Below are 72089 nucleotides of genomic sequence, written 5' to 3' on the forward strand. Positions count from 1 at the left end.
TGAAAGTGGTTGGATAATGTAGGCTCTTTTGTTTTTCCTTTATGTGTTTTGGAAATACTTACAATGAAAAGTAAGACCTGAGGCTTATTTATCCTTTTGTTTCGCTATGCATTCCTGAAAGAGAAGGCAGGATGGAGGATGTTTCTTTTCTTTTTCTGTTTTATATGCATTCTTTTTCTTCAATATTCTTTTCCACGATGGCTTACTCCAGGAGGTTGGGATATGGTTCCCTGTGCTATAGCATAGGACCCTGTCGTTCATCCCTCCTGAGTGTGGTAGTTCACACCTGCTAATTACAAACCCCCAGTCCAGCCCTCTTCCTGCTCCCGTCGCCCTTGGCAACCAGGAGTCTGTTATCTCTGTCTGCGAGTCTGATTCTGTTTCATAGATAGGTTTATTTGTGTCATGTTTTAGATTCCACATATAAGTGTTGTCATATGGTGTTTGTCTCTCCCTTTCTGACTTACTGGAGTGGGTTGCCATTTCCTCCTCCAGGGGATCTTCCCGACCCAGGGATCGAACCTGCATCTCCTGCATTGTCAAGTGGGTTCTTTACCACTAAGCCACTGGGGAAGCCTTGTAAAAGGACTTTTAATACACTGTGTTCTTTTATTCCAGCTGTGGCTTCAGAGCTGATTTGCATTCCTAGTCTAGAAGTCATTTTTGATCACAAATATCAGAAGTGATGGCAGAGTTGAAAGTCTTACTTATCAGAATAAGAGTCCCAGAGAACCCCTGATTGACTCCAAAGTTTCCCCCTTTTAAACTTGGGATGTTTGTTTCTCTTCGTGCTGCTATGTCAGGGGAAAGCACTGCCAAATGGAGTTTTTCCATATTTGACTCAAAGCGGGTGGAGGGTTGAAGTTGATCCTTGTTATAACGTTGGTGCCAATTGTTGGCCAGGAATAAGCATTCACAGCCAGATTTTTGAATTCCTGTAACCAGGAACCCATAATAAAAAGACTCCTACAAACCCTGACCTCTCTCTCTCTCTCTCTCTCTCTCTCTCTCTCTCTCTCTCTCTCACTCTCTCTCTCTCTCTTTCTCACTCTCTCTCTCTCTCTCTCTGAGGCCCCTGGCCAAGAAAAGCAGGAACCTCTGGAGCCAAAAGGATCCAAGGATGGAGTGGAGAGAGACGAGAGTCCTGGCAAAGAACTCGACTGGGAGCACTTATTCCAAGCATGTCTGAGACTAAGTCTCTCCATTGCTGGACTGGCCAGGCCACTCCCACCTCAGGCCCGGGCAAGCTGGACTTCAGAACAGTTGCTGTTTCTACCCCATCGCACTCAGTTGGTGACCAGCCAGCTGGTCTATTTGCCCAAAGAGGCCCAACCCAACCACAGCCACCACCCCACGGAGAACTTGGCTGCTTCTTTAAAAACCTCCCTTCCTTGCCTTCTGGATAGAACAGATCCTGGACTGTTTTCACTTTTTCAACACCCCTGCCCTCCCTCCAGACATAAGCGGGATGTTTAGAAAAGCTCAAGATGGCCAGGGGTCTGCTGTGTTGGCCATTGGTCCCCACTTGGAAAGTAGTTCTGATCAATATCAGTGGACCTACTTTTGCTAAGGCTTTGGATCGAGCCCAGCACTCCTGAACCTCTCTCTCTCTGTCTCTCTCTCTCTCTCTCCCTGAGAGAACTTGGCTACAGGGAGTTCTACAGGGTGAGGTAGAAGACACGCCTTCCCTTTTTAAGGATTTTTCTTAATAGACTTTTAAGAAATCTTCCCCAATCCCAAAAAGTTCAAGGGAGAAAGCAAGTCTCATTTTGCTGTTGTTTGCTCACTAAGTCCTGTCCAGCTCATTGCAGCTTCATGGACTGCAGCGCACCAGGTCCTCTGTCCTCCGTTATCTCCCAGAGTTTGCTCAGATTCGTGTCCATTGAGTTGATGGTGCCATCCAACCATCCCATCCTCTGTTTCCACTTTCTCAATCTTTCCCAGCATCAGGGTCTTTTCTAATGAGTCGGTTCTTCACATCAGGTGGCCAAAGTATTGGAGCTTCAACTTCAGCATCAGTCCTTCCAATGAATATTCCGGCTTGATTTCCTGTAGGATTTCCTTTAGGACTTTGCTCTCCTTGCAGTTCAGGGGACTTTCAAAAGTCTTCTCTAGCACCATAATTTGAAAGCATCAATTTTTTGGTGCTCAGCCTTCTTTATGGACTAACTCTCACATCCATATGTGACTACTGGAAAAACCATAGTTTTGACTATAGGGACTTTTGTCAGCAAAGTGATATCTCTGCTTTTTACCATGCTGTCTAGGTGTGTCATAGCTTTCCTTCCAAAGAACAGGCATCTTTTAATTTCATGGCCAGAGTCACCATCCGCAGTGATTCTGGAGCCCAGGACAATAAAATCTGTCATTGCTTCCATTTTTTCCCCATCTATTTGCCATAAAGTCATGAGTCTCATAGATGAGGGTCTTACTCCTTTGCAGAGCTCTTCTCAGTCTTCTAAGGGCTGGGGTAGGATCCAAAAAAAAAAAAAGAAAGAAACTCCTCTATGGAAAACAACCTGTCTGATTGAAGGTCTGTTGGGCAAAGTGTCCATGAGTAAAAACCCTCTCTTGCTCCCTCCAGACTGAACAGAAAGATGCACAAGAGCAGGTTCACTACTGATGAACTGAGCCAGTGCCTGCTCCTCTAGAACTGAGTTCATCCCAGAAGCAGAGGTCCTAAGGTCTGAGGATGAAGACTGGGAAACCTCAGGCACAGTGAGAAAGCCAGAGCTGCCCTGCAGGGAATGAAACAGGAGCAGTGGCAGCCGCACAGAGGCCCCCTTCTGCTGGCGCTTTCACACGTGCCTGCCTGGCCAATCCCCAGGCTCAGCTATCAGTGTTTCGCTACCTGCCACTGCCAGAGCTCCCTGGGGGCTGTTCAGCACCATGGGGCTCCTGCAGCAGCTACTAGAGGCAAGACTAGCCCCTGCCCACCTCGCACCTTCCATCACACTACAGGGTCCACTGCCCTAGGATGTGCAGGTATTGTTGAAGCCCACACAGCCACATCCATCCCGCAGGTGCTCCGTCACCCAAACTGGCTTTGCAGTGGCCATGCCTTTTGTCCCCAAGTCAATTCTTTTCTGCCGCCTCAGTCCATCCCCCCCCGATCCCTAAGCCATGGTGGACAATTCCAGTCCAGCAGAGCAAGGCAGGCTTGGCAGGTAGCCAGTCGCCAGAGCAGCAGCCCTCCCAGGACCCAGCAACTGGTTACAGTTGTAAAGATAAGCCATCATCAGGACGGCAGGACACATGCTTAGAGTGGGCTTCCTTGGTGGCTAAGATGGTAAAGAATCTGCCTGCAGTGTAGGAATCTTGGGTTCGATCTCTCAGTCGGGAAGATCTCCTGGAGAAGGGGATGGCTATCCACTCCAGTATTCTTGACTGGAGAATGCCATGGACAGAGGAGCCTGGCGGGCTACAGTCCATGGGATCTCAAAGAGTTGGACGTGACTAAGTGACTAACACTTATGGCTTAGAGTGCGGAGCATCCATCCTGAAGCATCTTCACAGAATCCATAACATCTTCCCTGCACCTTCTACCAGTCAGTGATGAAAGACTCCAGCAGGCATTGAAGGCATCCCTCCATAAGGCTGGGGCTGGGACTTTTGGAAGAAAGGGGTTCCCCAAATTATGATACTAGAGCTTTATGCAGAGTCCCCTTTTTTGCCACTGTTGTTGTAATCCATATTTCTAGATTTTCCCCTTTCCCGCATGGATCAGAGGAAACTGGGGACATATAAATACATTTGACTTTACTCAGCCTTCAGCAAAACTCTCCTGCTCTGGAGAGAATCCCTGGAAGATTAAAAAGTCACACGGACCCAATTGCTGAAGATGGTTACCATCATGAGAACCACTGTGCACCAGACACCATATCCAGGCTGCTCCCGATGGGGCCACGGCTCCCCTGGCCACCCACAGCACAGCAACACGTGGACACGAGAAGAAAAGGCTTCTGGGAAAGTAGCTTTGTCAAAGGCCTTTTGAAAAGTTTGGCAAATGTGTGACAACATGGCTAGACCTAGACGACATGATGCTAACTGAAATGAGCCAGACACAGAAAGACAAATACTGCATCATCTCATTTCTATGTAGAATCTGCTGCTGCTGCTGTTAGGTCATCAGCCGTGTCCGACTCTCTGCGACCCCGTGGACGGCAGCACGCCAGGCTTCCCTGTCCATCACCAACTTCCGGAGCCTATTGAAACTCATGTCCATCAAGTCAGTGATGCCATCCAACCACTTCATCCTCTGTCATAGAAGGTTAGTTAGTTTTAGATGTCATAGGTTAGTTTTCTAAAACTAACTAAATTTAGAGAGGTAGAGAGTGAATGGTGGATGCCATGGGTCAGGGAGGGGGGACTCCGGGAGAGGATGGTCACTGGGTATAAAGATGCAAGATGAGTGAGCTCTGGGCATCTCCTCCACAGTCTAGTGTCTATGGATAATCATTCTGCATTTTTAAAAATTCTGGGGGGCATGTGGGATCTTAGTTCCTCCACAAGGGATTAAACCCAGTCCTAACTGCTGGACCACCAGTGAAGTACCAATAATTCTATATTTTACACTGAAAACTTTCCTAAGGGGATAACACTTACGGTGCATGTGCTAATAATGGTAATCATGGCCAAAGGAACCTTTAGGAGGTGATGGATATCTGTGTTCTTGATAGTAGGGATGGGTTCCCGGGTGACACTTGTCCCCAGACTCATTAAACTGTGTGCATTAAATGTGTACATATCAGTCACTCCTCAATGAAGTGGCTTTTAAAAAATGCGGCCAAAAGATTTTTGTGAAAGAGAAAAAGGACAATTTATTAAGAGGAAATCCTGAGAAACGCGGTTTGATTGACTATTTAATGGAAACCCTGGACAATAAATTAGGGGCAACCACCTGGCAGGCTCCAGCACTGTTAAGGTATTATTCACAATAGTTTATCAACAGGTGTTATCTTTAGGGTTCAGGAACAAAAATTAGAATTTGGGAGAATTTTCAGTAACACCCAAATCTTAAGTTATTGTTTGTTAGTGCCTCAGTCATGTTAGTTGCTCTTTGAGACCCCATGGGCTGCAGCCCACCGGGTTCCTCTGTCCATGGAATTCTCCAGAAAGAAATACTGGAGTGGGTTGCCATGCCTTTCTCTGGGGGAATCTTCCTGACCCAGGGATGGAACCTGGGTCTCCTATACTGCAGGCAGATTCTTTACCATCTGAGCCACCAGGGAAGCCCAAGTTATTTTTTAATTATTTCTAAAATTAATTATATTCTTTACTCATGGATATCTAAAAAAATGTATATGGAGAAATATCAATTTTAGTTGCATTTATGAAAACTATAGTCTACAGAAAATATTCAAGCACTAGAAAACACCAGCAGGATGCCCTGGTGGCCCAGTGGTTGGAACTTCTCCTTCCAATGCAGCGGGTGCAGGTTTTATCCCTGATTGGGGAGCTAAGAGTCCGTGTGCCTCTGACCAAAACGCATAAAACAGAAGCAATATTGTAACAAATTCAATGAAGACTTTAAAATGGTCCAATAAAAGAAATCTTTTATTGGAAACGCCAGCAAACATCACAGTGTATTATAATGTAACATTCAGATTTCCCAGTGAGACATTAATAGTTAACAGCACTAGTCAGAATCATACGTTGAAATCGCTCTTTTTAAAACGTGTTTTGCTCCCAAAATTTATTATTTCTTGGAACACCATTCATAAGATTTGTGGAAAGCATACAATGCACAAAATGTATTAATAAATTAATAGAATGTATTAGTTATTATTTTATTTGCAACAATCACTCACCATTAGAGACAGGCACAGACACACACTTACAACATGGCTATAGCTATAGTTTAGAAGATCAACTGGTTAATCAACACTGCTTTTCTTCTGGGTGTTCCTGTCTGGTTTCCAAAACTATCACCCTTAACCTTGGACTCTGTGTGTCAGCGTCTCCTGCACCCACGTTCCATTGCACTTCAGTGGATTCCTTCAGATGAGTAACATCTCTGTGTTACTTGCAAAGCTTTCATTCTCAAAGGAGAATAATAGAGTCTTTTCTTTTTTCCTAACTTCTCCACTGGTTTTCCTCAAAATTTGAAATTTGGAAAAACACAGAAATTTGCCAAGCAATTCTTTCAAGTAAAGAATTCTCATGTGCAGCTCAAAATGAGCTGCAGATCAGGTGGGGATGGGCCACCAGCAGGGCCCCTGGAAGGGAAGTAGGTAGCTTGATGGGGTGGGGGAGGAACTGGGACTGGGGGCTGCAGTCCAACCTCAGGACAAACCACCTGTGCAAACAGGAACCCATCAGCCTGTCTTCTTCAGTTTAGCCTCGGCTAGAAAACATATTGGCTTTCCTGGTGGTTCAGTGGTAAAGAGTCTGCCTGCCAATGCAGGAGACCAAGGTTCCATCCCTGGGTCAGGAAAATCCCCTGAGAAGGAAATGGCAACCGACTCCAGTATTCTTGCCTGGAGAATCCCATGGACAGAGGAGCCTGGTGGGCTATAGTCCATGGGGCCACATAGAGTCAGACACAACTTAGCAACTAAACAACAATAGAAAACACATGGGAAACAGCAGCCCCCAGCCTCATTTAGTAGCTAGTGAAGAAACTTTTAAAAATGAAGAAGACTGACAAGGTACTTGGAAAAGACAAGTCCTGACTCAACTGTGATGACTTGTCAAAGAAAGAAGGAGAATATTAGGGAAATACTGACACAACAGTTTATATCAATTAAAATTAAAACTACACCTATTTCTTCCTTGTCATAAAGCTGAGTTTCTGCCTAAGGCTCTTTGTTTGGAAGGCCAAACAACTTTCTGGTAATATTGAGGGATTTGATTTTTATAGTTTCAAGGACAGTAGACTTGAAATTCTGACACAGGTTTGCTCTTTGGAACTACACTTATCAAAATGTTTGTCGGGGGGCGGGGGGCGAACCATGTTTCTTAAAATTATAACAACTTAAAGTCATGGGCGGCTGCAACAGCACACAAGCGCGTCCGAGAGGAGCTACTCCCCGTCCAAGGTCAGGGGCAGAAGCCGGGAGGACCCCATGCCCAAGGGGTGGCGGCCGGGAGGAGCTACCCCAGGTCCAAGGAGCGATGGCTGCACGGGTGCAGGAGGGCTGAGAGGAGCTACTCCACGTTCAAGGTCAGGAGCGGAGGTGGTGAGGAGATACCCCTTCTCCAAGGTAAGGAGCAGCGGCTGCACTTTGCTGGAGCAGCCGTGAAGAGATATCCCACGTCCACTGTAAAAGAAACCCAAGTAAGACAGCAGGTGTTGCAAGAGGGCAGACACACTGAAACCATACCAACAGAAAACTAGTCAATCTAATCACACTAGAACCAACAGCCTTGTCTAATTCAATGAAAGTAAGCCATGCCCTGTGGGGCCACCCAAGACAGGCGGGTCATGGTGGAGAGGTCTGACAGAATGTGGCCCACTGGAGAAGGGGATGGCAAGCCACTTCAGTATTCTTGCCTTGAGAACCCCAAAAGGCAAAATGATAGGATACTGAAAGAGGAACTTCCAAGGTCAGAAGGTGCCGATTATGCTACTGGAGATCAGTGGAGAAATAACTCCAGAAAGAATGAAGGGATGGAGCCAAAGGAAAAACAATACCCAGCTGTGGATGTGACTAGTGATAGAAGCAAGGTCCGATGCTGTAAAGAGCAATATTGCACAGGAACCTGGAATGTCAGGTCCATGAATCAAGGCAAATTGGAAGTGGTCAAACAGGAGATGGCAAGAGGGAAAATCGACATTCTAGGAATCAGCAAACTAAAATGGACTCAAATGGGTGAATTTAACTCAGATGACCATTATATCTACTACTGTGGGCAGGAATCCCTTAGAAGAAATGGACTAGCCATCATGGTCAACAAAAGAGTCCGAAATGCAGTACTTGGATGCAATCTCAAAAATGACAGAATGATCTCTGTTCATTTCCCAGGCAAACCATTCAATATCACAGTAATCCAAGTCTATGCCCCAACCAGTAATGCTGAAGAAGCTGAAGTTAAAGAGTTCTATGAAGACCTACAAGACCTTTTAGAACTAACACCCAAAAAAGATGTCCTTTTCATTATAGGGCACTGGAATGCAAAAGTAGGAAGCAAGAAACACCTGGAGTAACAGGCAAATTTGGCCTTGGAATGTGGAATGAAGCAGGGCAAAGACTAATAGAGTTTTGCCAAGAGAATGCACTGGTCATAGCAAACACCCTCTTCCAACAACACAAGAGAAGACTCCTCACATGGACATCACCAGATGGTCAACACCGAAATCAGATTGATTATATTCTTTGCAGCCAAAGATGAAGAAGTTCTATGCAGTCAGCAAAAACAAGACTGGGAGCAAAGTGTGGCTCCTTATTGCCAAATTGAGACTTAAATTGAAGAAAGTGGGGAAAACCACTAAACCATTCAGGTATGACCTAACTCAAATCCCTTATGATTATACAGTGGAAGTGAGAAATAGATTTAAGGGACTGGAAGAAACACAAGCTGGGATCAAGATTGCTGGGAGAAATATCAATAACCTCAGATATGCAAATGACACCACCCTTATGGCAGAAAGTGAATAGGAACTAAAAAGCCTCTTGATGAAAGTGAAAGAGGAGAGTGAAAAAGTTGGCTTAAAGCTCAACATTCAGAAAATGAAGATTATGGCATCTGGTCCCATCACTTCATGGGAAATAGATGGGGAAACAGTGGCAGAGTTTACTTTTGGGGGGCTCCAAAATCACTGCAGATGATGACTGCAGCCATGAAATTAAGACACTTACTCCTTGGAAGAAAAGTTGTGACCAACATAGATAGCATATTGAAAAGCAGAGACATTACTTTGCCAACAAAGGTCCATTTAGTCAAGGCTATGGTTTTTCCAGTGGTCATGTATGGATGTGAGAGTTTGACTGTGAAAAAAGCTGAGCACCAAAGAATTGGTGCTTTCGAACTGTGGTGTTGGAGAAGACTCTTGAGAGTCCCTTGGACTGCAAGGAGATCCAACCAGTGCCTCCTAAAGGAGATCAGTCCTGGGATTTCTTTGGAAGGAATGATGCTAAAGCTGAAACTCCAGTACTTTGGCCACTTCATGAGAAGAGTTGTCTCATTGGAAAAGACCGTGATGGGATTATGGAGGGATTGGGGGCAGGAGGAGAAGGGGACGACAGAGGATGAGATGGCTGGATGGCATCACCGACTTGATGGACGTGAGTTTGAGTGAAGTCCAGGAGATGGTGACGGACAGGGAGGCCTGGTGCTGCAATTCATGGGGTTGAAAAAAGTCGGACACGACTGAGCAACTGAACTGACTGAACTGAACTGAAAGTCATGAGAACTTGATTTATTCACCAGTTCTAGTGATAATATTTCACAAGAATGTTACTCAGTTCAGTTCAGTTCAGTTGCTCAGTTGTATCCGACTCCTTGTGACCCCATGGACTGCAGCCCACCAGGCCTCCCTGTCCATCACTGACTCCCAGAGCTTACTCAGACTCATGTCCATTGAGTCGGTGATGCCATCCAACCATCTCATCCTCTGTCGTTCCCTTCTCCTCCTGCCTTCAATCTTTGCCAGGACGTTACTAAAGCCCTAACTCTATTCCACTTAATGTTTATAAAAGGACTTTATGGGGCTTCCCTGGTGGTCATGTGGTTAAGAATCTTCCTTGCAATGCAAGGAACACTGGTTCCATCCCTGGGTCTGGGAAGATCCCTCACGTCAAAGGGCAACGAGGCCTGTCCACCACCGCTACTGAGCCTGCCCTCTGGAGACCGCGAACCACAGCACGGAAGCCACTGCAGTGAGAGGCCCACACGCAGCGATTAGAGAGCAAAGCCCACAGGCGACAGGAGGACCCAGCACGCCAAAGGCAGAGATATTGCTTTAAAGAAAAGGACTTTACAAATTTCCTTAAAATTAGGAAATTAGCTAAAAGCACTTTTCCTATTGTAAAAATGGACTGCAAGGAAAATAAAGGGACCTTTGAGGGGATTAACTTTGGAATTGCTAGAATCTCAGTTTGTTATGACCCAGCCCTGGGCCCTTTAACTCAGGTTTTGCACAGATGAGGAAGATGCTTGTCCTAAAGACCACTGGGATGCTCACGGCTGCTATGGATGACACCTGGGGCCTGGAGAAGAGGGACCACCAGGCCCGGACACCTGACCACAGTCTCAGGCCCGTCTCTCTTTGGAAAAGTGTCAGAATCCAAGAGCAGCAGGAGGTGCAAACAAGAGAGGCCTGTCCTGTCTCTTTAATCTCCTTTACTCTGGGGCAGGTCCTCAGTCAGTCTTTGTTTTTTATGACTGACGTCACAAAATGTAAAGACCATTTACTCTGAAGAATGTCCCTTGGCTTGGGTTTAAGTGATATTCCCTCAAGATTATAGAATCAGGCTCTGTGTTTTGGGAAGACAACCAAGGCCCTGATACTGCAAAAGACTGAGGGCAGGAGAAGAAGGGGGTGACAGAGAATGAAATGTTTGGATGGCACCATTAACTCAACGGGCATGAGTTTGAGCAAACTCTGGGAGTTAGTGAAGGACAGGGAAGCTTGGCCTAAAAGGCATATAACTTTAGAGGCTGAACTCCATGGACTGTATAGTCCATGACATTGCAAAAGTTGGACACGACTGAGCGACTTTCACCTTCACTTTTTCCCCTTTCGTAGTGAAAATCACTATCCATTCAAAAACTGGTCCTCACTCTTTTTTATAGCTGCACCCCACTGGGTGGACCACTCTCTGATGTTTGAGTACATGGTCTTTTTTCCAACATTTTGTGATTTCAATTAACACTGCAAGGAATTATTTTGTATGTAAATATTTTCTTGTTTTTGGAGCTATGAATTTCTAGAGGTGGAATTAGTGGCACAAATAGAAAACACACATAGAATATTTTTAGATAATGCCAAACATCCGCCCAAAAGCGTTGTGCCAGTTTTCATCCCTACCATCAAAGCATGAGATTGCCTGCTTCTCCAGTCCTGCTAACCAGAATGTGCCATTATACTTTAAAACTTTCACCATTAAGTGAAAAATGATTTCAGTACAGTTTTAAGTTGCATTGCCCTATGAGTGAGGTTAAACAGTTTTTCTTTTAAGAATATTGTGAACTTCGCCCATTTTGCTGTTGGGCACATGCTTTAAAAAGGAAAAGATTGGCTATGAATTGCATTTTCCTTTCAAAGTGCTGGGCAGAAGCTAGAAGTTATACATTTGCTTAACATTTATCCTCTTCATATTTCTCATTGTAAAATCTCTAATTGCAGTAACATTTTAGTCCTTGATATGGGTACGGTCGCTGAAAACATTTTATCAAGCTGTACATGTATGACTTGTACATTTCTAAAAAGTTACTTGAAAAACCCTGAGCTGATTTAATTCTGTGCTAAATTATCAGTGTCTCGTCTGCCTGATGGCTCAGGCAGGGCTTCCCTGGTGGCTCAGAGGTTAAAGCGTCTGCCTCCAATGCGGGAGACCCGGGTTCGATCCCTGGGTTGGGAAGATCCCCTGGAGAAGGAAATGGCAACCCACTCCAGTATTCTTGCCTGGAGAATCCCATGGACGGAGGAGCCTGGTGGGCTGCAGTCCACGGGGTCGCAAAGAGTCGGACACGACTGAGTGACTTTACTTACTTACTTACTTACATCTACCTGATGCTTAAAGGAAGCCTGATGATTCCCAGAATCACAACCCTGATGTGAAAAGATGAAAGGATGTCCTCGAAAGGCAAACCCAGCAACACAGCACATACAGCGCGTTCTACTTCCTCTCCCACACCGATGCCCACTCCTACCAGCCTCTAAGACCTCATGGAAGCTAGACAGAGCCGCCTAACTCACCACCTCTGCTGCTGCTGCTGCTAAGTCACCTCAGTCGTGTCTGACCCTGTGCGACCCCATAGACGGCAGCCCACCAGGCTCCCCCGTCCCTGGGATTCTCCTGGCAAAAACACTGGAGTGGGTTGCCATTTCCTTCTCCAATGCATGAAAGTGAAAAGTGAAAGTGAAGTCGCTCAGTCGTGTCTGACTCTTAGCGACCCCAAGGACTGCAGCCTCCCAGGCTCCTCCGTCCATGGGATTTTCCAGGCAAGAGTACTCTCACCACCTATAGGAAAGGATTTATCCAACGGGCAGTGGGAAGGACCCCCTGGTCTTAATTATTTACCTACTATCCCTTCTTTGTGTCCCAATAAGTGATGCCACTCTGTTTCAAGCCTCATTTTCTCCATAATTTTCAGGGATAGTAGCAGGAAGCAGGTAATCAAGCCTATTAAATGTGATAAGCTCCTTAGAGAAAGACCCTTAAGGGCTTGGATTTTTTTCCACTATTTTCACTGAGCAGAGCAGGACTGGCTAGTTATATGTGTTCCCTCATACCCTCAGCCCCTGTGGGAGAGACGGGGTAATCCAAAGAAACCTGCTGTGGGGTGCGGGGCTGGATGGATGGAGGGCTTTTTTTTAAAAAATTACTGGTCAATTTGCACCTTTCAGGATAGTCCTAGCTGAAGTTACAGTAAACACACACACACATGCACTTTCTCTCCCCCTTCTCTGTTTTGAGCAGCATTGGGAGCTATGGCAAGAACCTAGGCTCTCTGAGCATCACTGGACCTCAGTCTGACCCCCAGTTTCGGACAGTGTACTGGATTGTCCACACTTGCGTGGTGCAGGCCCGGAGAACAAGCGTGTAGCCACCCCAGATGTCCTTCTTCATCTCCAGACATCGCCTGGTGACTCTGTTGATAACGGCTCTTCCCTGGATGGAAGGAAAAAGAGCAAAATTGCTAACACACCCTGGGAGAACATCCCTTCGCCTGCTCCCAGTCTGCCTGCCGTGCTCTGATACAAGTCCGAGGGCTCCCTCAGTCCTCGGCAAGTCATCCAGAGGAGACAGGAAGCTGAGCGCAGAGTTAGATCACCCAGAACCTTCTCTCCTCCCCGTACAGTGAGCTAACCCCAGACCCGGAAGTGAACAGTGCTGGGCTGGTTCCTCTGTTCTCCACCTGTCCTGAGCTGGAAGCATCAGGTCAGCACAGCTGGCAAGTCAGCCTGCAGCCTGCAGAACCGCACTCCTCTACTTGGTCTCCTTTCCACATCTTCACCACTGAGCTCGTGAAACTCATCCGGACACTCCCTCCCACCAGTAAGGCTCTCTGGTGGGACAGGAGCGAAAGCCCCATTCAAGAATCTCAGCCTATTTTCTCCACCTGCTTTCTCTGGGGGGCAGGTCCTGCCCCCTTGTTGTGGGAGCTTCACCAAGGTTTACTGCTGGAAACACTGAGGGCTTTAAAGTCAAAGAGTCTGGGTTGAATGCTTGCTCCGTTAACAGAGAGAGAGATGTGGGCAGATGACCATATCAGGGTTAATACTGACTGAGCTCTGTGCCTGACATGGAAGAAGTGCAACAGATCTTAGCTCATCTCTACCTTTCCCCATCCTCATGGGGCCGAGGGAGGGACGGCGTCCTACTCTGTGCCCCCTTGTGCCACCTTCATCACCCCCGATCTCTTTGCTCCTTACCTGCTCACCTTGACACTGAGGGTCATGCCATCTGTCCTGGCCCTGTCCCCCTCTCCTAGCTTTTCTACTCCCCACCCCGCTCTCCACCACTTTGCAGGAGTCTGCCTCAATTCCCCGGGTGAAACAGTTCCCCATATCCTCAGAGTTCACAGCATCCGGGGGGAGTCTGGTGGGAAGTTCACTGCTCCCCATCCATGACCTACCCCTCCCCATGTGTTTCCTTGACACCAAGCAGAGCTGAAGCTGTTCAGTCTCTCAGTTGTGTCTGACTCTTTGCAACCCTATGGACTATAGCCCGCTAGGCTCCTCTGTCCATAGGATTCTCCAGGCAAGAATACTGGAATGGGTTGCTGCTCTCTATGATGAGAAGAGCTAACTCGTTGGAAAAGACCCTGATGCTGGGAAAGATTGAGGACAGGAGGAGAAGGGGACAACAGAGGATAAGATGGTTGGATGGCATCATCGACGCAATGGACATGGGTTTGGGTGGACTCTGGCAGTTGGTGATGGACAGGGAGGCCTGGCATGCTGTGGTTCATGGGGTCACAAAGAGTCGGACATGACTGAGTGACTGAGTTGAACTGAACATCCAAATCTCTGCTCCCTCTCTGACCCCCTTATCCCTGCCTCTCATCTCTTCCAGCCACAGACTGCCCCCAGTGACCCTGCTCCCCCAGCCTCACCTGACTCCTCCCTTGCCACCTGGGTCTCCCTCTGTTGGCCACCTCCACACCTCCTTGGGAGTATCCATCCAGCATCGATCATTCAGGGCTGCCCTCCCATTCTTCAACTGCCTCCATCACTCCCATCCCTCCATTCTCTGGGCCCCATTCCTGGACCACAGAGTGCCCCTGGAGAGGGTCCATTAACCGAGTAGCCTGTCCCCAGAAGTGCCTGGAGCAGCCTGGCCTCAGAGCTTGGCTGACTCCTGCGGGCTCCTCGTCCAGGCCTCCTCAGTACGCTTTTACGCCTCAACCACCTTCTCTAAATGCCTTTATTTGTCAAAAGACCTTGCTTCCAGCCAATCTAGCCCCCTCCCAAGTGCCATGAGCAATCTCAGGGGTGGTCTCAGAGGACTGCCCTGTCTCTGTCTCTGCTGTCTGCCTCCCTTTGCTCGGAGCCCAGCCATCCCTGATGCTGAAGAAACACCCTTCCTGTCTAACATCCTTCTCTTATTTCTCCCTCTTGGCAGATTCCTCTCCTACTGAGTTTAAATATATCCAAATGTTCTAATATTCAAGAAAGGAAAAAAAAGCTCCTAACTCTACCATCTTTTTCAACCAACAGTCAGTATTTTTCTCCCTTTAAGAATCAAACTTCCCAAGCAGTGAGGCAAAAACAATGGATATGATTCTGTGTTTGAATCCTGGATATGCTGTGTGACCTGGGGGATGTTGTCTGACTTCTTTGTGCTCTAGTTACCTCTCAGATAAAGTTGAGCTAATGGTAATACATCTCTTATAAGATTTGGGTAAGGATTAAATTAGGTAGTGTTTATTCCAATGTTTGGTACTTAAATATATACTCAATAAATCTTGGTTATTACAATGTATAGGCTTCCCTGAAGGCTCAGTGTGTAAGAAACCATCTGCCAATGCAAGAGGTGTGGATTTGAACCCTGGACTGGGAGAATCCCTTAGAGAAGGGAATGGCAAACCACTCCGGTATTGTTGCCTGGGAAATCCCAAGGACAGAGGAGCCTGACAGGCTACACTCCATGGGGGTCTCAGAGGAGTCGGACATGACTTGGTAGCCAAACAACAACAACAATCACCCCGACACAGACCATTATCTCTAATGAACTCAGACCAAAAAAAAAAAAAAGTCTTCAACAAAATTCTAGAAAAACTGTGCACCTTCAGTTCAGTTCAGTTGCTCAGTCGTGTCCAACTCTTTGTGCCCCCATGGATTGCAGCACACCAGGCTTCCCTGTCCATCACCAACTTCCAAAGCTTGCTCAAACTCGTGTCCATCAAATCAGTGATGCCATCCATCCATCTCATCCTCTGTCCTCCCCTTCTCCTCCTGCCTGCAATCTTTCAAAGCATCAGGGTCTTTTCCAATGAGTCAGTTGTTCACATCAGGTGGCCAAAGTATTGGAGCTTCAGCTTCAGCATCATTCAGAATTGATTTCCTTTGGGATGGACTGGGTGGATCCCCTCGCAGTCCAAGGGACTCTCAAGAGTCTTCTCCAACACCACAGTTCAAAAGAATCAATTCTTTGGTGCTCAGCTTTCTTTATGGTCCAACTCTCACATCCATACATGACTACTGGAAAAACTGTAGCTTTGACGATATGGACCTTTGTCGGCAGAGTAATGTCTCTGCTTTAGGTACATATGTATGTTTTCCTGGAGACAGTCCATAGCATTCCTCAAGGGGTTATTAGCTTTAAGACTCATTGTTAGATAAGTCCATGTCTCTTAAAACGTGAACCTGACCCAGCACCAAGATGCTCAAAGATACTCTCACAGACAAAGCATGACCTACCCTTCTCGCTCAGGCCATCCCACTCCTGCCAATTTGGCTTAACAACACAGCCTCATCACACAGTAGATTCCCATGTAGACTGTGGTCAGCCACATCCCTCATGCCGCTGCTGTGCGACTTCTGCCGGATTCCCTCTACCCTGTTCTTAGTCAACTGACGATGATGTTAAATCAGAGCTTTTACATCAGTTCCTGTTGGTTTTCAACCCAATGCTCCAGACTCTCTGATGATCACAAAAGCTAATATTGTTGAACCCTTTATATGAGCCATGCACCATGATAATTGCTTTACACACATTATCTCATTAAGTCATCTCCACAGGTTTGTAAAGTAGAAATTATCATCAAGATGAAGAAACTGAGTCTCAAAAAAAGGATAGGAGAATAGCTAAAGAAGACCGAATTAGGATTAGAAGGCAAACTCTGAATTAAGTTACAACAGATTCCAATATTTTTCACCTTGCCACGCTGCTTGGGTCAACACACTCAGTATTTTATGCCGAGTGCTTCATGCTCAGACTAGAAAAATTTCTAGGCTTTTCCCTTCAGAGTGCCACAAAATTAATCTTTCAAAAACACTACCAGATCAAATCTGAACTTCTCAGACTATATTGTTGTTCTTCCTTGTTGTTGTTGTTGCGACTACAGAATGAAATGTGTCAGGCTCCTCTGTCCTCCGCTATCTCCCAGACATTGCTCAAATTCATGTTCACTGAGTCAGTGATGCTATCTAACCATCTCATCCTTTGCTGCCCTCCTCTCTTAACCTCAATCTTTCTTAGCATCAGGGTCTTTCCCAATGAGTCAGCTCTTTGTTTACATCAGGTGGCCAAAGTATTAAAGCTTCAGCTTCAACATCAGTCTTTCCAATGAATATTCAAGGTTGATTTCCTTTAGGGTTGACTGGTTTGATCTCCTTGCAGTCCAAGAGACTCTCAGGAGTCTTCTCCAGCATCACAATTCAAAAGTATCTATTCTTCAGTGCTCAGCCTTCTTTATGGTCCAACTCTCAGACTATACGTTAATATATTTATCTTAGAAAGAAACAAAAACATGTGACTCACCGGTTTAAAATCCCAATGTATGTTCAGTCTATTTTTGACTGCCTTGGAACATGGCTCTAAAGTGGGCTTCTCCCCTTTGCCGGGGTCTGTCAGACAGCGATCGTCAGCATCTCTCTGTGCAATCAGTGGTCCCACATAGAATTCCCCAGTTAGGTGATAGTAGACGTTCTGCAAGAGAACAAAGGGATCTGCCACGGACCCTCAGTCAGCAATGCCCTTGACCTCACCGAGAACATAAAGACTGCCTTGGGTCCCTTAGACACCCAGTCACCATGGAGGAAGCCTTGAGCATTCCTGGGTAACAATGACTCTCCTCTGTTCTCTTCCCCATCCCCAGCTGATTCGAGAAAGAAGACCAGGCATGACAAAAAGACACTAGCCTGCTTCCTTCCACACGAGGGCTCCAATAGAATCATTTCCTACTGGTCGAGGGAGCTTATCTTGGAAAACAGAAACAACACAATTCAACTTCAGAAGCTGTCATTATAAGCCCCAGCTAAGGACTTGTTGTCAGAAAACCTTTCAAATGCTCAATCACTCCCTGCCTTGCTCTGTGAACTTGGACAAATTGGTTGTTTTCGTGTCTCTGTTTTTTGTTTTTTGTTTTTTTTCAATGCTGTCTACCCTGCAGACCTCAAAAGGTTCCCATGAGGGCAACATGCAAAGTAATATGACAGCTGGAAAAAGATTCCTGGGTGCACCTTCCACGTGGCTCCTGATCTCTCCTACCCCATGGAGGGCCTTCCATTCAGCTTCTCTCTTCCCTAACCCTCTGTTTCCTTCTCTATGGAAGAAGCCACAGGGAGCATCACCTGTCCATCTTCCAAGGCATACAAGGGGGCAGCGGGAGGATGGAGGGGCAGGGAAGGAGGAGGAAAGGGAGGGATTGGAGGTTGTTTTCAATGAAGGTATTACCATAGAGAGTGCAGTCTTTCTACACACCCTTCTTGTACCTAAGATGGAATGACCTCTCAGGTGAGCTCAGAAGGGCTGAGTTACAAGCACAAATTTGGGCTTCTCCTTGACCCATTACCCAGGCCGCTCAGCTCCTGTCTCCCCATCACCTAACACCAAGTCCAAACCTACCAGGGACAGCCACAACAGACTGACCGAGGAGCCGGAGCAGGACAATACCTGGGAACTGTATTGATGGCAGTGATGCACAATGGGGGTGTTGCCTGGAACAGCTCCCTGGTCCAGGCAGACGCGTTCATCCAACGTGTTTTTCATCTGAGGGAGCAAAACACACAGCAACATGGTTGGAAAGAGGCAGAGAAGGAGGTTCCCGACCCTCCCAGGGCCCTGCACCTTTGCCAGTACTCCAAAAGGGGCAAGGGTTTGAGATCCTGGCAGCTACTTTCTAAGCACTAGGCAAATGCAGAAGTGAAACTCTGCTGTGATGCGCTTCCTGGGAATGAAGGAGGAAAGAGACAGAATAGGCTCCATCTTGAAAGCAGGACTCCATCTTGGGCCGGACTGTGGACTTTGAGCTATATGCCCAGTATTTCCAGTATCTCTGGAAACGACAGACCAACTGGAAAACCAGACCACCCCCTCACCCCCGATGGAAGAGCCCCAGGGCTTGTACCTAGACTCCCCATTGCCTAAAAGAATACCCTAATTATCTGTGTAACTGAATAGAATCATAAATTCTATTATGCTTATTGGGGTATGACCACAGGCCTATTGATAATTGTCCACTGTTAACTACTTAGGCTTAAGGCATACAAATCATGGGTTAACTTTGATTGTATCTTTCTTTTCCTTTGTTCAGACTAGTTTCAGGGAATTGGGGCAGGCGGGTTTGGGCACATACACTTAGGATATATAAGTGAAGTGAAGTTGCTCAGTTGTGTCTGATTCTCTGCGACCCCATGGACAGTAGCCTGCACCAGGTTCCTCTGTCCATGGGATTTTCTAGGCAAGAGTACTGGAGTGGGGTGCCATTTCCTTCTCCAGGGAATCTTCCCGACCCAGGGATCAAACCCAGGTCTCCTGCATTGTAGACAGACGCTTTACCATCTGAGCCACCAGGGAAGTCCCTAGGGTATATAAGGTTTTCACAAAAATTGGTCGGAGTCCTTGGCTAAGAGGAGACTCTGCCTTGGGCCTGCCGGTGTAATAAACTGCACTCCACTATCTGAATTGTCCTTCTGAGTGAGTCCGTTTCCCAGAACGCATGGCTACAACAGGAACACCTGCTCCTCAGACCATTATAGCACAGGTAAGGAAGGGCTCCTCCACCCGCATTCAGGGCGATGAGGCCACACACCCCGGTGGGCCGAGGAACTGTGAGGGTCAGAGCAAGGGCTGATGTTTACAAAGGAAGGAACCAGAGGCAGAGAGAAGGAAAAGATGGAGACTGGGGAGCGAGAGAGGAAAGAAAACCAAAAGGGTTGGAGGAGAGAGCTGGGGGTGGGAAGAGAATGGGGAGAATGGGTTTTGAAAACCCTTCTCCGGAAAATCATGAGGCTCAGATCTCTTCATCTTTTACAGGCAAATGTTTAAAACCCGCAATGCAGTTTCGTAAAACGTACTCTTCCGTAGGCCACCACGCTGCGAACTGGTTTCAGGAGAGGATAAACATTTTTCAGATACCAGTCAAAGGTTTTGCATTTCAGTCTCTTCCGGAGTGCCATTCTGGAAGAAATGTCTCCAAAATCGATTCCGGAGTCCTGCAAAGAAAACATGGAACATGGCTGCACCCTGTAACACCCTGGACTCCACCATGTGGGTGTGCTCAGATGTGTCTGACTCTGTGCAACCCCATGGACTATCGCCCGCCAGGCTCCTCTGTCTATGGGATTCTTCAGGCAAGAATACTGGAGTGGGTTGCCATTTCCTCCTCCAGGAAATCTTCCTGATCCGGGAATCGAACCTGTGTCTCCTGCATTGGCCGGCAAGTTCCTTACCACTGAGGCATCAGGGAAACAGAGAGTGCAGGAGGGAAGCAAGTATTTTCCTGATTCCCTGTAAGATAACCTTTATCATATATAGTTTTCCAGGGAAATTGGAAAAAGCTTGACCCCTAGGAATTTCTGCTGGTCTTAAGGCACTTTCCAGGTTTATGTCTCATCAGTAGCAAGCTGATGCAGACTGCTCCTATTTGAGATGATATTCACGTCAATCAGGCACAAAATGGTTCTCATGATGGCCAGGGAAGGCTTCCAAAAGGAGCTTTCTGGCAGCAAGACTGGGAGGTTAAAGGAGACATCCTAGAAGTGGTATCTGTGGGGAATCAAAGTGGAAGGATGCTTGAACCCAGAGCGGCAGCTTAAAGACAGAGACAGCATGTCATATCAGCCTCAGGGACTAAGGCCAACAATGTGACCTTAGCCAAGGAAGCTTTCCTTGTTCACATGTGTCCAATAGAATTACGCTGCCTTCTACCACCCCACTGCCATGTTCATTTCCTCTTAAGACGGTGAATCCTTGTCCACTCCTGCCCCACAAGGAATCCCTTTGTATAGATGATGGATGAAGAGCACAGAATCCAGAAATTTCCTTGGTTTGAATCCTATCTCTGCTCTTAGGACGTTATTACCTTAAACGGCTTTTCCCCTTCCATTCTCTGTGTGTCAGTTTCTTCATTGGTAAACTTAGAATAATAAAAAATAAACCTTATGCCAGAGCTACGTGGTGATAGCCATGTGTGCCGGAAACTTAGTCCTGGGACACAAATGCTGATGCCATTGTCCTCACAGTGAGGACATGACTTCAGGTCTTTAGGGCTGGAGCAGCCCTGTTGCAGAGAGAAGCCAATTCTGACTCCAGGCTGAAACTGCTGCTTTGACTTGCTTTCCCTTGCTCTTGTTATAATCATACCTAATGGGCTGCCTCAGAGAACCCTGCCCCTCTGCCTCACTCTTAAAGTGCCTTTGTTTAGAACCCTGTCCACCTGTGGATGGCAGGCAGGAAGAAATTAACACACCCCCTTGCCTAAGGCTTGCCGTCCTAGGAGATGTTTGCAAGATTAATGGCCTTTTTACTTTGTTTCCTCACCTTCCTCCCCTCCATCTCTGATCTATAAAAGAACAGGACATCCAGACGGCCTAAGATGGCTATTTTGAGACATTCCTTTGCCATCTTCTGGCGAATAAAGTCATACTCCTTGCCTCAACACCTCCTCTCTTGGATTCATTGGCTCATCGTGCAGTGAGCAGACCAAGCTTGGGCTCTTGTCCCTTCCCATTCCCACCAGAACCACCACCCCTTCCTCCTCCTCCATCCTTCTCAGCTTCTGTCCCATCCAGGACCAACCTGGAGAGGTATGTTCCAGGCCATGTAGACCATGTCTTTGTACTCGTCCATCCAGATTTCAGCCACTCTCAGGGCATTCCGCTTCAAGGGAATTCTCAGGTCTAAAGAGTAGGGCTTGTGGTGTCTCTCCACGTGGGCAACTCGGGAGCAGGGCAAGACCTCAATTCTACCTCCACATTGCCATACCTGCAAGGGAAGGAAGAACAAAATTGCCCGGGCAAGCTGGACACACAGACGTTAAGAGCACAGCCTGTTGACAGGGACACCACTCTTTGGAACCACGACTTCCCCGGCAGTCCAGTGGTTAAGACTCCGCACTTCCACTACAGGGGGTGAGGGTTTGATCCCTGGTCGGCGAACTAAGATCCCACCTGCCTGGTAACCAAAAATCCAGAACATACACCAGAAGCAATATTGTAAAAAGTTCAATAAAGACTTAAAAAATGGTCCACATTAAAAAAAATTTTTTTTAATGGAGTGTAAATTCAGTCCTTCTTCCTGTCTCTATGAGCCTCCCAACCTATTCATCTAAATAAAACTGCTTCTCTCCTGTCGCTCAGAAGCTCCAGAAATCCCACCAGGTGTGGGCGCTGGCCCACAGGAACTGTGAGATAATCAATGGTTCTTGCTTTGTGCCACTAAGCATGTGATAATTTTGTTACACTGACATTGATAACTAATACAGGTAATTCTTGACCAAGAGATACCCTGACTTATGATCTAGTCATAAACATTCTTTCTGCTTATCCTGATGGATACACACATACTTGTCAGTCCATACATTCTAATATGTGGCTTAAAATATGTAAAACTACTGTCTTTGTCCCGGTAGACGATAGAACTAGCGGATGTAGACCCGCTATCCATCCCTGTAGAAGATACGTCCAGTGATGAGCGTGTTCTCTTCCCGGATGTCCAAGCGAGCTGCATTTTCTGGGAAATACTAGCCGGTCCAGTTACTATGCTTAGTCCCTCAGTCGTGTCCAACTCTTTGCAGCTCCATGGACTGCAGACCGCCAGGCACCTCTGTCCATGGGAATTCAGGCAAGAATACTGGAGTGGGTTGCCATGCCCTCCTCTAGGGGATCTTCCCAAACCAAGGATTGTACACAGCTCTCCAGCATTGCAGGAGGATTCTTTACCATCTGAGCTTCCAGGGAAGCCCTTCCAGCAGCGGTTAGCAGCCTACCGCACTCAAGTCTGCAAATCCCTGAACATCTCAGGTCCAGTGGCTCAGTTAAAAAGCCTTGGGAGGGGTTATCCTAGACCAACAGCTTTCAGATTTTTCTGTCTCAATTTATTCCCACTTGCCAGATGTCCCCCCACCCACCCACCCTTCACTCCCTCCCTCTTTCTCTGAAACACACAAAAAGAAACAGGAAGTCTCTGATTATAGTAGCTTACTTTGCATCACAAATCATCCTGACGTTTTTCAGGAAGCTAGCCCTCACCACGTAGGTTTTATGATTATTCCCATGAAGGTAAGGGGTCCACCCTTACCAGCTAAGAAATGACAAAGCTTGAAGGATTCTGTGATGCTCTGGCACAGTGCCAGGCACACACAAGGTGCTGAACCAGGGTGGGTGTACTCTCTCTCCCATCAGACCAAAACTCCATCTGTGTTTATACACATCCAGGTGCACCATCACTGCCGTGGCCTCTAGGTGTCAGAATAAAACATCAAATGCAGCTCTGATGTTCTCCAAGGTCTGTTCCTAGAGAAATGTACATCCTAACAAATGCTTAGAGGTTTGAAAGGACAAATGGCCACACACACAAACCATGGAAGCTGAATACAGATAAACTGTTTTATCAAGAAAAGGGAAGAATGACTCTTCAGAGGGTACAGCAACTCACTCTAGTATTCTTGCCTGGAGAATTCCATGGACAAAGGAGCCTGGAATGAGCGGAGTGGGTTGCCATGCTCTCCTCCAGGGGATCTTCCTGACCCAGGCATCAAATCCACACCTCTTACATCTCCTGCTTTCGCAGGCGGGTTCTTTATCACTGAGCCACCTGAGAAGCTGTTCTCTTCGTACCGATGAGAATACAGATGTGGTGTTGAGTGTATCAGAACAATGAGGCGGAAGAGGCTTGGTTCCCAACACCCTGCTGGTGGTAATTTAGTCACTAAGTCATGTCCAATTCATGTGACCCCATGGACTGTAGCCAGCCAGGCTCCTCTGTCCACAGGATTTCCCAGGCAAGAATACTGGAGCGGGTTGCCACTTTCTACTCCAGGGGTTCTTCCCAACCCAAGGATTAAACCCATGTCTCCTGCGTTGCAGGCAGTCTCCTGGGTTGTAGGTAGATTCTTTACTGCTGAGCCACTAGGGAAGACTGGAACTGTCATCTGAATCCTGAACTGCTCATATCCAAATTGTTACAGGAATTCATTCCTATCTCATTTAAATCTCTGTTATTTTGGCCTCTGTCGCAGAAATCAAACAAGGATTCTAATTCTCAAACGTTTATAAATCATTTCAAGTTATTTATCACATTTGAACTGCACTGTCATCCTTAGGAGGAAAATAAACTGGAGCTTCCCTGGTGGCTCATGGAAAAGAATCGCCTGCAATACAGGAGATGAGGGTTCGATCCCTGGGTCAGGAAGATCTCCTGGAGAAGAAAATGGCAACACATTCCAGGATTCTTGCCTGGAAAAATTCCATGGACAAAAGATCCAGAAGGGCTACAGTCCACTCAAGTGTTCAGTTGCTACAATCCATGGAGATGCAGAGAGTTGGACCCGACTTACCTACAACAAAACTGGGGAACAGATCATGAAAGAAAATGGACGTGAACTCATGTCATCCTGTCAGCTGCTTGACTGTCCGTAGGAGGACAGATTGGCTGCCCACACATCTTTATCCTCTCGTCCCTCTGCCCACTCCAGTCTCTGTCTGACTGGTCTAGCAGAGAACCACCTGCCCCAAAGTTGGTGTATCTCAGGAGACGTTTGGAAAATGCCGTCAGTCCTCAGGAAAGTAGGGACACCATCTTCGCAGCAATATCTCCCAGACTATACAGACCTATACCAAGAAGCTCCCCACTAGAAGTTCTACAACCTCTCCTTAGTGACCTGGAAGCATGAGAATTTGTTCACCTCTTGAGCCAACGGCATCCATCCTTGTTCCAAGGTTCCAGAGATCCTCTACCTTATCCTTCTGCTTTGTCCCATAATGAGAATGGAAACGTACCTACCCTCAGGCTAAGTTCCACGTTCTCTCCTCCATAGGTCAGCATCCCACCATCCAGAGAGCCAATTTCTTCCAAGAAGAGCCTGTTGGCAGCCAGGATGCCCATGATGGAAGGACTTCTGTGGAGCACATGGCAAGAGAATCACTAACCCTGGACGCGGAATGTCAGGATGAAGGTGACGGGTAGGAACCTCAATGATGATGTAGCCTTTGAAACTCTCTCTGTCAAAGCTTCTTCTTATCCTGAAGGCTTTCCCCAAACCCTCAGGCTGACCTAAGTGCATGGAGCCTTCCGTCTCAGATTATATTGAACTCCATCTTGGTATCCCTACTTCATAGCCTGATAAATCCTTAAAGGTGCTGAAATGTTTCCTAAAACATTATACACTTTGCTTTATTTTGCTTAAAATTCCTTAAATAGCCAAAGTATCTGTGATTTCTTTTCTGGGATCAGCTCTTTCTTTAACCTTTCATTTTGTACTGGGGTATAGCCAATTAACAACATTGTGATAGCTTCCCATGAACAGTGAAGGGACTCAGCCATGCATAGACATGTACCCATTCTCCCCTAAACTCCGCTCCCATCCAGGCTGCCACATAACATTGAGCCGAGTTCCATGTGCTCTACAGTAGGTCCTTGTTGGTTATGAGGTCTGCTTCTTTTTTTCTCTATACCCTGTCCTTCACCCCAACTCCTCTGCTCCTCTCACCCCACTCTTAAGACTACCACCAAGGACAAACAAAGCCCAGAACATCATTCCCTGACTTCCCCCAGGCTAATCAAGTTTACCGAGCTCATGCAGACTGACCTCACGGGAGCAGTGACATCGTGGAGATCAACCCAGGCTTTTGGCAGTGCATCATAGCGGCACCAGAGTTCCCAACCAAACCCGTCAACCGCCAGTGCATATTTAATCAGTTCAAAGGTGTCAAAAAGAATGTTGTCAAACACAGGAGACACAATCACAGTGCGGTCTTCCTGAATCCGAGCCAAGATGGGCTCAGCCCTGCAAGAAGGGTGTGTAACAGACCCAGGTGGGATTTGAGGATAACAGCCAAAGCAAGCAGACAAAGCTGCTCCATCCCATCCCCTTGTCCTGACCCTGACCAGCTTCTTCACTCAGGCCACACTGGCTAGTGGGCAGAACTCTCCAGAGTCCCAAGAATCTGCAGGTTTGAGAAATAGCTGGGAATACTGGCAGCTGACCCCACTCAAGAGCACATTTGAAACTGGGGTACCCAAGTACCAACCCCAAGCCACTGTGAGCAGTGCTATAAGTATCTGCCTGAATTTGTTTTACTTCTTGAGTCTCCCTGCTTCCAAAATAACATCTCTTTACTATCTGATTCCCCACATTCTTTGAATAACACAGCTCTTCGTATCATGTAACTTCATGGGAAAACCTTAAGAATTACCAAAAGGTAGTCTCTTCATGTATGGATGTGAGAGTTGGACCATAAAGAAAGCTGAGTGCTGAAGAATTGATGCTTTTGAACTGTGATGCTGGAGAAGACTTTTGAGAGTCCTTTGGACTGCAGGGAGATCAAACCAGCCAATCCTAAAGGAAATCAATTCGAATACTCATTGGAAGGACTGATGCTGAAGCTAAAGCTCCAATACTTTGGCCACCTGATGTGAAGAACTGACTCATTGGAAAAGACCCTGATGCTGGGAAAGATTGAAGGCAGGAAGAGAAGGGGACAACAGAGGATGAGATGGTTGGATGACATCACTGACTCAATGGACACGAGTTTCAGCAAGCTCTGGAAGTTGGTGATGGACAGGAAAGCCTGGCATGCTGCAGTCCATGTCACAAAGAGTTGGACACGACTGAGCAAATGAACTGAACTGAGTCTCTTCATTTTACAGATAAAGTAATTTGTTTGTTTAGTTGCTAAGTCGTGTCTGACTCTTTTGCGACCCCATGGACTGTAACCTACAAGGCTCCTCTGTCCTTGGGGATTCAGGCAAGAATACTGGAGTGTGTTGCCATTTCCTACTCCAGGATATCTTCCCAAGCCAGGGATCGAACCTGCATCTCCAGCATTGGTAGGCAGATTCTCTACTGCTGAGCCACCAGGGAAGCCCTAAGTTTTGACTCATTCAAAGTCACAAAATATCTGGCATAGTCAGGGCTGCTATTCAGTTGTCAATACTCCAAGCCTATTGTTTTTTCTCTAGACTACTTCCTGTAGGCAACCAAAGTCCTTAAATAAAAACATCCTGTTTGGGGAGCTTCCCTTTTCTTAAGTTCTGGTATTGACTTTCCCTACTTCCACAATATCCCATCTCTACTCATTGTATTTACAATCTCTCCTCTCTCCCCTTCCCCACATGGAGCCCCTGGAACCCTTACCACCCAACATTCACTTCAATGTGAGCATCCAGGATGGCAACCACATCAGCCGTGGCCATCTCCCTGCCGGTGTTGCGAGCTGCAGCCAGACCTCTTCTCTCGGTGTGCCGTATTATCTTCAGGAGTCCTGGAGACTTCTGGTTGTAAAGCTTAATCTTCTCATCCAAGTCTGCCTTTAATTCTCCTGCCAACCAAAGGCACAGCTATGGAAATTCTGAGTGCAATAATCGACACGGTGCAGAAATGTTATACTAGGATGCCGTAATGGTTGGACTACCTCCAGCATAGGGTGGGCAATTCTACAGCCTGGACTGAGAAAATAGTCTTTCCTCTACGCCAGCTTCTCCTCTGCCTCCCATCCTCAGAATTAATGTTCCCATTCCTAATCTTTCTCCTGAGGTTAAACTATCTTAGCACAGTAAAACTGCTGTGTCAGCCACTGTTACCGGTGTGTTGAGAAATCATTACGAGAATGAATAGGATCAGAGAACACCATAATTCGAAAAGACACATGCAGTCCAATGTTCACTGAAGCACTATTTACAATAGCCAGAACTTGGAAGTGACCTGAACGTCCATCAACAGGAATGGATAAAGAAGATGTGGTACACATATACCGTGGAATCTTCAGTTCAGTTCAGTTCAGTCGCTCAGTCGTGTCCAACTCTGCAACCCCATGGATTGCAGCACGCCAGGCCTACCTGTCCATCACCAACTCCCGGAGTTCACTCAAACTCATGTCCATCGAGTCTGTGATGCCATCCAGCCATCTCATCCTCTGTCGTCCCCTTCTCCTCCTGCCCCCAATCCCTCCCAGCATCACAGTCTTTTCCAATGAGTCAACTCTTCGCATGAGGTGGCCAAAGTACTGGAGCTTCAGCTTTAGCACCATTCCTTCCAAAGAAATCCCAGGGTTGATCTCCTTCAGAATGGACTGGTTGGAGCTCCTTGCAGTCCAAGGGACTCTCAAGAGTCTTCTCCAACACCACAGTTCAAAAGCATCAATTATTACTCCGTCATAAAAAAGAATGAAGTGTCATTTGCAGAGACATGGATGGATCTAGAGACTGTTACACAGAATGAAGTAAGTCAGAAACAGAAAAATAAATATCATATTAACACATAATGTAGAATCTAGAAAAATGATACAGATGATTTTATTTGCAAAATGGAAATAGAGACACAGATAGAGAACAAACATGGACACTAAGGAGAGAAAGTGTGGGTGAGATTAACTGGGAGATTGGGCTTGACATACATGCACTATGACCCTGTGTATAAAATAGGTAACTAATGAGAACCTGGGGTTTCCCTGGTGGCTCAGACAGTAAAGAATCTGCCTGCAATGCAGGAGACATGAGTTCGATCCCTGGGTCAGGGAACTCAGTGCTCTGCAGTGACCTACGTGGGAATGAAATTCAGAAGAGAGGGGATATAGATGATTTATTTTGCTGTGCAGTAGAAACCAACACAACATTGTAGAGCACTTAAACTCCAATAAAAGTTGTTTTTTTTTTTTAATGAATGGGACACACCTGACCTAACTAACGTAGGGTTGCTGATGGACAGACATTGCAGATATAGCCTGGAACATCGTCTTCACAACTAAACCCTCAAGACTTTATGGAGAGCATATAAACAACTGAAATTGTTTCATCTTCTTTTAGATATTTCTATTGGACCTGCTGAGGCTCAACTGGGATGGAATGCCCAGATGAATCTGCTTTTCAGCTTCTATCTAACAAGTTTATCCCCAAAATAAAGAAGGCTGAGTACCAAAGAATTGATGCTTTTGAACTGTGGTGCTGGAGAAGACTCTTGAGAGTCCCTTGGACTGCAAGGAGATCAAACCAGTCAACCCTAAAGGAAATCAGTCCTGAATATTCACTGGAAGGACTGATGCTGAGGCTGAAGCTACAATATTTTGGCCACCTGATGTGAAAATCCAACTCACTGGAAAAGACTCTCATGCTAGGAAAGATTGAACACAGGAAGAGAAGGGGATGACAGAGGATGAGATGGTTGGATGGCATCACCGACTCAATGGACAAAAGTTTGAGCAAGCTCCAGGAGATGGTGATGGACAGGGAAGACTGGTGTGCTGCAGTCCATGGGGTCGCAAAGAGTCAAACACAGCTGAATGACTGAACAACAATCTCCAAAATATACAGACAAGATTCGCTATTCCACACTGTTCACAGTTTCTTCTTCTCTCTCTCCTCTGTTTCAAAAAATATGTCTATGCATTCCTATCATTTTTAAAAAACTTGGTTTAAATCCGTTGACCTTTGGAATATTTGACTTGATGCAAATTAAGCTTCATATCCAGGGGGGACAAAGGACGTGGGTACACCTCTCATGTCAATGTGTAGCATTTCAATCTTACTACTATTGATGGTGAGGACAAGGAGAATTACGCTAGCTAACATTAACTAGAGACAAGCCCTGGGCTAAGGACTCTACATGTGTTAATTGCCAACAGCCTTGTGAGGAAGCACTATTATTTTACAGATGGTGACACTGGAGACATGAAGTAACTGAGAGACTCGCCACCACCTAAAGTCACATGAGTAGTTAGCGTCTCCTGTGGCTGATGTGGTAGAGACTTCCGATCATTTTCCTCAATTTAACACACACAAACAAGATTTTAACACAATACATAATTCAGTGCAGGCTCAAACTGGCTGCTGTTTCCATGGTTACTGAGAGAGAAGGTGATTGCTGCCCCAATGACACCAGTCAAAGAATGACCAACAGTTCCCTCTGCCATGCCCTCCCAAACAAATTATCCCCTTGGAAGACACAAATGGGTTCCTGACCCAAGTGAGCAGGATGGGTTATACATAGGGTCTGGAACAGCCTAGAACTTTCTTTGGCTTCAAATAGTTACCGAACATAGGTATTTAGAATAAATGATGTTAACTGCTATTACTACCTCTTTAATTCTCACTCTAGTCCATGAGATCATGATTATTCTCAACATCTGTGCTTTGCAGATAAGGAAACTAGTGGAGAAGTAAGTCACTCAAGGGACAGAGCTTGTAAGGGAGGAGCTGAGATTCCATAAAGTGAAGACTCAAGTGCACTGCCTTCCACTTCTCCCTGCGTCATCTCAGCGGGGACCGGGCCAGGTTGGGGGAGAGGGCAGGGCCTGAGCAAGAGACCCAGCCACTGTGGAGAGTCTCAGCGCCCAGAGCTCCCTTCTCTCCAGGCCTAAATACCCAGGAAGATTGGGGTTTCCTCCTAGGGGATGATTCTGAATCTCTTCCTGGTATCTGGGGTTTTCCTTTGGACCCACCGCTCTCCCTGCAGTCTCCCTCATGGAGCATGGGCCTGACTGACTGCAGATTCACCACGTGACTGGAGCACGTGACCTCTCTTAGTTTCTTCTTCTGTGTGACCAAGAGGATCATCCCCTATCTCGACTATGGGAAGATTAATGTGCCCAGCACAGTCAATAAACAGTCCTTCTCTTTTCCCTCCATGAGAAAGCCAACTTCCTGTCCACGCATGTGTGTGTGTGTGTGTGTGTGTGTGTGTGTGTGTGTGAGTGCATGGTCAGTAGTGTCTGACTCTTTGCAACCCTATGGACTGTTGTCCCCCATGCTCCTCTGTCCATGAGATTCTCCAGGCAAGAATACTGGAGTGGGTTGCCATGCCCTCTTCCAGGGGACCTTCCTGCCTCGCGGATCAAACCTGCATCTCCTGTATGGGCAGGCAGATTCTTTACCACAGTGCCACCTGGGAAGCTAAGCTAAAACCCCTTTATCCTAGCACAATCCATACACAATCATTTTTATACTATTCCTTGATCAGGTTACTTACCATTTGAGCTAAAATCATCCACTAAGATGATCTCCTTCAACAATCGAGGCGGAGTCCTCTGGATGACGCTGGTGATGGCTCGCTGGATGACAGACAGAGCTTCATCCATGAATATGAGGATGACGCTGAGAGATGGGAGCTGTGAAGGATACCGCTTCCAATGACACCTGTAAAAGACCTTTTATAATAACCATATCACTCTTTTAATTACTTAAACATTGTTTTCTGAAGTCCCTCTTCACGACATAGGATGTTATAATAATTCAATCAGTTCACCAACTCTCAAACTCATTAGGAAGGGAAACTGTCTGTTGCTTATCACAGTAGAAAGATTTTGCATTTGTTTGTCCAAAGTTCTCCTGTTGTGGGGATAAACTTCATTTCTTTTTGATTAATCATCAGTAGACATTTCCCCTTGAACAGTCAACCTGCCCCGCAAAGAATTCCCATTCCTTCCCCTGCCCCAAAGTAGCTTCTTTGCCAGAAGTCCTCTTTCTGCCTCCCTTTCCCCATGTTCTCAGACCTTCCATCATTTGGACACATCCCTCAACTTCACCACTATAGAGAGGTGGCAAACTGTCCAAAGAAGTGTGCTTGACACATATTTTAAATGTCGCAGCTTACATTTAGTAAATGCTTACCACATGCGAGGCACTGGCTTACTCTTTTTAAAAGTCCTCATCAAGATATATTTCACACACAATGAAAGTCACCCATTTAAAACTGCACAATTCATTGTTTTTTAATAATATTCACAGAGTTGGGCAACCATCACCACCATCTAATTTTGGGGCCATTTCATCATGCTAGAAAGAAACCCCATATCCCTTAGCAGTATCTCTTCATTTCTCCCCAGCCCCATTCCCCCTCAGCCATAGGCAATTATTAATCTACTTCTTATCTCGATAGAATTGCCCATTCTGGACTTTCTGTAGAAATGGAAACATACAATATGTGGTCTATTGTGTTTGCCCAGAATAATGTTTTCAAAGTTCATCAATGTTGTACCATATGTCAGCACTTCATTTCTTTCTGTTGTCAAATAATATTACATTGCATGGATATGTCGCATATTTACCTGTTCATCCAATGTCGAACCTTTAGCATGCTTCTACTTTTTGGCTTATAAATGCCACTGTGAAAATTCTTGAATGAGTGTTTATGTTGCCATGTTCTCATTTTACTTATACACACATCTCACCCGGGGTGAAGATCCTTGGAGAAGGATCCTCTTGAGAGTCCCTTGGACTGCAAGGAGATCAAATCAGTCAATCCTGAAGGAAATCAACCCTGAATATTCATTGGAAGGACTGATGCTGAAGTTGAAGCTCCCAATACTTTGGCCACCTGATGTGAAGAGCTGACTCATTAGAGAAAACCCTGATGATGCTGGGAAAGACTGAAGGCAGGAGGAGAAGGGGACAACAGAGGATGAGATGGTTGGATGGCATCACTGACTCAATGGATGAGTTTGAGCAAGCTCCAGGAGTCGGTGAAGGACAGGGAAGCCTGGCAAGCTGCAGTCTACAGGGTCACAAAGAGCTGGACAAGATTAAGTGACTGAACTGAATTAAACTGAAGAGTGAATGTGTTAAGTCATGTGGTGACTCTATATTTAGCAATTTGATGAACTCCTATACTGATTTCTAAAGTGGCTGCACCATTTTACATTCCCACCAACGATAAATGATGGCTTCAATTTTTCTCCATGTTCTGGACAATATTTGCATTATCTGTCATTGGGATGATAGCCTTCCAAGAGTATGAAGTATTGTCTTACTATTTGATTTCCATTTCCCTAATAACCAACGGTGTGAACATAACTAATGGGGTGAATTCAGACATGACTCAGTGACTAGCACTTTCAATTTTCACTTCACGGCTGATTCACTTTGCCTAGAGCAGAAAGTAACACAACATTGTAAAGACACTGTACTCCAATAAAAAAAATTTTTTTTAAGAATTAGAACACACACACAAAAAAAGAATTAGAACACATTTCCTCTGATTACAGAACTGTCAAAAGAACAAATTCTCAGAAGGCAAAAAGGAATATTATAAGGCTTTGAGAAATCAGGAAACAGAACATAAAAGTAAAACATAAATAAACACAAGTTGGAAAAAAATTAAAATGAAGAATTTCACTAAGCTTTTCTCCCCAAATCAGTTCCTCCTTTTTCTTGCCACTCCAACATTGATGAAATGCAGAGTAATCGAGATTGACTCTGGAGACATATCAAGGGACTCCAAAAGGCCATGCAGGGAATTTCAAGCAGCACTGAAAACCACACAGAAGTCTGCAAGAAGGAGCTCTCCTTTCTCCTTGTTTCCTAGCACCTGACTGGCATGTGTGGACCAGTTCTGTCCGGTAGAATTTCCTACAGTGATATAGATGTTCTGCGTATACTGTCCATTGTGATCTACACTAGCCACGTGTGGCTAGTAAGCATTATAACAAGGCTATGTAAACTTAAACAAACTGCTTTTTAATTTAATCAAATGTTAATTTAAATAGCCATGTGTGACTGATGCTACCATATTGGATAGTGCAGTAAAATATACTAAAAAATATTTATTGGTTGGTTAACAGCTGGACGAATTAATCTTTAGCAAATACTTCCAGTATAGAATTACAATTGCCTCTCACCTTAGTGGGCTTCCCAGGTGGCTCAGTGGTAAAGAATCCACTAGTCAAGCAGGAGAAGCAGGGGATGTGGGTTTAATCCCTGGGTCAGAAAGATCCCCTAGAGGAGAAAATGACAACCTACTCCAGTATTCTTGCCTGGAGAATCCCATGGACAGAGGAGCCTGGCAGGCTGCAGTCCATGGGGTCACAGAGAGGCAGACACAACTCTGCACACCCACATGCACTCACTCACCCTTAGCAACAGGAGGGTACAAAGGGAGAAATATATAAGGTGAGCAATTTCTAGATGTTAGGGCTGTAAGTGTGTGCAAAGTCGCTTAAGTCATGTCTGACTCTTTGCGACTCTATAGACTGTAGCCTGCCAGGCTCCTCTGTCTATGATATTCTCCAGGAAAGAATACTGGACTGGGCTGCCATGCCCTTCTCCAGGGGATCCTCCTGACCTAGGGATCAAACCCATGTCTCTTATGTCTCCTGCACTGGCAGGCAGGTTCTTTACCACTAGCGCCACAGCCAGATCCAAGATGTTAGAGCTAGAAAGATAAGTTGTATGCAAATCACAACTTTGCCAGAAACTGCTATTGTGGAAAGAAAATAAACTGATATGCACACATGCAACCATTGCCAAACATCGCCAAACATCTTCTTATTGATACGTTGGGGTTTCCTGAGGCAAGTTAGGTGGGCAGCAAGGCCAGCTTCCTGGGTGTGTGACTTGCACAATCACACAGGTCCTGACACTTGTGAATTAACTCGACTTCATAATTTGCTGTCACCATCTTGAAATATCTTTTAGTAATTTTTAAATAACAAGCCCCACGTTTTCATTTTGTACTGGGCCCTGCAAGTTTTGTAACTAATCTGGTCATGGCATTTTTCTGAACTCCCTATTAAAGATTAACCATTGAAGCCCTGCCTTTCCATGTGTTTAATTTTTTGTTGAAACTTAATATGTACTTAGGGCTTCCCAGGTGGCTCAGTGGTACAGAATCTGCCTGCCAATGCATGAGACACAGGAGATATGGGTTTGATTCTAGGTCAGGAAGATCCCCTAGAAGAAGAAATGGCAACCCACTCCAGTATTCTTGCCTGGAGAATCCTATGGACAGAGGAGCTTGGCGGGCTACAGTCCATGGACTTGAAAAGAGTTGGACATGAAAGAAGCAACTGAGCATGCAGGGTCTACTTGAAACTCAATAAAGTTTATTGATTCCCCTGAATGGCCTTTCTCTGGTCTCTGAAAGTTAAAGGGAGGATGTGCCCACTTGGAGACTGCCAGGGCTGGCATGTTTCTGGTGTCAGACAACCATCCAGAAAACTGGGGAAACCAGTAGTGACGACCACCACTATGCTTCTTGCTGGTGGACTGCCGTCTACGGGGTTGCACAGAGTCAGACACGACTGAAGTGACTTAGCAGCAGCAGCAGTAGCAGACATAGAAGGTCCATCCTCATATTATCTTATAATTTATGTGATGGCTCTGAATCACTAACTTACTTCTTTTGCAGAGAAAATCCAAGGAGGACTTTCCTGGTGGTCCAGTGAATAGAAATTCATCTGCCAGTGCAGGGGACACAGGTCTGATCCCTGATGCGGGAAGATTCTACATGCCGCAGAGTAACTAAGCCCGTGTCCCACAGCTGCTGATCCAGGCCTCTAGAGCCTGTGCTCTGCAACAGGAGAAGCCATCGCAATGAAAAACCCACGCACCGCAACAAAGAATAGTCCAGCTTGTCACGACTAGAGAAAGCCCTCAAGCAGCAGTGAGGACCCAGCACAGTCAAAAATAAACAGTAACTAAAATAAAGTTTAAAAAGTCCAGGGAGTGGTCTTTCTATAGTTCTCAAAGCCTGGTGGTTTCCAGGATGTCTTAGATCTGGAATCCACCCATTGGAGCCACATGGATTTTTCTTGCTTTGTTTTTCTGGTCAGCAGGAAGGAAGAGCACTCATTTGATTTGTATGCAGCAGACATGACTCATGTTATTCAAGTACAGAAGGGTACTTGAATCAGACATAGTTTGCGTCCACACTAATACTTTCTAACAAGCAGTTTCATGACTTAATCTCTATAGAATTCAACCTTCATGCTCCTAAATGCGTCAGTTACCCACTGATCTCATCATAGTACCCACACACCTAAAGACTTAAATGATGAAATTGAGGCAGGTTCCAAGGAAAGTAGGAGAAACGCAGAGATGCACAGCCAGACACACCTTAGTCCAAATACCAAAAGCCAAAGATAAACTATTGAAAGTGGTCAGAGAAAAATGACTCACCACATACAAGGAGACCCTCAACAATATTCAGAGTTGACATCTCATCAAATACAATAAAAATAGAAGGTAGTGGGACAACATACTGAAATTGTCCAAAGAAAAAAGACTGTCAACAAAGCATCTTGCATCTTTCAAATGTGAAGAGGAAATAAAAGCAAGTAAACATTGAGAGAATTTGTTGGTACCAGACTACTTTAAAAGAAATATGAGTTTCTTTTTTTATACTTGTTTTATTATTTTAACATTTTTTAACTTTTTATTTTATATTGGAGTATAGTTGATTAACAATGTTGTGATAACTTCAGGTATACAGTAAAGTGATTCAGTTATCTCTTATTTTTCAAATTATTTTCCCATTTAGATTGTTGCATAATACTGAGCAGAATTCCCTGTGCTATACAGTAGGTACTTGCTGGTTACCTATGTTAAATATAGTAGCGTATACATGTTAGGACCAAACTTCCTAACTATCTCTTCCTCTTTCCTTCCCATCTGGTAACCAGATGGGAAGTTCATTCTCTAAGTGTGTGAGTCTTTTTAGGATAAAAGCAAATGATCTTGGGCCGTAATACAAATACACACATATACACACGGAGGCAAAAACAAAGAGCACCAGTAAAGGTAACTGTGAATTATAAAAGATAGTATATTTCTTCTTTTAACTAATTTTAAAAGCAATTGCATTTTTTAAAGTGTATGTAATTGTATTATTGGGACTATAACATATAACAATTTAATAGACTTGACAAAACGGCACAAAAGAAATGGATGGGAGCAAAACTGATTGAAGTAAGGAAATAACACCAGATGGTAAATCGAATCTACAGCAATAAGTGCAAAGGATCAGACATGGTAAATAAGATAAGTATAACACAAGATAAATTTATACTTCCTCTCCTTTTTTCTCATCTTTTTTAATAGACATAAAATTATGTAATGTAATTATAATAGTATATTTTGGAGTTTGTACCATACAATTTGAAATATGTATAAAAATAATAGAAAAAAAGTTGGAAGAGGGAATAGAGCTATAAATATAGTCTTCCTATATTTCACTGAAATAAGTCTAAATAGACTCTGATAAGTTAAGATGCATGTGACAACCCCTAGAACAACCATTAAGAAAACAACTATAAAAATATATGGAAAATTTATTTAAAGAATTATACATTACATTAGAAAATAGCCACTTAATGTAAAAAACAAGCAGTAATGGAGGAACAGAGGGAAAACACGAGAGACTTTAGAAAACAAAACTCGAATGGCAGAGACAAACCCAACTAAGTCAATAAAAGCAATGACTGTGGGTGAATTAAGCAACCCAATCAAAAGGTAAATATTGTCCGATTGCATTTTTTTAAAAAAAGGTCCAACTCTATGTTGTCTTTAGGAAACATTTTAGATCAAAAGATACAAAGTAAAGGCTATATCAGCAAACAGCAACCATAAAAAGTGAAAGAGGTTATACTAATATCAGACAAAATAGATGGTAAAACAAAAATGTTGCTAGTTATAAAAGGAGAGATTTTGTGACCATAAAAGGATATAACCATCGGGAAGATATACCAATTTTAAACATATATTCTTAGCAACAGAGTACCGAAATACATGAAGTAAAATCTGACAGACTGAAGGGAGTAGGACCATCAGCAATGATCAGGGGTGATTTCAACACCCTACTTTCAAGGAAAGCAGAAAGGAAAGTGCTAGTCACTCAGTCGTGTCCGACTCTTTGCAAGCCCATGGACTGTAGCCCACCAGGCTCCTCTGTCCATGCGATTCTCCAGGCAAGAACACTGGACTGGGTTGCCATTTGCTTCTCCAGGGGATCTTCCTGACCCAGGGATCGAACCCAGGTCTCTGGCATTGCAGGCAGATTCTTTACTGTCTAAGCCACAAGGGAAGCCCCATACAACAACTAAACACAAGATAAACAAGGAGGGCTTTCCTGGTAGTGCAGTGGTTAAGAATCCACCTTGCAATGCAAGGGACACCAGTTCAGTCCCTGTTCCAGGAAGACGTCCCATGCCTCGGAGCAATGAAGTATGTGCCATGACCACTGAACCAGCACTCTTGAACCCATAAGCTGAAACTATTGAACTGACACGCTGCAGCTACTGAGGCCTGTGTGCCTACAGCCTGTGCTCCATAGCAAGGGAAGCCACCGCAACGAGAACCCCAAACACAAGGAAGAGCAGACCCCGCTCGCTGCAACTAGAGAAAGCCGGTGTGCAAAAACAAAGACCCACCACAGCCAAAAAAACAGAATAAAGAAATGTCTTTAAAAAGAGAAGGACAAACAAGGAAATGTAAGACTTAAACAACATTGCAATCAATGAGAGAGACCTAGTGGCGTCCATAAGAACAGTCTACACAACAACAGCAGATTGCTTTCGACTGGACATGCAACATTCTCCAGGAGGGGCTGTGTGCTAGAGCATAAAATAACCCTCAATAAATTTTAGGACTAAATTCATACGAAGTGTGATTCTCTGATCACAGCAAAGTGGCATGAGAGATGAAACAGAAAGATATTAGAAATTCACAAATAGGTGGAAATTAAAGAACACATTCTTAAATAAGCATTGGGTCAAAGAAAAAAATTACAAGGAAAATTAGAAAATAGGAAATACTATAAGCAACTATCTGCCCACACATTTTAAAACTTAGGTTAAATTGGCAAATTCCTATTAAAAAACACTTGCAACTCAATAATGAAAAGACAAACGCCTTCTTAAAAGTAAAAAGTGTCTAAATGGACATTTCTCCAAAGAAAATATACAAATGGCCTGTATACACATGAAAAATGTTCAGCATAATTAGACATCAGAGAAATTTAAATCAAAACTACAATTGTATACCACTTGGGCTTCCCTTGTGGCTCAGCTGGTAAAGAATCCGCCTGCAATGCGAGAGACATGAGTTTGATTCCTGGGTTGGGAAAATCCCCTGGAAAAGGGCAAGGCTACCCACTCCAGTATTCTGGGTCGCAAAGAGTCAGACACGACTGAATGACTGGTGCTTTGCGCTTTCACACTCACTAGGATGGCTGTGATCAAAAAACAAAAACAAATCTTGAAAATATGTTTTAAAAAATCAAAACTCTCATATGCTGCTAGAGGGAATATAAAATGATGCAGTTACTTTGGAAAACAGTCTGGCAGTTCCTTGGAAGTTTAAATATAGAGTCATCATATGGTCCAGCAATTCTACTCTGAGGGTATAACCAAGAAAAATGAAGACATATGTCCACACAAGAACTTGTACATAAATGTTCAAACCAGCGTTATTCATAGTAGTCAAAAAGCGGAAATAACCCAAATGTCCATCAACTGGTAAACAGATAAAGAAGAGGTGGAAAACGAAATTTTATTTTACCATGAAAGGAACGATAGTGAGAAATGAAGTAGTGATGAAGGCTATAACATGAATGACACTTGAAAACATTATGCTACATACAGAAGACTCCATGCTATACGATTCCATTTATACAAAATGTCCAGAAGAGGCAAGTCCATGGGGACAAAAAGCAGATTAGTGGTTGCCTAAGGGGCTTCCCTGGTGGCTCAGAGGTTAAAGTGTCTGCCTACGATGCAGGAGACCTGGGTTCGATCCCTGGGTCGGGAAGATCCCCTGGAGAAGGAAATGGCAACCCACTCCAGTACTCTTGCCTGGAGAATCCCATGGACGGAGGAGCCTGGTGGGCTACAGTCCACAGGGTCACAAAGAGTCGGACACGACTGAGCAATTTCACTTCACTTCAGGGATGAGAAAGTTGTAGGCAGATGGGGAGAGCCTGTTAGGAGGGGTAGGTTTTCTTTCGGAAGAGGTGAAAATGTTTTAAAATTGATAATGGTGATGAATAAACCAAATATCATTAAAGCATACACTTTAGTAAATTGTATGGTATGTGAATTTATCTTCAAAAACTGTTATTTTTAAAACTTATTAAGAAGGCAGAAAAAACTTACTAAGGAGAGGCAGAATGAGAAAAAATAGGAAGAGAAAACAGAAGGGAGAGGAAAGTTTCTTTAAGTTAAAATTAATAGGACCTTGGTGGTCCAGTGGCTAAGACTCTGCACATCTAATGCAGGGGTCCCGGGTTTGATTCCTGGTCAGGGAACTAGTTCCCACATGTTGCAACTAAAGATCCTGCATGCCGCAAAGAAGACTCGGCAGAGCCAAATAAGTAAATATTTTTTAAAATAAATAACGAGAAGTCCAAGCAGAGACTTTGAGAGAAACATTAGGGAGAAGAGTAACACTGTTAACTTCCTTCAACTGGCCCAAGTTGTTTCTCTCTCTCAGCCTCAGTTTCTTCATCTGTAGAATTATGAGTTAGACCCATCCTATCAGAATTCTCAAGGATCTGTGGTTCTCTGATACCTCTGTTCAGCTCTGAGGAGCTGTAAGTACTTAAATCAGTCAGTTATCTTCTCAGAGCTGCCATTATAAAATGGATTAAAGTCCAGAATTCTGTTCTGTCAGTCTTCCAGAACTTTCTACACCCTGACCCACTTCCTCACGAATTTCTCACTCTCCCACCTTTCTTTTTAACCCTTGACTTCTGCTGCTCTCAAAATGTTAGTTACTCAGTTGTATCCAAATCTTTGCAACCCCCATGGACAGTAACCCACCAGGCTCCTCCGTCCATGGAATTCTCCAGGCAAGAACAGTGGAGTGGATAGCCACTCCCTTTACCAGGGGATCTTCCTGACCCATGGATTGAACATGGGTCTCCTACATTGCAGGCAGATTGTTTACCATCTAAGCCACCTCCCAAAGCTTGTCTTCAAGCTACATTGAGGTCCCTAGGAAGCCTGTTTTGTCCATCTTACCTGGAATCTCGAGTATCTGGGAGGGTACGATCCAGGGGCAACCGGTCACTGAGGTACACGTTATAGCCAAACTTCTGGAAGAGGTCCTCAGCCTCTCTCTGCTGAGCCTCAGAAAGGTCCCTACCCCACTTCTTGAAAAGTTCTGAGTCTGGGAAGAGAACCTTGTGGGGATTTTCCTTGAAGAAGCCACCCTCCTTGGCGTGAGCTGTATCTGGAAAAGGATGCTTTTCGTCTTTCACTGTTGCCAGCATGCCAATCCCATCTTCTGATTGCTTCGTAGCCAGCTTCATAGTTTGTTCTGCAAACGAAGGGCAGGGGAGAAAACATCTCAGCCAGTTGTTAGCTCCCCGGGTGTTACTTTCTCATCCACATTTCCTTGAAATGTTTTTCTCCCCAGACTTTTAGGGGGGTGCAACAGAACAAGTGTGCAAGGAGTTGTAGATATTGGCAAGAGAAGACCCAGAGGGATGGTATCATGATGGAGAAGTTGAAGGAGCTTGCTCCAGGGTCCTGAGGTTGTGGTCAGGGCTAGATAGCATGCATTTGTCATTTTCGAGGGGAGCAGTTCGGGAGAAAGACAAAGCCCAGAGCACACTGTGAAAGTGTGAGGCAGGAGGCAGGTAAAGGACTTTACAGAGGGGGAGGCCGAGGGATTGGATCGGTTAACCACAGGATGCTGCAGGGACCCAAGTGACAGCAGGACTCGGGGCAGAGATGAAGACTGTGAATGGATGGCCGTGTCAAGGCCTATAAGGAGGGAGAGAGTGTGTTGAGATCGGCAGGGAAGTGTCAGCTGAGGAAAGAGGACAGTCAGGCTTTCGTGATAAGTAAAGCACTGTTACAACAGTCTTCTGACTCCTTCCTTCAGTGGAACCAGAAGGATGTTTGGAATCACCCTAGATGGTGGAATACAACGAGCCCGAGATCACCCTCTCTCTCTCGAGCACACCATCACTACCATCCACAGAGCAGCCATGGGTAACAAAGACCGGAAAAGATCTTCCACAACTAAAGGCATCATGAAACTGGACAGGCCTCCCTGCTGGTCCAGGGGACCTGGGTTTGATCTGTGGTCAGGAAACTAGATCCCATGTACTGCAACCAAGACCCAGTGCAGCCAAGGAAAGAAATTGGAGGCCCCCAACCTGGAGAATGATTATATTGCAGAGGTTCTCCTCCAGGAGTGAGAGTTCTGAGCTGCATGTAGGATTCCCCAGCCCAGGGGTCCCACACCAGGAAAATGAGCCCCCACAGCATTTGGCTTTGAAGACCAGAAAGGCTTAATTGTGAAGTCCCAATGGGCTGGGAGAAATAGAGATTTCACTTTTAAAGGACACACACACACAAAATCTCATGCACACCAGGACCCAGAGCAAAAGCAATCATTTAATAGGAGCCTGGGCAGACCTACCCATTGGTCTTGGAGAGTTTCCTGGGGGTGGGGGTTGGGGTGCTGTCACTCTGGGGACAGAGACACTGGCAGGAGCCATATTTGGGAACTTTCAATTGAATGAAAGCTAGAGTTGACTGATTAGTCTTTCCCAAGTCCAACATTGACTATGATACTCCTCAGCATTCAACCCCAAAATGTTAATCAGGGTGATAGGGACAGAGTAAAGGGTGATTAAATAGTTAATCCCACTAGCGGGGTGGTAGAAAAAAAATATGGGGGACCTCTGTAAGTTAATGGTCACTTAAGAAAGCAGGTTTGCTTAACCACAGAAGCAAGCAGGCTTCCTCAGCCACAAACCCATGCAAAAGAAGCGAGAGACTGGCCCCCAAACAATAAAACAATGGTGGCATGAGCCCCACATCCTGCCCAGTGAGCTCAACAGGTTAATGATCCTTAGGATGTTCTCTATCCACACGTCAAAACCGTAGTTTACGGAAAGGTGGCATTTCAAAGTGAAAGGCACTCACAGTACTGAGACCTGGAATAATCTTCCCATAGTGCCGTGACATGGCTTGACCACGGAGGGACAAGAAAGCTTCCCTACCCAGCCTGGAGAAGGGGCTGATGACGGAAGCATGACATCTGCTCAAGAATGAGGAAGAAGGTCTTCTCCCCCTCCCCACTTTCCCTTTGATTATAAAACTGTAGCCCACTAAGGTCCTGCGGAAGCACCCTCTGGCCTGCCCACTGTAAGCCTCTCAAGCATCCTATTCTAATCAGTTCTGCTCAGTTCATTTCATTCGCCCAGTCGTGTCCAACTCTTTGCGACCCCATGGACTGTAGCATGCCAGGCTCCCTGGAGCTTCCTCAGACTTGTGTTGATCGAGTCAATGATGCCATCCAACCATCTCATCCTCTGTCACCCTCTTCTCCTCCTGCCTTCAATCTTTCCCAGCATCAGGGTCTTTTCCAGTGAGTCAGTTCTTCGCATCAGGTGGCCAAAGTATTGGAGCTTCTTCAGCATCAGTCCTTCCAATGAATATTCAGGGTTGATTTCCTTTAGGATGGACTGGCTTGATCTCCTTGCAGTGACTCTCAATTCTGTTCTAATAAAGGGACTCTCAATTCCTATTCTAATAAATTCCTTACCTATCGCTTTGCCTCTCTCACGCAGAGTTTTTTCTGCTTTAAGACACAAAGCACCAAAGCTCTTCAAAGCCCCCCCAAAATACCCACCCAGTGGCTTCAGTTCAAACGCGCTCCACCAGAGGGAGTCCACCAGAGGGACTTGCTTAAGTTCCCACCAATCTTTCCTTTGTTGTTTTTCAGTCACTTTTTTGTGTCTTGACTCTTTTCGGCCCCAGGGACTATAGCCCACCAGGCTCCTCTGTCCATGAAATTTCCCAGGCAAGAATGCTGCAATGGGTTGCCATTTCCTACTCCAAGGGATCTTCCCGACCCAGGGATCAAACCTGCATCTCCAGCACTGGCTGGCAATTCTTTATCACCTAGTCACCAGGGAAGCCCCAGTCCTTCCTTAGACACACACTGAACTCCAACCAAATTGATGGGATCACCTCTAGCTCATGAAGTACCATCCTGCATGTTAGAAGAGAGAATCCCTTTTTCAGATGATTGCAACCCTGGGGTACCAGCTTCAGGAGAGGACGGTCCCACGGTGTGAACCCCTCTGGGCAGAGGCAGCCCCACACCACAGCACACGGTTTGGTGTGCAAAACTTGGGCAGAATTTCAGCTACATGCCCAGCCCCTAAGAGGGATGCAGGGAAACCTTACAAATGGGAGGAGGGTATTTTTGGAAAGTGACCTCAGCCTGGCCTGTGAATGAGGAGAGTCAACCACAGAAGTGCCTATGAGACGGAAAGAGGATGGTCAAGGCAAATCTGAAAAGAAAAATAAATGGAGGATCTTTCAGAGAAGGCTCCTGGGGACTAGCTCTCTTATTTTCTCAGGCATAAAATAAACATGGGAGCGAGATTTTCACAGTATTCCAAATCAAATCATATTTTGATTCAAACTCTTCTATGCTAAGCACGGGAATCACAGAATGGCCTTTGATTCCTTGGGCCTTTAAACTCCCTTATTACTCCTCTTTGGAGATTCCCTGGTGGCTCAGATAGTACAGAGTCTGCCTGCAATGCAGGAGACCTTGATTTGTTCCCTGGGTCTAGAAGATCTCCTAGAGAGGCAAATGGCAGCCCACTCCAGTATTCTTGCCTGGAGGATCTGGTAGACAGAGGAGCCTGGCAAGCTATAGTCCACAGGGTGGCAAAGAGTCACACATGACTGAGCAACTAACATTTTTACTTTTCACACTCTGCTCTGGGAGTTATCTGATCTTCCGCTCTCATTCATTGCTGTCAGTGGGAAATTTTGATGATGGAAGCACAGAACCCAGTGGGAGGGAGACTGTGTTACTAGACCACCCACATGACTTACACTGAAACTCTCCAAGACCCAAAGGGGACACACCCAAGTGTGTCACTCTGATGGGGCCTTTTAAGTACCCCCAGGGAAGTTCCAGAAAACTGGTTTAGAGTTATCAAGCCCTCCCGCAATAAGGATATGATTTTCATTATGTGTTTGCTTTGGCTCTTCATAGACTTCATAATTTGCCCAGGTGTCCTTACTGTCATGATTTTATTCAGTCTTCTTGGAGGTAAGGAGCAACCAGAAGGAGGGGTCATCAAACCAGCTTTCCATTTCAGCAAGCCCTTCTGGAAAGAAAAGCATTTGTGATCTGGAAATGGGGGTCCAGAAAACATTTTGAAATTCATCTCTGTGGATAGGGAGTCCCTGACACCACGTCATTTCAGAGTGAATAGAATGTGGGGAGCACAGAGAACAACAAGCCAAGGAGGAACCGGTTGTGCAAAGAGAGAGATGGAAATAAACCTGACGGCTCTGGATGGCTTCTCGGGGCACATCGTGTCCCAGCCAGAGGAAAGATTAGCCAAGTTCTTGGCAGAACTCCTGCTATTTTAAGGCCTGAGGAGGTTGACATAGGGTGGGTGAGCCAGAGAGCTGGTGTGGTCTGTGTGCTCAGCCAAGGAGTGACAGTGATGGTCAAGGTACACACACATCCTTTGGTGAAATTGCCCTGGGAACATTTGCACAGTCAACATGCACACCAGCCAAGGGCTCTCAAAGCCAGGGCCTCAGGAGCTGACAATCTTCGCTGTTTTCTCTAACTCTTTCCCCTGGATCACCCTTCTCTTCATCCCTGGCTGCCTGTCCTCTGTTCTCTCCTTCCTACACTCAGTCACTCACTCTTCTATTTAATTTCTCTGTGCCAGGCCCAGGGCATAGAGTGGTAAAGCACATCACAAGACACTCATCAACTGAACCATCCCCTAAGAAACCTTCCCTGGTGGCTCAGACGGTAAAGAATCTGCCTGCAATGCAGGAGACCCAGGTTCGATCCCTGAGTTGGGAAGATCCCTTGAAGAAGGAAATGGCAACCCACTCCAGTATTCTTGCCTGGAGAATCCCATGGACAGAGGAGCCTGGTGGGCTACAGTCTATGGGGTTGCAAAGAGTCGGACACGACTGAGTGACTAACACTTTCACTTTACGAAAACTGCCTTCCAGAAATCTGAACCACAAAAACACAGGAGTCTTGTGATGGAGGATGGAAACCATGCTTCATGCCTCCTTTTCTCTCCCCTCATCTATTTTCCCTTTTTTCCTCCCTATCAATTCTTCCACCCTCTACCACGGACATTTTCACTCTGGGCTCCTTTTCTGTGCTCATCTCTTTTCTCCTCTCTTGCCCCTTCTCCAAATCTCCCCTTCTCTGATTTCCACCCTTCCTTTTCCTCCTCCTGTCTGACCTTCCATCCATCCTTCTGTCTCACTGTGAACCCTGACAAGGCTCAGTTCTTGTTTTTTAAAAGACACTCCCTAGGCTTCCCTGGTGATTTGATTCCAGAATCTTCCTGCCAATGCAGGGGGACATGGGTTCGATCCCTGGTCCAGGAAGATTCCACCTGGAGTGGAGCAACCAAGCCCATGCGTGCACCACAGCTACTGAGCCTGTGCTCCAGAGCCCAGGAACTGCAACTACAGAGCCCATGGGCTAAAACTACTGAAGCCTGGGTGTCCTAGACCCTGCGGCTGCACCAGGAGAAGCCAGGGCAATGAAAAGCCCGTGTACTGCCGCTGGAGAGTAGCCCCTACTCTCCGCAACTAGAGAAAGACTGACTGCAACAACAAAGACCCAGTGCAGCCAAAATAACTAAAATAAACAAATAAACATAATTATTTTTTTAAAAAGACACTCTCCAAGGCTGTTAAGTGAAATAAGTCAGACAGAAAAAGACAAGTACTGTATGACATCACTTATACGTGGAATCTTAAAAAAAATACAATAGACTAGTGAACATAACAAAAGAGAAAAGAGAAATAGACTCACAGGTATAGAGAACACACTAGCGGTTGCCAATGTTTTGCGGGCAACACACGAGTAGGGCAAGGGGGGGCACAGATTGTTACTGGATGTAACGCAGGCTCGTGTATGTACTGTACCGTATGGGGAATAGAGCCGGTATTTTATAATAAATGTAAATGAAAAATAACCTTTAAAATTCTATAAAAATTAAAAAGAGGAACTTTCCTGGTAGTCCAGTGGCTAAGACTCTGCACTCCCAATACAGGAGGCCTGGGTCTGATCCCTAGTCTGGAAACTAGATTCCACATGCCATGACTAAGAGGTATCACAGGGCATAACTAAAGGTCCTGCATGCTGCGATGTAGATCAGAGATTCTACACACCGCAGCTGAGACATAATGCAGCCAAATGACTAAATAATCTTTTTTTTTTTTAATTAAACAGAAAAAAAAAAAAAGACACTCCCCACCACCCAGGCTCCAGGGGCACACAGCCACACATCTGAGCAGTCAATTCTCTGCTTTCACATTCCAGACCCCTCTCCCCCAGGGCACGAGCATGAGATTCTTATCATGCTAGAAACCCATGACTCCTGCCCTCACTGGAAGCAGACGCCAAGATACAAGAATTCACAGGAGGTATAGTTTCATGGTGAGTTTTAAAAACAAACCCCAGAACTCCTGGGAAGAGGTTAACATGTGCTGGACCCTGAGGGCATCATCTTAAGTGAAAAAAGCCAAAGACAAATATTACTGGGTCTCACTATGTGTGGAATCCAAAAAGAATGGGGGGAAATGAGTTCACAGATGCAAAGAACAGGGACTTCCCTGGCAGTCTGGTGGCTAAGACTCCACACTCCCAGCGCAAGGGGTCCTGGTTTGATCCTTAGTCAGGGAACTAGATTTCACATGCTGCAACTAAGAGGTTTGCATGCTGCAACTGAAATCAGATTCTCAAAGATCTCATATGCCATAACCAAGATGCGGCGCAGTCAAATATATATATATATATATATATATATATATATATATATATATGTATGTATATATGCTGCTGCTAAGTCGCTTCAGTCGTGTCCGACTCTGTGCGATCCCATAGACGGCAGCCCACCAGGCTCCCCCATCCCTGGGATTCTCTAGGCAAGAATACTGGAGTGGGTTGCCATTTCCTTCTCCAATGCATGAAAGTGAAAAGTGCAAGGCAAGTCACTCAGTTGTGTCTGACTCTTAGCGACCCCATGAACCGCAGCCTACCAGGCTCCTCCATCCATGGGATTTTCCAGGCAAGAGAACTGGAGTTGGGTGCCATTGCCTTCTCCATGTATATATATATATATATTAAAGATACAGGGAACAGATTAGTGGTTGCTAGAGGCAGGGTGTGGGGGGTGGTGAGCAAAGTGTGTAAAGAAGGTCAAAAGCTATACACTCCCAGTTATAAAATAGGTAAATCCTGGAGACATGATGTATGGTAGTGTGGCGACTGTAGTCAATAATGCTCTACTGTTTGTTTAAAAGCTGGTGACAGAGTAAATCTCAAAAGTCCTCATCCCAAGGAAAAAATGTAGAACTATGTGAAACAGCAAGTGTTAATCAGGTTTATTTTGTGACCATTTCACGAAATATACAAATATTGAACCCTTAGGTCCTACACATGAAATTAATGTAATCTTATGAATTATTTGAAAAGACCCTGATGTTGGGAAAGATTGAAGGGGAGGCCTGGCATGCTGCAGTCCATGGGGTTGCAAAGAGTCAGACACGACTGAGTGACTGGACTGAGCTAAACTATACGTCAGTTGGGCTTCCCAGGTGGTGCTAGTGGTAAAGAATCTGCCTGCCAAGGTAGGAGACTCAGAAGAAACGGGTGCTATCCCTGGGTCGGGAAGATCCCCTGGAGGAGGGCATGGCACCCCACTCTAGTCTTCTAGCCTGGAGAATTCCATGCACAGAGGAGCTTAGAGGAATACAGTCCATGGGGGTGGTAAAGAGTCAGACACGACTGAGCAACTAAGCAACAGCAGCGTATGCCAACTATAACTCAATTTTAAAAAGAGGTTGACATGTAGGGCATATCAGCCAGGGGGCTCTTTCTGCACAGACTTCACCAGGGTGTGTGTGCCCGCCCTGAGGTACACACACACACACATACACTGTTCCCCTCCATCAGCTGCTGGCTCTGAGTCCCACTAATTCTCCCTCCTTTTTCCCTCCACACCTCTTTATTCTGTGCCCCTAAACACATACTCACAGGCACGACAGGCACACACACTGTCCCCTCCATGTCAGTGCCGTTGACTTACTCAGATGCTGCAAATTCGCCTCTAGTCGAGAGAGTCTGTCCATCACTGTCCAATTAAGTTCAGACGGAGCAAAATGCAGCTTATTCTGGCGGTCCCCCAGGATCAACTCCCATACAGTCCTCTTGGTGTAAAATATCAGGAGGAGATTGAGAGCGAATACCAGCAGCAGCCCGATGCTGAGGACTCTGAGGACATTTCTCCTGAGCATGTTATTCTGTCCCTGGTTCTGCTGCTCCCTGGGGGCTGAGGGTAGTGCCACTGCCCAGGCAAGCTGAGGATCACAATGAGCTGAGCCCTGACTGTGCTGGCTGCATAGAGGATACCCTGCCTGCTGAGCCAGATGTTGTCTGAGTAGGAAAGCTGTACTGGGCTGCCTGGTTTTCCCCGGGCAGCGTCAGGCATGCGGAATGTGTCATGGCAGCCGCCCAACGATGGGCAAGTCACCTGGGCACACCTTGTGCAGAAGTCAGGTTACTGCTTGCTCCCGGAGCCAGCGGAGGCTCTTTTCTCTTGCTTCTGTTTGATTTCATTTTGGTTCTGAATGTTTCTTCCCTCTGGTAGGAGCCCTTAGGAGACTCACCAAAAGGGCGTGTGAGGTCTGGACCTGTGAGTGTAGCAGAGTGTAGGAGGGAAGAATCCACTGAGTGAGAAGTTTCTGGACCACGTGCTTTTTGAGAGCAAGGATGGTGTCCAAGATGTCTTTTTTGCCAGTGGCTCAGTGGTAAAGAACCCTCTTGCCAATGCCAGAGACACAGGACATGCAGGCTCGATCCCTGGGTCGGGAAGATCCCCTGGAGGAGGAAATGGCAACCCACTCCAGTATTCTTGCCTGGAGAATCACATGGACAGAGGAGTCTAGAGGGGTACAGTCCATGGGGTCACAAAGAGTTGGACAAGACTGAGCTCGCTTGCACATAGAGTCTTGAAAATTATAGGTCTGTAACAGTTGTCAGTTCAGTAAAACTTCCTGCGAGTTCTACCTAGAAGGAGATGAGTGAGCTGGAGGGGGCCCACTAGGGTAAATAAACTCCAGGTCTTAGCCTCGCTTCACTAGTCACTGCCCAGTTCTGCACACTGAGGTGCTAGCCTCCCCTCACCCTCAGCTTCTGGTAACTCTTCTGCCCCACACCTTGCACCCACTATATGCTTTGAACAAATCACTTGATTATCGTCATCACAGATTAGCATTTAAAACAGTTCCCCAGGGCTTCCCTGGTGGTCTAGTGGTTAAGAATCCACCTGTCAACGCAGGGGACACAGGTTCAATCCCTGGTCAGGGACGATCCCCCATGCTTCAGTGCAACTAAGCCCGTCTGTCACAACTACTATTGAGCCTGCTCTCTAGGGCCCACGAGCCTCAACTGCTGAAACCCAAGTGCCCTAGAGTCTGTGCTCCCCAACAAAAGAAGCCACTGGAGTGAGAGGCCCCCGCTCGCCATAACTAGAGAAAGCCCACATGCAGCAATGGAGACCCAGCAGAGGAAAAAATGAAATAAATAAACATTTTAAAAATAATCAGAGTAAAATAGTTACCCAGAGCCCCAAAGTTCAAAGTTCTCAATTCAGGGTTGAATCGCTTCATAATATCATCCACTCTGTCCCAGGTCCCCAGACACAGCACATGCAGATGAGAGCTGAGGCAGACGTGTGGATTAAAGCCAAGACATACGGTTTTAGGAAACGCAGGTGGAAAGAAAAAGAACCAAATGAAAAGTAATCAGTTCTTTTGTTTTCATCAGTTTTTCCCTTGCGTTCATATGCAAATTAGAGTCAAAAGAAATTTAAAACAGCTGATTGCTTCCATTTCTGATGCAAAGTAGAATGGACCCACTTGTCTCTATTCCTCTCCATTCAGTTCAGTTCAGTCGCTCAGTCGTGTCCAACTCTTTGCGACCCCATGAACTGCAGCACACCAGGCCTCCCTGTCCATCACCAACTCCTGGAGTTCACTCAAACTCACGTCCATCAAGTCAGTGATGCCATCCAGCCATCTCATCCTCGGTCGTCCCCTTCTCCTCCTGCCCCCAATCCCTCCCAGCATCAGAGTCTTCTCCAATGAGTCAGCTCTTCGCATGAGGTGGCTAAAGTACTGGAGTTGCAGCTTTAGCATCATTCCTTCCAAAGAACACCCAGAATTGATCTTCTTTAGAATGGACTGGTTGGATCTCCTTGCAGTCCATGGGACTCTCAAGAGTCTTCTCCAACACCACAGTTCAAAAGCATCAATTCTTCAGCGCTCAGCTTTCTTCACACTCCAACTCTCACATCCATACATGACCACTGGAAAAACCATAGCCTTGACTAGATGGACCTTAGTTGGCAAAGTAATGTCTCTGCTTTTCAATATGCTATCTAGACTGGTCATAACTTTCTTCCCAAGGAGTAAGCGTCTTTTAATTTCATGGCTGCATTCACCATCTGCAGTGATTTTGGAGCCCCCAAAAATAAAGTCTGACACTGTTTCCCCTGTTTCCCCATCACTTCATTGATGGGACCAGAGGCCATGATCTTCGTTTTCTGAATGTTGAGCTTTAAGCCAACTTTTTCACTCTCCTCTTTCACTTTCCTCAAGAGGCTTTTTAGTTCCTCTTCACTTTCTGCCATAAGGGTGGTGTCATCTACATATCTGAGGTTATTGATATTTCTCCCAGCAAATCTTGATTCCAGCTTGTGCTTCTTCCAGCCCAGCGTTTCTCATGATGTACTCTGCATAGAAGTTAAATAAGCAGGGTGACAATATGCAGCCTTGACATACTCCTTTTCCTATTTGGAACCAGTACTCTCCATTAAGAACAACCAAAAGCTCTGGCCACTGTACATTAGACTCTAAAAGGTGGAGAGACTAGAGCAGACCAGCTAGAGATCTTGAGACCTGAGGAAAAACTCAGCAGTGAGTTCCCCGGGTTCAGTTTTCAGCTGAGAGGTCTTAGACTGAACACTGAGAAGTTGCCAACCTGTCCATGTTAATAGGCAAAGACTAGAAAAGCACCAAGAAATGCCTGCTGTCTATATACAAAGGAGTAGTCTAGCAAGACAGAAAACCTTCAAATAATAACTGCCTTACTCCAGGGATTTCTCTGATGGTCCAGTGGCTAAGACTCTGCACTTCCAGTGCAGGGGGCCCGGGTTCAGTCCCTGGTCAGGGAACTAGACCCCACATGACGTGCAACTAAAGATCCCACATGCTGTAACTGAGACCCAGTGCAGTCAAGTAAGCAAATTTTTTTAAAAAACCAAAACAACAACAACAACAAACTGCCCTTCTCCAGCCAAACACCCCTGAAAACCCATTGCATCAGGACCAGTCAGCAATAAAGACCACATGGGAAGCCTTCACTTCTACCCCCCTTCTACAGCTGTGACAAGGGGCGCCTTCCGCGATCCCCCTTCAGGATGATGTTGGAGAGCCATAACTTTTGTCCTTGTTCCCTATGATGTCTGTAAGAACAGCATTGAAGTGTCCCTCCCTCTCTAAGCCAGTGTGGTGTCAGCAGAGAACTCAAGGGGAAACTGAGCTTCCTCCCTCCCCCACAACAATAATGAGGCCTCCCCCCTCCCAGGTGTCAATGGAGGCCAAGTGAGAAGCCTAGACTTTCACCCCTATCTGTCATAAAGAAGTGGCATCTCCCTTTCCCCACCAGAGCAGTGTCAGAAAGTCCTGCTAAAACAGAAAATTTAAACAAGATACAGAATCTCATGATATAATACCAAAACATCCAGGATGCAATAAAAAAAAAAAATTATGTGCCATACCAAGAACCAGGAAAATCTCAACTTGAATGAGAAAAGGCAATCAACAGACATTAACAGCAGTGGGACACAGATGTTGAAACTGTTTTATAAGGGTTTTAAAGCAGCCATTAGAAAAGTACTTTGACAAGCAGTTAACAAATGTGCTTGAAAGAAATGAAAAAAATAGTAAGTCTCAGCAAAGAAGTAGAAAATCTCAGGAAAGAAATAGAAGACATAAAGGAGAACCAGATGGAAATTTTTTAACTGGAAAGTAAAGTAAATAAAAATTTAAATGGTTTCTGTCTGTCTGTTAGTCATGTTCAACTCTTTGTAACCCCAGGAACTGTAGCCACCAGGCTTCTCTGTCCATGGAATTCTCCAGGCAAGAATACTGAAGTGCATTGTCATTCCCTTCAATTACAGTGTCTTAAATCCTCCCGGGGAAAAAAATGGTGATTCAATCATTAATAATGTCTATCTTTTCTTTCCCTTGTGTACAACCTCCAGCCAGACAGCAAACATTTCAGAACAGGTTGCTTTTGTCAATCATAAATGCTGACTTCTTAGAAGGAAATTCCAGCCCCCTTCCATACTTCACCACTAAAATTTCTGCTCATTCTATGATCATTAAAGGAGAGTATGTCCTCAATAGGTTAAACTGTACCCTTTCTTAACCAGTTACAAATATCTGCGTAATTTCAGAGGATTCATTCATTTGACAAGGAATAGGGTTGATGACAGTGGCTAAGAAAAAGCTGATTTGTGGACTGTGAGCATGTGTTGGAAGGAAAGAGAAAATAAATATCTTGTAAGCACCTTCTATGGACCAGCCGGTGGCAGGTGCTGGATGCACGTGATCTCATCTGGTCTTCATAGTTACCCCGTGATGGGAGGACTACTACTCCATATCCCAGATATGGAAACAGAATCAGAAGGTCAGGTTGTATTTGTTTCAGTTTTTTAATCATACTTTTTTATGCTATAGGTGGCTCAGCTGGTAAAGAATCTGCCTGCAATGTCGATCCCTGGGTTGGGAAGATCCCCTGGAGAAGGGAAAGGCTACCCACTCCAGGATTCTGGCCTGGAGAATTCCATGGACTGTTACAGTCTATGGGGTTGCAAAGAGTTGGACATGACTGAGCGACTTTCACTTTCACTTTTTTATGCTGTAGTTTTGGGGATCAGTACAGATAATCTGCAGAGTTTTTCTTTTGCACAGATATCCATGTTCTAATGTCCTTCCTGACCTCCTGGACTGGTTGCCTATGTACTTGTCATTACGGTAAAGTGTATGTATGATGCAAAAACAAGAGCTTCAAGGCAAGAGTTTTTCACTTCAGCTGCTTAGCCAGGAGTGGGACTGTAAGATCCTAAGATGCCTCCCTTCCCACCACACCCCTCTCAAAATCATAAGGTGAGCAAAACTGTAGAGTAAGAAATTCACTTTAAAGATGGTCTTTCCCATCAATAATCAAGAGGCTTAGACGTTTTCCCACCAGAACAACAGAGGAAAGAGAAGCACACTGCAGAATTAGCACTGCAAAATCTAATGCGTTTGTACATAATTAGGAAGAGCCAATGGTGTAATCAATACAACTGATAAACATTTAACTTTGAGAAATAGCAGAACAACAGGATTCCTTGCGATTAATTCATCAGTTCTGAGTGCTTATCAAAGAATAGAGTTGGGTCAAGGGGGAAAAAAAAATAGCCTGGAAAATGGACCAGTATCTGAAAGAGATGGGAATACCAGACCACCCAACCAGCCTCTTGAGAAACCTATATGCAGGTCAGGAAGCAACAGTTAGAACTGGACATGGAACAACAGACTGGTTCCAAATAGGAAAAGGAGTATGTCAAGGCTGTATATTGTCACCCTGCTTATTTAACTTCTATGCAGAGGACATCATGAGAAACGCTGGGCTGGAAGAAGCACAAGCTGGAATCAAGATTGCCAGGAGAAATATCAAGAACCTCAGATATGCAGATGACACCACCCTTATGGCAGAAAGTGAAGAGGAAGTAAAAAGCCTCTTGAGGAAAGTGAAAGAGGAGAGTGAAAAAGTTGGCTTAAAGCTCAACATTCAGAAAACGAAGATCATGGCCTCTGGTCCTATCACTTCATGGCAAATAGATGGGGAGACAGTGGAAACAGTGTCAGACTTTATTTTGGGGGGCTCCAAAATCACTGCAGATGGTGATTGCAGCCATGAAATTAAAAGGTGCTTACTCCGTGGAAGGAAAGTTATGACCAACCTAGATAGCATATTCAAAAGCAGAGACATTATTTTGCCAACTAAGGTCCATCTAGTCAAGGCTATGGTTTTTCCAGTGGTCATGTATGGATGTGAGAGTTGGACTGTGAAGAAGGCTGAGTGCCAAAGAGTTGATGCTTTTGAACTGTGATGCTGGAGAAGACTCTTGAGAGTCCCATGGACTGCAAGGAGATCCAGCCAGTCCATTCTAAAGGAGATCAGTCCTGGGTGTTCTTTGGAAGGAATGATGCTAAAGCTGAAAGTCCAGTACTTTGGCCACCTCATGTGAAGAGCTGACTTATTGGAAAAGACTGTGATGCTGGGAAGGATTGGGGGCAGGAGGAGAAGGGGACAACAGAGGATGAGATGTCTGGACGGCATCACTGACTCGATGGACGTGAGTTTGAATGAACTCCAGGAGTTGGTGATGGACAGGGAGGCCTGGCGTGCTGCGATTCATGGGGTCGCAAAGAGTCGGACACGACTGAGCAACTGAACTGAACTGAACTGAACTGAACTGATAGATTGCAGAACAAAGCAGCACAAGAAGGGAGGATCTGTACTCACAACCAAAACATGTCTGGCTTTTTTCTTTGTTTTTTAATCACACCTGGTTGTGAGTGTCATCAGAGACCTAGCAAGAAAGTCTTAGCCATTATCATCAGAATGAGAGTAGATGTAAGTTTTATGTAGCCCAGACTTGTCCTTGTAATTCACTTTCATAAACCTTTAAACTCAGTTCTTCAAATGTTATCTGATGGATGATATTTGAAGCACTATCTTAGTTACCAGCTGCCACCTGCCAGCAACAGCTCAGCTTCTGTTTCATTTAGGCATTCTAGTGAGACTTTAAATAATTCAAGGTGAAACTATCCATTTGAAAAAAAAAAAAATGGAAGAAGCACTTAAGAAAAGATATTTAGGAATTTCACACAAGTGCTGGTTAGTTTGTTGGGTTTGAGAAAGTGGTATCTCTACCTTACATTAAATTTACTGAAGATTCAGCTGAAAACAAAGGCTTACCAGGTGGTTCAGTGGTAAAGCATCCACCTGCCAATGTAGGAGACAAAGTCATGTGTGTTTGATCCCTGAGTCAGGAAGATTCCCTGGAATAGGAAATGACAACCCACTCCAGTATTCTTGCCTGGAAAATTCCATGGATAGAGGAGTCTGACAGGCTGCAGTCCATAGGGTCGCAAAGAGTCAGACCCAACTGAGCACACACATGTGGTTGAAAACATATAAGAACACACCAAGATGCTTAAAAAAAAATTCTCGAATCAATGTCTGCTTCCAGCTATGATGGAGTATTTGGAATCAGATTGTCCCTCTTGACAAGACTCTAAAACTGAACAAAATATATGAGACACTGGTTTTCAGGCAGTAGTCAACAGTGCCCTGTGACCCCTCAGAGAATGGAAACATGAGATGAGGCCTACATTTACCCCTCATCTCCCAATCTGGACACAATTTTGCAACCATGGCGCAGGATGGTAAGCCCCAAGCAGAATCAGAGAGCAGAGTTTGGGAGTTGCTAAAGCATCTCTAAATTTCAGGGCAGGGAATCAAACAGTTAAAGAAGCTACATAGAAAGAGGGAGATTTCTGAGGAGTCCCTCCAGATTCCCAGACAAGGGAATGAACCCACGGAGAAACTCCACAAGGTCTAGTTAGCAAAATGCTACAGGCTTGAGGTATAACAAAAATACTGGAGATCACACAGTCTTGGTAGATACAGGAATTCTGGTTGAGTCACAGAGGAGACATCTAAGTAAAAACGCCCTGAGTATTCTGCTAAGACAGTAGGAAAACCACTGCTTACATGTAACAACCATGCCCAAGGATAAAGGACACTCTAATCCCATCACTTCATGGCAAATAGATGAGAAAACAGTGGAAACAGTGGCTGACTTTATTTTGGGGGCTCCAAAATCACTGCAGATGGTGATTGCAGCCATGAAATTAAAAGATGCTTACTCCTTGGAAGGAAAGTTATGACCAACCTAGATAGCATATTTAAAAAACAGAGACATTACTTTGTCAACAAAGGTCTGTCTAGTCAAGGCTATGGTTTTTCCAGTAGTCATGTATGGATATGAGAGTTGGACTGTGAAGAAAGCTGAGTGGTGAAGAGTCAATGCTTTTGAACTGTGGTGTTGGAGAAGACTCTTGAGAGTCCCTTGGACTGCAAGGAGATCCAACCTGTCCATCCTAAAGGAGATCAATCCTGGGTGCTCATTGGAAGGACTGATGTTGAAGCTGAAACTTCAATACTTTGGCCACCTGATGCGAGAGCTGACTCATTTGAAAAGACCCTGATGCTGGGAAAGATAGAAGGCGGGAGGAGAAGGGGACGACAGAGGATGAGACGGTTGGATGGCATCACCCACTCAATGGACACGAGTTTGGGTAAACTCCAGGAGTTGGTGATGGACAGGGAGGCCTGGTGTGCTACAGTTCATGGGGTCGCAAAGCTTCAGACATGACTGAGTGACTGAACTGAACTGAAAACCCACTATGCTGCTGCTGCTGCTGCTGCTAAGTCACTTCAGTCGTGGCAACTCTGTGCGACCCCAGAGACGGCAGCCCACCAGGTTCCCCTGTCCCTGGGATTCTCCAGGCAAGAACACTGGAGTGTTCTTGCCTCCTCCAACGCATGAAAGTGAAAAGTGAAAGTGAAGTCACTCAGTCATGTCTGACTCCTAGCGACCCCATGGACTGCAGCCTACCAGGCTCCTCCGTCCTTGGGATTTGCCAGGCAAGAGTACTGGAGTGGGTTGCCATTGCCTTCTCCGGAAAACCCACTGTAACAGAGACCAAAACAAGTCTCAACAGTATCAAGGTAAGTTTCCAGTATATTGACAGCCGGAACAAAACTCAACATTCTTTAAAGGAAAACACAAACAAGATGCTTTACAAGGATTCATTCACAATGTCAAGGAAACAATTGCAAATTACTGGACATATGGGGAAGAAGGAAAAATTAAAACACAAGTCAATAGAAACTGACAGAAGATGACTCAGATGCCATCATTCAAACACTAGGACTTAAAAACAGCTATTATAAAAATGTCCAGGAACTTAAAGAAAGAGATGGGCATATGAATGAAGAGGTGGTGAACTCTTAATGAAAAAAAGTAGAAACTCTAAAAAAGAACCAAATGAGAATTCTAGAATTGAAATTTATAAGTATCTGAAATTAAAAATTTACCAGGTGGACTTAATAGCAGACTGGCAACTTCAGACAGAAAGGTCAGAAATTTCCAGACATATCAATAGACATTATCCAATGTGAAGGAAAAGAAAAAGATTAAAAATGATTTTTTCAATCATTTTCTTGAGCTGCAGTCTCTTCTTCCTTGTTTCATTTCCTTTCATGCATCTCTTTGGCTTGTCTCTCTTTCCTTTGAATGTCCAGCTCAGCAGAGAGCTGTCTGGTCTACTGTAGACCGCTTATTAGAACATCTTGGCATCATTCTCCTCCGCATTTGTAGGTTTTCTTCCTTCTTTAATTGCCCTTTTCAGTCTTTCTCTGTGTGTTCCCTGCATTATTTTCCTGCCTGAATTATATGCGGGGCCCTTGCCTTATTCCCCTGACCCAGTTGTTGTTGCTTGTTTAGCCACTAAGTCATGTCCAAGCTCTTTGCGACCCCGTGGACTGTAGCCCAGCAGGCTCCTCTGTCCATGGGATTCTCCAGGGAAGAATGCTGGAATGGGTTGCCTGTTGCTTCTCCAGGGGATCTTCCCCACTCAGGGATCAAACTAGGGTCTCCCACACTGAAGGCTTTTTTCGTTTGGATTTGTTCTTCATGTAAGGGTTGGATGGCTTTATCACTAAGCAGCAATATACTCATACCATTGAAACACAGACTTACCCACCTAGCATGTAAATAAGGTAGATTTACCAGGGCTTGTTGTGGGTTAGGCTTTATGGTGCCATGGGCAAAAGTGAATCCCAGTGTGCAGCAGCCTATCCAGCCAACTGGTAACCAAGGCCAAAGGTTAGGCCCACAAAGCCATTGGGTTCCATTGAGCACGACCCAGCGGATTCCAGGGTTATATTTCCAATCAGGGTCTGGCCAATGGATGGACTGGTTGGGGTGGTATATGACCTCAAATGTTCATTTTCACTGTTCAGGTGATAGGCACCCCATATATTTTAGTTCTTTGGGGTCTAATGGATGGTCACCAAACCCTACTGTTTGTTCTTTTTGTTCCCAACATACAGAGGTGGGCGTAATTAATTGACCCTTTTCTGGGGTCATCCAGAAATATTCATCCCAGACTTGGTAGAATAGTTCAACATACCTAGAGGCCTGTCCTCCCTTGCTGGTCAGGGAGCTTTTTTCCTTTTTGTTCTTTAAATATGAGGTATAGGCTTTTGTTACTTCTATGAAACTGGTGTTTACATCAAATGTCACCCAATGACCCAAGTCTATTGACTGTAGGTCTGGCTTACACCAAGAGAGCAAGGAGAGCTTATGATTGACAAGAGAAAGGAAAGTCTCTTTTTGTCATTCCAGAAAAGAGCAGGGTGGTTTAAAATCTCCTTGGCAGAGTGGTGACGCCCACCAAGGAAGTCCATCCATCACAGACAGAGGCATCACAGCCCCACACACCCAGCAGCTGGAGGTGTTGTGGAAGTCCGTGAAGGAATGTGCCCATGGGATGGAAACATTGTCCTCAGCTGAAATGGAAGTTAAATTCAAAATCACTTTGATGAGGCCAAGCAGCAGGAGTTGATTACGTGGCTTCATCCTGAAGGGGCTCATCCGGGATCTTCTTTTCCTTCTTCTTCTTAAGAATGATCTTGGTCTCTCGAGGGTCAGTGGGGTCCCTCTGCGCAGCCCACTCAGCGTCTTCTGGGTCTGTGTGGTATGTTCTCTTCACCCTCATGTGGTGGATCCGGGGAGTGACACCTGCAACTTGAACTGCCATAGGGATGGTTGGAACAACAGTATATGGACCCTTCCAATGTGGGGCCAAGGAGTCATGTTTCCACTCCTCGACCCACACCTGATCCCCGGGCACAGATTCGTGAATCTGTTCCCCAAGGGGGAACAGCACCCTTTCTTGTACAAAGTTAGTTACCTGATTTATTACCTTACTCAGTTGTTCCATCTGCTGCGGAAATCTCATCTCCCCTTACCTGAGGCAAATTTGTTGACACCTGTTTTATTATGGGAGGGGGCCTCCCATACACCATTTCATATGGAGAATAGCCATGGGACCGTGGGGTCATCCTGAGTCTGAGCAGAGCTGTCAGGAACAAGTCCCCCCCACAGTCAGTCTCTATGATCCAGCTGGAGAATATCTCTTTTAAGTGTCCGGTTGGTTCCTTCCACCATCCCAGAACTCTGGGGCCTATATGCTGTATGTAATTTCCACTTGATGTTTAAAGTTTTGCTTACTTGTTGTACTAAATCAGCTACAAAAGCCAGGCCGTTGTCTGATCCAAGCTGATAGATCCAAATCTGGGAACTATCTCCCTAAGCAGGCACCAGGCTACTTCTGATGCTCTCTCAGTCTTTTCCAGGTAGGAAAAGCTTCTAACCATCCCGAGAACATACATACCATGACCAGCAGGTAATGGTAGTGTCGGTGAGGTTTCATTTCAGTGAAGTCTGCTTCCAGGTGCTCAAAGAGCAGCGTGCCTTTTAGTTGAATCCCCAGAGGTTTCTGTCTGTGCCAAGAGGCAGCATTGACCTGTGAGCAGGCAATGCAGTTCTGAGATTCTGTCCTGCATAGGGAAGAGAGGTGGGGAACCAAGAAATATTTTTTGAATTAGCTCTTCCAGTTTATCATGGCCTAGGTGGGTCACTTGGTGTGTTTGGCTTACCAGAGTGGGTGCCAGCTCCTCCGGTACCAATAATTTGCCACTTGGCAATTCCCACCATCCCTTTTTAGTCTTGATGGCCCCTCCCGCTTTGGCTAGTTGGTTTTAGGCTTCATTGTATTTTGGAGAGTCCAGCAATAGTTCAGGCAGCTCCACCAATATGAGAGCTTTAATCGGGGCTACGCTTGTCAAGCCCAAGCCCTCGGCTGCTTGTTTAGTGGTCTTATCTGCCAGTCTGTTTCCCCGATCCCGGAGGGGTATCCTCTTTTTGATGTCCTTGGCAGTGTATGACTACAACACTTTCTGGTTCCCAGGCAGCATCTAATAGGGTCTTAATTTCTTCCTTATTTTTAATATCTTTTTCATTAGCTGTCAAAAGGCCTCTCTCCTATATAGAGCCCTGTGTACATGTAGTGTGGCAAAAGCATACCTGGAGTCTGTGTAAATTTTTGTCTTCTTACCTTTTCACAGCTAGAGGGCCTGGATTAGAGCATATAATTTGGCCTGTTGAGTGGACCAGTGTGATGGCAGAGAGCTAGCCTCAACGATAGTTTCTTCCACGACTACTGCATATCCCACCAGTCCTTGTCCTTGTTTCACCAGGCTGGTGCCATTGGTGTACAGGACCAAATCTGGGTCCGGGATTGGCAGGTCTCTCAAGTCAGGTCTGTGGGCATATTTCCTTGCAATCATGTGAGGGCCCACCTTCTCCCACAGGAAGGAGAGTGGCCAGATTCAGGGCCTGACAAGACTCAATAGTAACATAGGGGTTCTCACATAATAGCCCCTGGTATTGAGTAATCCAGGATGTTGACAGCCATTTATGGCAATGTCCTCTTAGGAGACTGTTGACCTTATGCGGGACTTTTATGATCAAATCTTGGCCCAAAGTCAGCTTGGTTGCCTCCTGGACCAGTAAGGCAACTGCAGCAAATGCCCGTAAGCATCCTGGACACCCAGTGGCAACATTGTCCAGCCATTTCGAGAGATAAGCCATGGGTCCATCCCAAGTCCCCAAAGTCTGGGACAACACTCCCATAGCCACCTTGTCTTTCTCAGTCACGTAAAGAATAAATGGCTTAGCAAGGTCTGGCAGGCCCAAAGCGGATGCTGACGTAATTGTACTGGGTTTGAGTTCTATTAGAATTGAGACTTGTTTTGTAAGCCTGGAGGTGTTGTCTTCCGCCCAGACTTCAGGGAATTGTTGAGTTAATTCTCTTGACTGTTTAGCCTGTCTGGTTTCCCTTCCAAGAGATCATGCAACCTCCATTCATCTTGAGGGGTTACCGAGAGGAAGAGTAAATAGGTTGTTGAGCCCACTCGAAGAGTAGGTCTTTCTTTGGGGGGAAAGGTCACTTGTGCCCCAATTTAGACAGCAAGTCTCCTCCCAACAAAGGTACTGGACATTCAGTCATGTATGAATATTCCTGAGTCACTTGGTGTCCCCCGATCTGACATTTCCGTGTAGGCTTGAGACACAAAGTCTGCGTTTTTCACCATCTGAGACCCAGCAGCCTCTAGATCTATTGGTGTATAAAGTCTACAGGCCTTGGACAGTCTTTCGTGGAACTCAGAGAGTGATTTGCATTCCCTTTGAATCACTTTGGAGCGTTTTGCCCTATTTATAGGTTTTCAGGCCCCACTCTTGAGACCTTGTAAAATAGCCACCTGATATCTCTCCAGGTGGCCCCTTCCTCTGTGTTACAGTCCCAGCTGGGCCTCTCATCGGGGTGGCTGGTTCTGCCCACCGCTGCGGGTTTGCAATACCCTCGGGTGCCATTTCTCTTAACCATTTTCTGGCCTCAGTTAGGATCCTGTGTCTTTCCTCTGCTGGAAAGGGAGACTAGTGGTTGGATTACGTCATCCCATGTAGGGCAGTAGGTTCGAAAATTAGCCTCCATTAGCCTAATCATGGCTTGCGGCTCTCCCGAGTACAGTGGAGTGTTTCTCTGCCAGTTTAATATATCCGTAGAGGAAAATGGCTGGTAATAATAGGCTACAGGGGGCTGATGGTAGTGCCCACGTGCGTCCTGAACCAGAGGCTGTTGTAGCTCTCTGAGGGACATCTGTAGTGGAGTTCTTTCTCCCTGTTCCTTGGCAGAGCACAGCTTCTAATTCCTGTGTTTTCTTCACCCTTCCCATCAGTACTCAGCAGGAGCGGTGGATACAATCTAGGAGGTCCGGCTGAGGTGGAATTCTGGGGGCGTTGACCAGAGGTCTCCATCGCTGGGATCGGAGCCTGCAGAAACGGTGGCTCTACGATCTCTGGGAGAGCTGGTGGGAGAGCAGTGGCTGCTGCAGGAACTTCACCTGGCCCTGGATCAGGCATTAAGGCGGCCTCCGGTCCTGGTGGAGCACGGGGAGGCAGGCGCGTCATTATCCTGTAGGGGGAGGGGTCAGGTCATCCCCATCCAAATCCTGTAGAATTTCCCTTTTTATCATCAGTCAATTTTTATGCCATTAATATTTTTCCCCTTCCCTTCTGGATACAGAACCTTGTCCATGTAGGAGGGTCTTGAGCTAACCCTAGCCATGAGTCAATATATGGATATTGATCCAGGTGTCCTGGCTCTCCTGTGACTCCTGTATAGACTGTTTCCACTATTTTTAAGTTCATGGTGTTCTCTGGTGGCCATCCTACTCCCACAGGGGGCCATTCGACCTCAGAGTATGTGGAGGTGGTTAGGCTTCATCTTCACCCCATAGTCTCCTCCAAATCCCGTCTTTAAGTTTTTAATCATGCACTCCAATACAGCTGCCTTAGATTCACTTCCCCCCATCTTGTTTACCTTCTCGAACCTTCTTCTGTTTTTCCTTTTCGTTCTGTCTCTGAAGTTCTCAGTACCTTACGTACTTCTGATATTTCCACTCAATGAAACACTTAAATTGCCATTGCGCCTCCTTCCTAATTGGGGTGAGAAGAGCCTTACCTGCCAGATCCCAGAGGGAGAAGGGGGATCGGCATGTCTTCACCTGCCAGTCAGCCAAACAAGAACACCACGTGGTCCAGGACTGTTTCTCCCTTAACTTATAAAGTCCATTCTGCCTTGGTAGGCTTGATCAGGTGCAGATGAAAACACAGATGGGTTAACTATCCCATATCTCAGGCCATCTCTGGAAAAACCAATTTGTACTCACTTACATATCCCCCTCCTTCCAGCCTGACAATTCCGAGGGGGTCAAGAATTTTGCAGCAAAGGGGACACCTCCTTGGCAAGGGCAGAATACGAGCACACAAAGACCAAGTTTCTTCTCCTAAAAATCCCCTGGCGATTGGTTGGTAATAATTTTCCCCAAGATGGCATGGACACCACCTCCTGAATGACATTCACAAATTTCCTTCCTAAGCCCTAACAAGCTCGTCGACATGCATACCAAGCAATCACTGCCACCTGCCTATTCCAGGTTCCTGTGGGTCAGTGCCCCTTCTAGTTCATCCCAGGGGGGTGATCAGGGCCCCTCTTCACCCTTGCCAGGTGGGTTCCTCCTCACCTGAGCGCTCAGTTCCCCTGCTGCCATCCACTACCTGCAAACATGAAAGGTCTGGGCGTTGAGAAGCAGAATCCTTCCAGAAGAGCGAGGCGCCTCCGCACCTCTAGAAGATTCAAGCTGCAAGGCCTCGGAGTCCCAAATGGGACTTGTCTCCTCAAAGTGAGGAGTTTCCCGGCCTGTGCACCAAATGTTGTAGCCACGCGTTCCGGGAAACAAACTCACTCAGAAGGACAATGCAGAGAGTGGAGTGCAGTTTATTACACTGGTGGGCCCAAGGCAGAGTCTCCTCTTAGCCAAGTTTTTGTGAAAACCTTATATACCCTAAGTTTACAGGCTCAAACCCATCTCCCCAAATTCTCTGAAACTAGTCTGAACAAAGGAAAAGAAAGATACAATCAAAGTTAACCTGTGATTCATATGCCTTAAGCCTAGGTAGTTAACAGTGGACAATTATCAATAGGCCTATGGTCATACCCCAATAAGCATAATAGAATTTACAATTCTATTCGGTTACACAGATAATTAGGGTATTTTTTTTAGGTGACGGACAGTCTAGGTACGAGCCCTGGGGCTCTTCCATGGTTGGGGGTGGTCTGATTTTCCAGTTTGTATGTTGTTTCCATGGATACAGGACATATAGCTCAAAGTCCACAGTCCGGCCGAAGATGGAGTCCTGCTTTCAAGATGGAACCTGTTCTGTCTGTTTCCTCCTTCAGAAGGACTTCACGGGTTTGTGGTGGTGGTGGCGGTGGTGGTGGTGGTGTGCGTGACCTCCTGTGTGATGGAATGAGTGGACATTGCTATTAAAACCAGGCCAGACCCTCCGGTGCCTTCCACTGGACCAAAGCCCCTCTGGGTCCCGTTTCTTGTTTGTGGAAAAAGGCTTTAGTCTCCTAAGCCTTCTCTGAGTTCGAGAGCAGTCTCAAGCAATTACTGATTAGGGAAATGAGGGGACACAGAAACAAAGGGAAAGCAGTTAAGCAACAAAAGTAATGAGAGCCTAAACAATAGTCCCAGGATAAAACAGCCCTGGTGCCTCCCCATGGGATGTGCATAGCCACTTGACACCCATCTTTCAGTTGTCCTGAGACTGCTGCCCCCCACCCAGGTGGAAGATGCTGACTACATGCGGACCACCAGCACGGTGACCCCAGATTGGTTGGGACCAGACGTCTGATGATTAAGATTCTCAAAATGTCACCTTGTCAACCCTCCAGCAACCAATCAGAAGAAAGACTGCAAACTGCAACGAACACCCAAAATAATGCCTTAAAAAATCCTTCACTGAGGACTTCCCTGGTGGTCCAGTGGTTAAGACTCTGCGCTCCCAAGGCAGGGGGCATGAGTTTGATCCCTGGTCAGGGAACTAAGATCCCACACGTCTCTTGGTGTGACCAACAAATTAATTGATTAAAAGAAACCCACCTCTGAAAGCCATCAGGGACTTTGGGTCTTTTGAGCATGAGTTGCCCATTCTGCTTGCTTGGTGCCCTGCAGTAAACACCGTTTTTTCCTTCACCCCAACCCCTGTCAGTAGATTGACTTTACTGCATTGCAGGGGAGGAGACTCCAAGTTTGGTAACACTGTTTCCATGACTCAGGGGAGGCAGCTGCTTCTGGGACAGCTGTTGCTAATGATTATTAACTATTGCTGGACTTCCCTGGTGGCTTAGACGGTAAAGCGTCTGTCTACAATGCGGGAGGCCTGGGTTTGATCCCTGGGTCAGGAAGATCCCCTGGGGAAGGAAATGGCAATCCACTCCAGTACTATTGCCTGGAAAATCCCATGGACAGAGGAGCTTAATAGGCTACAGTCCACGGGGTCGCAAAGAGTCGGACACGACTGAGCGACTTCACTACTCACTACTAGTGATTTCTCTAAGCCATCTTTAATGTTGCCATGATGGGGTTATCCTTGGTGGGACGGGGCGGGCGGCGGGGAGGAAAGGCAATGTTTGAAAAATCTTTATTAGGGATTTTGTCCTATTTCTAGTTCTTTAGGAACAGACTCTCCCTCCATCTCTCAGGAGCGACAAAATAGAAAGTTTCTCGTACCTGGATTTCCCTGGTGGTCCAGAGGTTAAGATTCAGTCTGCCAATGCAGGGGACACAGGTTCTATCCCTGGTCTGGGGAGATTCCACATGCATCGGGGCAACTAAGCCCATGCACCACAACTACTGAGCCTGTGCTTTTGAGCCCACGAGCCACGACTGCAGAAGCCCATGAGCCCCGGAGTCCATGCTCTGTGGCAAGAGAAGCTGCCGCAATGAGAAGCCGGAGCACCGCAAGTAGAGAGCAGCCCCCCACTCTCACAGCTAGAGAAAGTCCGTGCAACGGAGATCCAACACAGCCAAAAGTAAATAAATAATTTTTTTAAAGGAGCTCCTCTCCTTTAAAAACCTTTTTTTTTTTTTTTTCTCACACCTTTGGAGGAAGGCAGCATGACTCAAAGTAGGAGACAGGGTGCACGTATCTCAGTTGTCTGTGTGCCGATGATTGTTATCTCGGCTGATATAGTGCAGAGTCTAAATCTGGCTGATTTCTTCTGCAAGTAATGGCATGACTTTCGAACTGGTAGAGTGGCTCTTTGAGAGGCTCTGAGCTTCAGGGCGGAGGTGGGTCCTGGGAAACCACTTGGTTCCCCTTCCCTGTGTGTCTCTTCTCTCTCCCCTCCGCTGTGATGAGGTCCTTCTGGCTTGCTCTGCCTGGTCTGGGCAGTTTGCTATCAGCTCACTCTCCTCCCAGCTACTCAGGCTAGTTCTACCCTTCCGGAGCATGGATTTTTTAACCGTTTTTCCCACTATACTCTGAGGAGCCCAGGGACCCCATATAGATGCATTCAGGGCTGATTGTAAGACCAGAAGTGGGACAGCAGGCTCGTAGAGGCCCTGACCTTCTATCCCCGTCATCACTTCCTGCCTTCGCAAAGTATGTTTTGCTTATTGTTGTTGTTTAGAAACTAAGTCACGTCCCACTCTTTTGTGACCCCATGTGCTGTAGCCCACCAGGCTCCTCTGTCCATGGGATTTTCCCAACAAGAATACTGGAGAGGCTTGTCATTTCCTTCTCCAGGGGATCTTTCTGACCCAGGGATCAAACCCAAATCTCCTGCATTGGCAGGCAGTTTCTTTACCGCTGAGCCACCAGGGAAGCATCTTACTTTTACCTGTTTCATATATTAGCAGCCAGAGAAGGAAGATTTCTATTGAATAAAGTGTTCAGTTCAGTTCAGTCGCTCAGTCGTGTCCGACTCTTTGCGACCCCATGAATCCCAGCACGCCAGGCCTCCCTGTCCATCACCAACTCCTGGAGTTCACTCAAACTCACGTCCATCAAGTCCGTGATGCCATCCAGACATCTCATCCTGGGTCGTCCCCTTCTCCTCCTGCCTCCAATCCCTCCCAGCACCACAGTCTTTTCCAATGAGTCAACTCTTCTCATGAGGTGGCCAAAGTACTGGAGCTTCAGCTTTAGCATCATTCCTTCCAAAGAAATCCCAGGGTTGATCTCCTTCAGAATGGATTGGTTGGATCTCCTTGCAGTCCAAGGGACTCTCAAGAGTCTTCTCCAGCACTACAGTTCAAAAGCATCAATTCTTTGGTGCTCAGCCTTCTTCACAGTCCAACTCTCACATCCATACATGACCACTGGAAAAACCATAGCCTTGACTAGACGGACCTTAGTCGGCAAAGTAATGTCTCTGCTTTTCAATATACTATCTAGGTTGGTCATAACTTTTCTTCCAAGGAGTAAGCGTCCTTTAATTTCATGGCTGCAGTCACCATCTGCAGTGATTTTGGAGCTCAAAAAAATAAAGTCTGACACTGTTTCCACTGTTTCCCCATCTATTTCCCATGAAGTGATAGGACCAGATGCCATGATCTTCATTTTCTGAATGTTGAGCTTTAAGCCAACTTTTTCACTCTCCTCTTTCACTTTCATCAAGAGGCTTTTTAGTTCCTCTTCACTTTCTGCCATAAGGGTGGTGTCATCTGCATATCTGAGGTTATTGATATTTCTCCCGGCAATCTTGATTCCAGCTTGTGTTTCTTCCAGCCCAGCGTTTCTCATGATGTACTCTGCATAGAAGTTAAATAAGCAGGGTGACAATATACAGCCTTGACGTACTCCTTTTCCTATTTGGAACCAGTCTGTTGTTCCATGTCCAGTTCTAACTATTGTTTCCTGACCTGCATATAGGTTTCTCAAGAGGCAGGTCAGGTGGTCTGGTATTCCCATCTCTTTCAGAATTTTCCACAGTTTATTGAGCTCCACACAGTCAAAGGCTTTGGCATAGTCAATAAAGCAGAAATAGATGTTTTTCTGGAACTCTCTTGCTTTTTCCATGATCCAGGGGATGTTGGCAATTTGACCTCTGGTTCCTCTGCCTTTTCTAAAACCAGCTTGAACACCTGGAAGTTCACGGTTAATGTATTGCTGAAGCCTGGCTTGGAGAATTTTGAGCATTATTCTACTAGCGTGTGAGATGAGTGCAATTGTGTGGTAGTTTGGGCATTCTTTGGCATTGCCTTTCTTTGGGATTGGAATGAAAACTGACCTTTTCCAGTCCTGTGGTCACTGCTGAGTTTTCCAAACTTGCTGTCATATTGAGTGCAGCACTTTCACAGCATCATCTTTCAGGATTTGAAACAGCTCCACTGGAATTCTATCACCTCCTCTAGCTTTGTTCGTAGTGATGCTTTTTAAGGCCCACTTGACTTCACATTCCAAGATGTCTGGCTCTAGATTAGTGATCACACCATCATGATTATCTGGGTCATGAAGATCTTTTTTGTACAGTTCTTCCGTGTATTCTTGCCACCTCTTCGTAATATCTTCTGCTTCTGTTAGGTCCAGACCATTTCTGTCCTTTATCGAGCCCATCTTTGCATGAAATGTTCCCTTGGTATCTCTAATTTTCTTGAAGAAATCTCTAGTCTTTCCCATTCTATTGTTTTCCTCTATTTCTTTGCATTGATCACTGAAGAAGGCTTTCTTTTTTTTTTTTTTGGAGACAAAACTTTTTATTTTATTTTATTTTTTCTCGTAAAGGGAATAGCTTTCCTTTTCTCCTTTGCTTTTCACCTCTCTTCTTTTCACAGCTATTTGTAAGACCTCCTCAGACAACCATTTTGCTTTTATGCATTTCTTTTCCATGGGGATGGTCTTGATCCCTGTCTCCTGTACAATGTCACGAACTTCCATCCATAGTTCATCAGGCACTCTATCTATCAGATCTAGGCCCTTAAATCTATTTCTAACTTCCACTGTATAATCATAAGGGATTTGATTTAGGTCATACCTGAATGGTGTAATGGTTTTCCCTGCTTTCTTCAATTTCAGTCTGAATTTGGCAATAAGGAGTTCATGATCTGAGCCACAGTCAGCTCCCGGTCTTGTTTTGCTAACTATTTAGAGCTTTTCCATCTTTGGCTGCAAAGAATATAATCAGTCTGATTTTGGTGTTGACCATCTAGTGATGTCCATGTGTAGAGTCTTCTCTTGTGTTGTTGGAAGAGGGTGTTTGCTATGACCAGTGCATTTTCTTGGCAAAACTCTATTAGTCTTTGCCCTGCTTCATTCCGCATTCCAAGGCCAAATTTGCCTGTTACTCCAGGTGTTTCTTGACTTCCTACTTTTGCATTCCAGTCCCCTATAATGAAAAGGACATCTTTTTTGGGTGTTAGTTCTAAAAGATCTTGTAGGTCTTCATAAAACAGTTCAACTTCAGTTTCTTCAGCATTACTGGTTGGGGTATAGACTTGGATAACTGTAATATTGAATGGTTTGCCTTGGAGACGAACAGAGATCATTCTGTCGCTTTTGAGATTGCATCCAAGTACTGCATTTCGAACTCTTTTGTTGACCATGATGGCTAGTCCATTTCTTCTGAGGGATTCCTGCCCGCAGTAGTAGATGTAATGGTCATCTGAGTTAAATTCACCCATTCCAGTCCATTTTAGTTCGCTGATTCCTAAAATGTTGACGTTCACCCTTGCCATCTCTTGTTTGACCACTTCCAATTTGCCTTGATTCATGAAGAAAGTGTTACAGTTCTCCAAAAGGAGATATTGAAACCAATAACATTCTAATGTTGGAAGATGGTCTTCCTAGAATAATTGTGATGAAAACCGTATTTCCAGAAACTTCTGCTTATTTCTCCAACCATATTGTTTCTCTACTTGTTTAAAGAATATTTACTTATTTATTCTTACTTAGGAAAATCCCCTGGAGAAGAAAATGGCAACCCACTCCAGTATTCTTACCTGGGAAATCCCATGGACAGAGGAGCCTGGTGAGCTACAGTCCAAGAGTTGCAGAGTCGGACATGACTGAACTGACTTAGCACACACTTACTCTTGGGCATGAATATTTGATCCTTATCTGAGGAAGAACTTTTGATTAAAGCTTTCTTGTAGAAAATATACAAATGTATATTTACATAAAAGCAAAAAATTGCTTATCATTTCAATCAAGGGATTTCCCTGGTGGTCCAGTGGTTAGGACTCCTAACCCCAGTTTTCCCTGCTGGGGCTTTGGCTCAATCCCTGGTGGGGTAACTAAAATCCTGGAAGTCCCACAGAGTGGCCAAAACCAGAGCAAACCAATCTCAGTCTAATGACAAACCTTGTCCTCGTGCTTCAGGCTGGTCCTTCCATTTTCAGTTTACCTGGCCCACACTGGCAACAGTGTTTAAATGCCATCATGCCCTGGCAATGCTCTTTAAAATAACTAAGACAGATTTTTGTAATTAATTTATTTGCTATTATTTATTAGTTTTATTTTTATAAAAATCAGATATGCTCATTGCAGAAATCTTATAAAATAGAGAGAAACTAAATTAAAAAAAAGAATTTAAGACTTCTGTGCGTCTGTAATTCCAACACCTGGTGAGAACCAGTGAAGACATTTTGATTGCGTCCTTGCAATCATTTAATGATAAAAATGGGATCATGTGAAGTTTTAACTTGCTTTTCTTTTTCAATTTAATGATCTATTTGCATATCTTTCGATTTAGCACTCTTCAGAAACCTTATTTTGAATGGCAGAATGTGATTTTACCACAGCCGTTCATTCAAGCCTTGATAGTTGGCAATTATTTCCAATTTTCTACAACTATGAACAATGCAACAGTAAATGTCTTTGAAGCACAATTCAATGTTTTGCCTGCATCCAAGATTCTTTCCCCAAGGTAAATGCTTTGCAGTGTTATTTTTGTACATATCCCCAAACTGCCCTTCATTTCATTTTGCGTGCCGTCAGCCTGCTCTTCCAGCAGTATAGAGTAGCACCCATACCACAGCTCTGTGCCAATTTGGTATAACCATAATAATGCTTATTATTATTCACTGATACGATACACAGGAAATATACTATTGCCACTTACACTTGTATTTCTTTGTTTACTAATTATATAGCCCTTTTTCATAGACAAACAAGTCAAATGAATGTGTGTGTACACAGGTGTGTGTTAACACCTTCCATGTGTTAGAGCTGGGGAGGTTTGGTATTAACTACCTGATGACCATCAGCACACAGCCCCAGGCCTCCTGGAGCCTAAGGGCTGATAATGTTTACCCCTGTGACACCACCTGCTGCCTCTCCATTGGCCCATTACCTTGCCAATAAAGGTGCGTCTAGTCAAAGCTATGGTTTTTCTAGTAGTCATATATGGTTGTGAAAGTTGGACCATAAAGAAAGCTGAGCACTGAAGAACGGATGCTTTTGAACTGTGATGTTAGAGAAGACTCTTGAGAGTCCCTTGGACAGCAAGGAGATCTAACTAGTCCATCCTAAAGGAAATCAGTCCTGAATATTCGTTGGTAGAACTGATGCTGAAGCTGAAGCTGAAGCTCCAATACTTTGGCCAGCTGATGAGAAGACCTGACTCATTAGAAAAGACCCCAATGCTGGGAAAGATTGAAGGCAGGAGAGAAGGGGACAACAGAGGATGAAATGGTTGGATGGTGTCACCAACTCAATGGACATGAGTTTGAACAGACTTCAGGAGCTGGTGGTGGACAGGGAAGTCTGGCATGCTGCAGTCCATGAGTTTGCAAAGAGTTGGACATGACTGAGTGACTGAACTGAGGTGCTTCAGAGAGGGGCTAGAGAACAGGATGTAGGGAGGCCTTTGCCCCCCTCAAAGGCCCCATGGGTCCTACTCA

General features: G+C 45.5%; 1 protein-coding gene and 1 non-coding gene across 2 annotated transcripts; one reads left to right on the plus strand and one right to left on the minus strand.

Moving 5' to 3' along the window:
* The first annotated feature begins 11453 nt into the window (after positions 1-11453).
* TRNAW-CCA (transfer RNA tryptophan (anticodon CCA)) lies at positions 11454-11525 on the plus strand. The gene has a single exon. It is a non-coding gene; the product is annotated as a tRNA-Trp (tRNA).
* A 1110-nt stretch (positions 11526-12635) lies between these two features.
* On the minus strand, positions 12636-59530 carry GALNT8 (polypeptide N-acetylgalactosaminyltransferase 8). Its single transcript, XM_068971527.1, has 12 exons — positions 59340-59530; positions 48607-48842; positions 40502-40799; positions 30739-30905; positions 26914-27097; positions 25366-25563; positions 24561-24675; positions 21357-21542; positions 19634-19771; positions 18231-18326; positions 17097-17264; positions 12636-12779 (listed from the first exon to the last, which is right to left on the minus strand). The coding sequence occupies exons 1-12, from the start codon at positions 59528-59530 to the stop codon at positions 12636-12638; spliced, it is 2121 nt and encodes a 706-aa protein (XP_068827628.1).
* Positions 59531-72089: the final 12559 nt, after the last annotated feature.

The sequence above is a fragment of the Capricornis sumatraensis genome, chromosome 4 (genome assembly GCF_032405125.1).
Source record: "Capricornis sumatraensis isolate serow.1 chromosome 4, serow.2, whole genome shotgun sequence".
NCBI classification, from domain to species: domain Eukaryota; kingdom Metazoa; phylum Chordata; class Mammalia; order Artiodactyla; family Bovidae; genus Capricornis; species Capricornis sumatraensis.

Excerpts from the sequence above, each read along its gene's own strand:
- GALNT8 (XM_068971527.1), bottom strand. The coding sequence starts at position 59,530 with ATGGCAGTTCAAGTTGCAGGTGTCACTCCCCGGATCCACCACATGAGG. Across the intron at positions 21,543-24,560 it reads ACGTGGAACTTAGCCTGAGG|GTATGGCAATGTGGAGGTAG; the intron begins GTAGGTACGTTT and ends CTTCCCTTGCAG. Across the intron at positions 19,772-21,356 it reads CCTGGAACATACCTCTCCAG|GACTCCGGAATCGATTTTGG; the intron begins GTTGGTCCTGGA and ends TTTTCTTTGCAG.